Consider the following 66,085-nt stretch of genomic DNA (forward strand, 5'->3'; position numbering starts at 1 on the left):
ACCCTAGATGGTAACAGGCTCGCTAAAAGGAAGAAAGTATGCCAAATAAGGAGTTAATAACGTATAATGTGTGTGATGTGTAATTATGCTTTGTGGTTTTAGCCTTTATAAGCTTGGTGAAAATCTGTTAAAAACAAGGCGGCTGATTCCCCCTTGCTTGGGGATACGCCGACCTTCCCTTTATGCATAATTGTATTGTGTACCCTAATAAAGGTGCCTTGCATGTCTGACCCAAAATCAACGGTGTGGTCAATTTTTCCACAACAAGGTGTACCCAACCAACAGATCTCCACTGGCCATCACATACAGTCCCCAGCTAAAACCCCTCCAACGCATCATCAGGGATCTACATCCCATCCTGGACAATGATCCCACACTTTCACAGACCTTGGGTGGCAGGCCAGTCTTCGTCCATAGACAACCTGCCAACCTGAAGCATATTCTCATCAGTAATTGCACACCGCACCATAGTAACTATAACTCAGGAACCAATCCATGCAACAAACCTCGATGCCAACTCTGCCCACATATCTACACCAGTGACACCGTCACAGGACCTAACCAGATCAGCCACACCATCACCGTTTCATTCACCTGCACGTCCACCAATTGAATATACGCCATCATGTGCCAGCAATGCCCCTCTGCTATGTACATCGGCCAGACCGGACAGTCTCTACGGAAAAGGATAAGTGGACACAAATTAGATATTAGGAATGGCAATATACAAAAACCTGTAGGAGAACACTTCAACCTCCCTGGCCACACAATAGCAGATCTTAAGGTGGCCATCCTGCAGCAAAAAAACTTCAGGACCAGACTTCAAAGAGAAAGTGCTGAGCAGATAACAGGGCACTGGGTCCTGGGAGGGACACGGGGGCCAGAGTGAGGTAAGACAGATCACCGGCCTGCAGAGGGTGCTTTGGAGCTGGGACGAGCTAATTCCCTCTGATGACCAGCAGGGGTGAGTCCTAACCTTTACCCCACCCCACGCTGGGGTACATGGCGAGGAGGCTGGTGTTGCAGGGGGCAGGGAGTCCTGCAGCCCTAGCAGGGGAGAAGGGAGTGATTCCCCGGCTTGACTGCTGATGGTGGTGGCGGGGTGGGGGGCACTGGTGGATTGTGGTCTCATCCCTGCGGGGCTGGAGATGGAGCACGGCCTGCTGGGAGCTGATGTCTCCTCTGTATGTGGGAGGGTGACACTGGGCCAAATTGTGGGACCCCCTGTCCCCCCCAGGACAAGGGAGGGGCCTCTCAGCCTTGCCTGCTCTTCTCTTTTTCACCAGGAACTGCCCAAGCAGCTGGCCCAGCCCAGGCCCACCTTCCTCAGCGCCAGCAGCTTCCCATTCTGGGGAGTGGAGCGGCTGGGGAGTGGGGGCCTCTCAAGCCCCCCACGGGGAGCAAGGGCCGGGGCACTAGAGGGGGGCAAGGGCTGTGATGGGGGGAGGTGGGGTTGGAGAGATGTCAGGGGTGAAGCTGGGACTCAGGGAGGGAATGGGGCAAGCTGCAGGGAGACAGTGTAGAGAGGGGGGATGTCACGGGGTGGGAGCTGGGGGGCTTGGAAGCTGCAGGGGAGGGGACACAGCCGGGGGGAGGTACTGGGGAGACCGCAGAGGGGGTGCTCAAGAGGCAGTAGGCATGGGGGGGGAGGCAGGGCGGGAGCTTGTACAGGGGTTGGGGTGTCAGGCCGTCGCGGTTCTCCTTGTGAATGGCACCAGGCTTCAGGGAACCCAACGGCCGGCAGCCCCCCCTGCCTCCCAGCCTGGATTCCCAGCATGCAGCCGGCGGGGCGGGGATGTGACTGCCTCAGGGGCATTCACCCCACTCCCATCCCCGCTGGTGGGGAGTGGGAGGGGCTTGGGGCTCCGCAGCAGAGAGCTCATTCGGGGAGGTTCCCCCAGGGAAGGCTGGAAATCAGGGTCCCCGTCCCCAGGAAGGATGGACTGAGTCTGGTGCGAGGGGTTAGTTTGTTAGTTTGGCCCCCTACAGAACCACTGCCACCGGCTCCGCGGCCCCAGGCCTCCGGGGCACAACGTGGTTCTAAGGGAGGCGGGGGGGGTAAAGGGAGGCGCCCCCTAGACAAGCTGGGGGGCTGGGAGGGGGGTGACAGCAGGAGCACCAGGACCTCAAGGCTGAGACTCACCAACTCATCACAGCAGTGGCTGCGCAAAGTACCACCAGATCATGTGTGGCTGCTCCCCCGACGCTGTATCCCTGGGAGGGGTCTGGTCCCTGCAGCCTCTCCCACATTGCACCCTGGGGGGAGGGTCTGGTCCCCGCTGAACCCTGGGGCGGGGCTGGACACTGCAGCACCCGCGGGGTGGTCTGGACACTGTAGGCAGCCCCCACCCTCGCACTTTAACACTGGGGGGGGATTTTTCTTGTGCTCTGTCTCCTCTTCCTATTGGCTGTGTCGGGAGGGGCGGAGCTTCCTGGGGGGCGTCACGTGGCCCCGGCCCGGAGCGCGAGCGGGTAAAGTCGGCGGGGGGGCCGCGAGCTCCCCAAATACCCCCTGAGTTCTCCCTCTTCTACCCCCGCCCCCTCCCCAAACATCTCCCACCGACTTCTAGCCCCCACCCCCAATAGCCTCCTCCCCAAGTGCCTCCCACCGCCCTTTCTACCTCCTGCCCTCAAATATCTCCCACCCCTTTTATCCCACCCCCCAAATGCCTCCCAACCCCCCTCTTCTACACACCACCCCCAAACACCCCCCACCCCAATACCTCCCCACTCTACACACCGCCACCCAAATAGCCCCCGCCCCCTCCTCAAATGCCTCCCAACCCCCTTCTTCTGCACCCCACCCCCGAAACCCCCCCACCCCCCATCTGCAAATGCCTCCCTCCCCCCTTCTACCCCCTGTCCCCAAATACCTCCCAGCCCCCTTCTACCCCCCTGCACCCCCAAATACCCCCCTGCCCCCTCCCCAAACATCTCCCACCAGAGCTGTGTCGCATGGGGCAGTGCAAGGTTCTGCAAATTGTTTAAAGATAACAAGCTAAACCAGCTGCTGCTTTGAACGGTTAAGAATCCCTGCCAAGCTGATGACTTGGCACCTCCCTGGTCCTGCAGTTCTCTGGCTGTTCAAGGAAGCTGGGTGTGATATGCTGCTGGGACTCGGGAGTAGTCCCAAGTCGGACAAACCATCTCATTTCCATCTGTAGCCAAAGAGTCGCCGTCAGACAACTGCAAAACCCCATGCACAGACGCCAGAAATGTCTGAATCTGGGGAGTCTGGAGGGGAGATGGGACATGCAGAGTGGGTGCCGAAAAAAGCAACCGAAGGATCCAAGAAAAGCCTGTCAGGGGTATGATCCAGGTACCTTTCTCTGCCTCTGGCTTGGGTAACTAGCTCTGACTGAGGGGACCACTTACATGTGGCATGATGCTGCCTGGCACATGCAGAATGAAACCCAGCTGAACTTTCTGAAGCAAACACCACTTACCCCAGCAGCACCACAGGGCATTTAGCTGTGGCCAGTGGTACTTTGGATGGATGGTTTGTCTGCCACCCACCTGAACCCTTTAGATAGCGGCAGCCGTAGGAAGTGCTCCAGGGCAGCTGTACTTCCTGTGCATCAAAGGCACTTGTAAGTCTCTGAACTGCTCTGCTCCTGCATGTGGCTGTTCCAATCTGAACTTCCCCAGAGCCAGAGACCCTAGGAGCCCACTCTGTGAAGGTGCTGCAAGCCTGTGAAACTTGGAGCGCCCAGGACTTCCTGGCTCGCCATCCACCCAACAGACATACTGTTCCGTACATCCAAATCTGGGCTCCTGGGGCTCCCAGCTCCCAATCCACCCACCAGATGGGTGAGCTGGCAGGAAACCAGGCAGGTTTCCATCAAAAACTTGCCTGCCTGGCAGGGTTCCATCAAAACCCTATCTGGTTTTTGGTGGAATTTTGCTGAAATTGACATGGTCCCCTGAAACATTTTGCTTTTGATAAACCAGCAAATTCGAACAAAAGCATTTTGTTGAAATTTTTTCAGTCAGGTCTAATCGTAGGTATTTTCTCGTTCGTTAGTACTGTAGTAGCTGCCTTACTGGAAGAATACAGCTAGTGCATTATTTTTGGAACTCCAGCCCTGTCACATCTGAGCTCTCTGGATAGTTGAAAATCAAATTTCCACATCTGGCCAACTCCAATTAATTTGGCAACCAAGTATCTCATTTTCTTTTCCACTAGGATAATGTCTGTAGTGTGGTGGTACAGACAGAAAATAAGACGCACACAAAAATAGGGAGATCTGCAGCAGGTGTAAACATCTTTAATTAACACACAAGTGTCCCACAGAACATATCCTGGTCCTCTTTAGGAACTGAAGGACCAAGAGCTCTCCGGCTACAACTTAACTCCACAATGTCAAAAGAAGATATTGCCGTTCATAAGTAGTGTGGTCCTAGCCAAATCATGCTTATGAAAGTACTTTAAGGTCCATCACACCATCATGGGCTCTCACCAACAGCACAAATGAGTGATGAAATAGTTCAGTTCTAGGTTTGGACAATACAGCTTGCAGTAGCCTCATCTTACACAAGAAGGAAGCAGCTGTTTTTCTTTCAGTACACAATCAATCACGTTAATGTCAATTACCTTAGCGATAAACGTATACAGGCAGTGTCTTTTATATGATTTCATACATTCTGTTGGATTCAAAATACTTTGAAATGTCTGTGCTACTTACATTTTTAATTTTTTCACTTTTTACCTGCTACACAAAATGTCTTTATGACCATTATAAAATGTTAAATAACTTAATGCACATTTATTAATCCTGAATATTTTGCCTGGTTGCTCAGAAGCATCAATCTTTTAATTCAAGAATGGAACTTATGTTTTTTGCCATTCTGCAAATGCTGCTGGTGGACATTAATCATCTGTAAAAAGCATTAAAGGGTACTGTAGCACCTTATATACTAATAGATGTGCCACAGGGCTCTTTGCTGCTTTTACAGATCCAGACTAACACGGCTACCCCTCTGATACTGTTAATCATCTGAGCAGTTTTGTTACTTTCAAAAGGGGACTACAGGTCTGTCACATCTTACGCACATTTAACATGTGTGATTTCAGTTTTACACAGTCGGCAAAAGCAAAAAAAGAGAAAAATAACAATTTTAATGCTGTACCTGTAGTGCGGGTGATACCGCCCGCCATTCAACTCAATGCAGTTTTGACTATACGCGGTTTTCACTTTCCACACTAACCGCGGAATGGAATCCCCGCATAAGATGAGACTCGCCTTGTCATAGGTTTGTTCCCCACTTTGAACTTTAGCATCCAAAAGATGGGGACCTACATGGACCCTTCTAAACTTAAATTCTAGCTTAGATCTGGTAACGCTGCCACCAGCCAGAATTTAGTGTCTGGCACACTCTCTGTTCCCGCAAACCTTTCCCTGGGGGAACCCAGATCCAAACTCCTGGGATCTTAACACAAAGAGAAATTAACCATTCCCCCCTCCTTTCCCCTCCCTGACTTTCCCCAACCTGGGTTGCCTTGAGAGGCTCCACACTGATACAGACTCCTTAAATCTAAAACAAAGAGGGATTCACCTTCCCCCCTCCTCTCTTCCCCCCACCTATCCCTGGTGAGTCAGACTAATCCCCTGGGGTCTCAAACAAGGGAAAAATCAAACAGGTTCTTAAAAAGAAAAGCTTTTAATTAAAGAAAGAAAAAATAAAAACTCTCTCTGTAAAATCAGGATGGAAATGCTTACAGGGTATACAGCTTATAAAAACTAGAGGGACTCTAGCATAAGTACAAGTACAGCAAAGAGGTAAAATATTGTTCCCGGAAACACACATTTGCAAATACAGAAATCAATCAAAAGCCTAATCCGCCTTTTCTAATACTCACTATATTGAATAGAAGAGAATATTTCAGGAAGCTTGGAGAGCCTGGATGTACGTCTGGCCTCTCTTAATTGGAAGAGAGAAACCCTCCAAAACAAAGAACCCAAACAAAGGCTTCCCTCCACCGAGGTTTGAAAGTATCTTGTCCCCTGATTGGTCCTCTGGTCAGGTGTTGGCCAGGTTCACTGAGCTTGTTAACCCTTTACAGGTAAAAGAGACCTTAACCCTTAACTATCTGTTTATGACACGCCTGTATTCACATAAACCAGGAATACTTTGAGAAATCAAGAAGTGGTGGATCAAGCTCATTGCATTCTATGGATTCTTTTCTATTAAGTAACAGTGGTTTACTTTTAAGATATAGTTTAAAAAAATGTGCAGACATCATGTCTTCTTTTTTGGTGTTTTAAAAATTGTTGCTATGGGAAGCTAGAATGTACTTTGTCCTTGCATAGGTAAGCAATGGCCTTCCCTTGAATCTCCCTGCAGAAGGGCCAGGCACAGTTGCACTCCTGGTACTCCACTGGGGTGCACACAGGACAGAGAGGGCCACAGAGAAGATGGGACAATGCAGTAGCCTCAAGTCTGATCATAAGAAGCTTGAAGAGGCACCACGCCAATCTAAAGGGTGGTTCAGTTAGGTGGGTGTCCTTCCCCCATGGGAGTATAGAAGATTAGGGTTGAAAGAGATCTCAGGATGTCATCTAGTCCAATCCCCTGCTCTAAGCAGGATCAACCCCAACTAAATCATCCCAGCCAGGACTTTGTCAAGCCGGGCCTTAAAAACCGCTAATGATGGAGATTCCACCACCTCCCTAGGTAACCCATTCCAGTGCTTCACCACCCTCCTAGTGAAATAGTTCTCTTAATATCCAACGTAGAACTCCCCCACTGCAACTTGAGACCATTGCTCCTTGTTCTGTCATCTGCCACCACTGAGAACAGCCCAGCTCCGTACTCTTTGGAATCCCCCCTTCAGGTAACTGAAGGCTGCTATCAAATCCCCCCTCACTCTTCTCTTTTGCATACTAAATAAGCCCCGTTCCTTCAGCCGCTCCTCATAAGTCATGTGCCCCATTCCCCAAATCACTTTCCTTGCTCTCCACTAGACTCTCTCCAGTTTGTGCACATCCTTTCTGTAGTGGGAGGCCCAAAACTGGACACACTACTCCATATGTGGCCTCACCAGTGCCGAATAGAGGGGAACAATCACTTCCCTCAATCTGCTGGCAATGCTCCTACTAATGCAGCCCAATATGCTGATAGCCGCCTTGGCAGCAAGGGCACACTGCTGACTCGTATCCAGCTTCTCATCCACTGTAATCCCCAGGTCCTTTTCTGCAGAACTGCTGCTTAGCCAGTCATTCCCCAGCTTGTAGCAGTGCATGGCATTCTTCTGTGCTAAGTGCAGGACTTTGCACTTGTCTTTGTTGAACCTCCTCCCAATCCTCTAATTTGTCTAGGTCGCTCAGGACTCTATCCCTACCCTCCAGCGTATCTACCTCTCCCCCCAGCTTAGTGTTATCTGCGAACTTGCAGAGGGTGCAATCCATCCCATCATCCAGATCTTTAATAAAGATATTGAACAAAACCGGCCCCAGGACTAGCCCCTGGGCCACTCCGCTTACTGCCAGCTGCCAACTAGACATGGAGCCGTTGATCACTACCCGTTGAGCCCAACGATCTAGCCAGCTTTCTATCCACCTTATAGTCCACTCATCCAATCCATACTTCCTTAACTTGCTGGCAAGAATACTGTGGGAGACCGTATCAAAAGCTTTGCTAACGTCAAGGTATATCATGTCCACCACTTTCCCCATATCCATAGAGCCAGTTATCTCATAGAAGGCAATCAAGTTGGTCAGGCATGACTTGCCCTTGGTGAATCTATGCTGACTGCTCCCTCAGCACCCTTGGATGCATTGCATCTGGCCCCATGGACTTGTGCATGTCCAGTTTTTCTAAATAGTCCTTAACCTGTTCTTTCACCACTGAGGGCTGTTCACCTCCTCTGCATACTGTGCTACCCAATGCAGCAGTCTGGGAGCTGACCTTGTCTGTGAAAACAGAGGCAAAAAAAGCATTGAGTACTTCAGCTTTTTCCACATCATCTGTCACTAGGTTGCCTCCCCCATTCATTAAGAGGTCCACACTTTCCCTGACCTTCTTGTTGCTAACATACCTGTAGAAACCCTTCTTGTTACCCTTCACATCACTTGCTAGCTGCAACTCCAATTGGGATTTGCCCTTCCTGATTACACCCCTGCATGCTTGAGCAATATTTTTATACTCCTCTCTAGTCATCTGTCCAGGTTTCCACTTCGTGTAAGCTTCCGTTTTGTGTTAAAGCTCACTGAAGATTTCTCTGTTAAGCCAAGCTGGTCACCTGCCATATTTGCTATTCTTTTTGCATTTCAGGATGGTTTGTTCCTGCACCCTCAATAAGGCATCTTTAAAATACAGCCAGCTCTCCTGGACTCCTTTCCCCCTCATGTTATTCTCCCAGGGGATCCTGCCCATCAGCTCCCTGACGCAGTCAGTCTGCTTTTCTGAAGTCCAGGGTCCATATTCTGTTGCTCTCCTTCCTTCCTTCCTTTTCTCAGGATCCTGAACTCGACCATATCATGGTCACTGCTGCCCAAGTTGCCACCCACTGCTACTTCCCCTACCGATTCCCAGGGGTGTCCTGGGAGAGATTTTGCCATTGACTTCAGTGAAACAGGATTGAACCATTGATTCCAAGAGTGTTAACCCAGTAGGGAGTGATCCCATTTACATTGACGGTGATGGAAAAACTCGTGTTTGTTGCAGTAGGAAGAGGGTTAGGCCCTACCTTTTTGCCTTTCATTAGTTTTACACACAGATGCAATGGGAGGGATTGCCCTCACGGAGACTTCGGATGTGAATGTCCAGCGCACTGGCCTGCTGTGCACTGAGGGCTTTGTCCAACAGCAGTAGGTCAAAGCACTCTCCCCGCTACCGTGCACCTCAAGTTCCACAAAGTGCTTGTTGGACAAGCCCTTAGAGAGGCTGATGTCAACAGCACCTGCTCAAGCACCCAAAAATTGCAAGGCAGGACCCAAAAAATCATGAGATCTAAAAAAAAGGATTTTGGATCTTTTCATTTCCCTAAAACATAAAGGATAATGCTTCCCCATTGTCCCTACAAGAGTGCCAGGAGCTCCTCAACAAAGATGTGCTAATAAACTCTGTCTTGTGTGTCATGTGAAAGGCAACACTGCCGTCAAGTAACATTGGAGCATTGGTTCAGCATTGGCGGAGAGGGAAAAGCTCCCTCTTCATCGTTAATGTTAATTCCTGCAGCTCCAGCTCCTTCTTAGAGATCAGCGTGCTCTGGGCTGATTACTATAGAGGAGGTAGAGTCAATGTTGGGTAACTTTTTCTGTTTCCCTCTAGGTACAACAGCTGCAGGTCTTGTTGTTGCAGGCCCATGGAGGGACACTCCCGGTGTCTATCAAGTAAGAGCTATAGACTAATGCTCTTAATGTAACTAGAGGCCTTCATTCCCCACACCGCCCTCTCCCCAGCTGAGACTAGATCTCTTGTATTGAGGCTTTAGACTGCACTTGGTGCTAAGATAGGACCTAATTTGCCACTCGAGTATCTGCCAAGTCCTCTTTCTCACGCCTTCGTCACGGTCACTAAATCTCATTGCACCAATGTTTCGCTTCCATGTGCAGCAATCCCCTCTGTAAGAATGCAGCAGTCTAGCTGTCGTAGAGGAGGCAGGGAGAAGAACTGGATCAATAACAGTAACATTTTAGTAGTGTCAATATCTGCCTTCCAAGAGGCTGCTAACAAACACTATGAGCAACTGACTTTATTTCCTCTCTACACTAGCAAATCCAGGGAGGAAATGATGCGTGGATGGGTCTGGTTTAGAGAGGGCATCTACTCCTATGTGAATGCCATTTCTCCATTTAACCTCAGCTGCAGTGATGCCACCATCAATAGTATCCACTTGCCTATGTGTTGCAGTACTATTTAACTATTATAGTGCTGGAAGGTCTTAAGTTCGGGATTTGGGTTTCTCCAGTTCTTTCCTTCTCTTAAACTGATCCAGCCCATTTGTCACAGTTCTGTTGGGCAATGTGCAGAGAACTTAACTCTCACTCCAAAACTTCACTCAAGTTGCAGTTGAGTTGTAGTTGGCCTTGTTTGACTGGCAGCTGCTGGGGTTACCCATAAAACTTCCCTGAGCAGGCATCTGGCCCTGCTTTTTAAATGGAAGGGTAGCATTTTACTGCCCATGTATTTCTCAGATATATTGGATAAAATCCCTTGTACTTCCTCCTTCCTACAGGACACTTCTGCCATATAGTTTCTCACTGCATCACCCAAACTATCTGGAGTGAGAATGCGGGAGGGCCGAGTGCTGACGGGCTAGAGGGGTCCCAGGCGTTTCTGTGCAGCAGGGGCAGTGTCTGCAGTCACCATGGGTCAAACCCTGTGCTCCAGACAACCCAGGGTAAGGCTCCCTGGATTGCGAAGGGGACTTTCACTTGGGGAATCGGTTGCTGGTGCCTGTGTCCACAACTGGGATGTTTTCCTGAGGCTACTCCATGGTCCATGAAGCACCATGCAAGCACGGGGAGAATGGACATTAAAGAACGAGGCTGGGACCGCTGCAGAGCTGCTGCAGTTGAGCAGCCGCAGCCAGAAGAGAGACTATGGGAAATGCGTTTCGATGGCTGGCAGCAGCAGCAGCTGTCTCAGAAAGCTCTGCTCAAGCTCTAGGCAACACAGGCAGGACGAAGAGCCACACAGTGAGAGCCTGGGTTGCAATTAGCAGGATGCGGTTTTTCAGTGGATTATGCTGCCTTGACAGTCTATTTCCTGCAATGTGCACATCCAGCCTCCCTGGCTGACCTCAATGGGAGTTAGGTTCTCTGTGTCCACAGGACAGGGCTGGCCTCACTATGAGCTGAACAGAGATGGCCGCCTCAGGTGCCAGACTGTGCGGGGGCACCACTAGGACCCAGAGTGTAGAAAATTGTGTCTGGTGCTGGTGCATATGTATTCTCTCTGCTCGAGATGCACAGAGAGGGTGCAGTGCTGTGCTGGAGGAAGGAGGGCACAAGAGACATAACAGGCTGGCAGGAGAAAAGCTGAGAGGGAATCACAGAAAGCAGCAGGAGCTGCAGGGAGAGAGAGGAGGAGGAACCTCTTATGTACTTCTCAAGCACCCCCAGGAGCCTGGTCTGATTCACACCAGCTTCTCAGGGAGCTTCCTTTTTCCTGCTGAATTTCTGATCCCACTTGAGGAGAACACTTGAGGCAATCAACTGACATCGTAGCAGCCAGTTAGGCCCTTAAAACACTGAGATCTTCCCTCACTCAGGCTTTGGCTACACTTGCATTTCAAAGCGCTGCCGCGGCAGCGCTGCCGCGGCAGCGCTTTGAAGCGCTAAGTGTAATCAAAGTGCCAGCGCTGGGAGAAAACTCTCCCAGCGCTGTCCGTACTCCACTTCCCTGTGGGGAATAACGGACAGCGCTGGGAGCGCGGCTCCCAGCGCTGGGGCTTTGACTACACTGGCGCTTTGTAGCGCCGCAATTTGCAGCGCTGCAGAGGGTGTGTTTTCACACCCTGCTGCAGCGCTGCAAATTTGTAAGTGTAGCCAAGCCCTCAGACTCTGCTATCTGCCTGCTTATTTGTCTGCTTCAATTGAGTGTTGAGAGCCACTCTAGCAGCCATGAGTGAAAGAAGAAAACGCCCCTCTGGGGCAGCATTCAGAAGAATCAGGGTAGAGTGCTGATGTGAGATGAGGGCTGAACGATGAATGGAGCATTTCCCACACTCAGAGCATCCATAGGATTTGGCACCTGTGTGGATCCTTTGATGTGTCGTAAGGTTTGAGCTCTGATTGAAGCTTTTCCTGCACTCAGAGCATCCATAGGATTTGGCACCTGTGTGGATTCTCTGATGTGTGGTAAGGGCTGAGATATAACTGAAGCATTTTCCATAGTCAGAGTATGTGAAGGGTGTCTGGCCTGTGTGGATTCGCTGACGTTTGATAAGGTTTAATCGCCGATTGAAGCTTTTCCCGCACTCAGAGCATGTGAAGGGCGTCTGGCCTGTGTGGATTCGCTGATGTTTGATAAGCTTTAAGCTCCGATTGAAGCTGTTCCCAGACAGAGCACATGTAGAGTGTCTCTCCTGTGTGGATTCTCTGATGTGTGATGAGGACTGAGTTATAACTGAAGTGTTTCCCAGACTCAGAGCATGTGAAGGGTTTTTCTCCTGGGTGGGTTCTCTGATGTCTAATAAGGCTTGAGCTCCAATTGAAGCTTTTCCCGCACTCAGAGCATGTGTACAGTATCAGAGGAGTAGCCATGCTAGTCTGGATCTGTAAAAGCAGCAGAGTCCTGTGGCACCTTATAGACTAACAGACATTTTGGAGCATGAGCTTTCGTGGGTGAATACCCACTTCGTCGTGGGTATTCACCCACGAAAGCTCATGCTCCAAAACCTCTGTTAGTCTATAAGGTGCCACAGGACTCTTCAGAGCATGTGTGGGGTGTCTCTCCTGCATGGATGCTCCTATGTCTGATAAGGTGTGAGCTCCGATTGAAGCTGTTCCCACACTCAGAGCATGTATAGGGCATCTCTCCTGTGTGGATTTGCTGATGTGAAATGAGGACTGAGTTATAACTGAAGCGTTTCCCACACTCGGAGCATGTGAAGGGTTTTTCTCCTGGGTGGGTTCTCTGATGTCTAATAAGGCTTGAGCTCCGATTGAAGCTTTTCCCACACTCAGAGCACATGTAGGGTGTCTCTCCCCTGTGGATTCTCTGATGTGTGAGAAGGTCTGAGTTCCACTGAAGCTTTTCCCACGCTCATGGCATGTGTAGCGTGTCTCTTTCAAGTTGATGCTCTCACGTATAATAAGGTCTGAGTGGCTACTGAAGTTTTCCTCTGGCCTGTGCTTAGTCTCACAGGCTTTTCCTTTTTCTGGGAGTGCACAACACCCGGAAACATTCCCTTTGGCGCTTCCTGATAACATCCCATATAGTTCTACTTGCTCAGCATCTTCCTGCTGGGGTGTCTCCTCCTTTTTCTCACTCACCATCCGATCACCTGACAGAGACACAGAGAATCCAGACATAGGTCACTCCCTGCACCAGAGAGAAAAGAAATCTCAGAGAGAGGAATGGAAAAAGGATGAACAAACCAAAATATGTGCAGGAGAGATCAAACCCATCAGGAGCTGATTTTCCCCAGACCCTTCCCCAGAGGAGAGAGGAAGGGATCAGTTCTGTGTGTGCATCTCACCAGAACTCTCAGGGGAAAGTGAGATTTGGGAGGGACCTGCTGCCAACCGTCAGTCAGGACAGGTGGGAAGTCATGAATGACATCTTCCTAACGATTGCACATCTGCAGGGAAGAATCCTGAACTTGGAGAGCTCACAACTTGGAGTCGTTGTAGGGCATCCCAAAGGTTTCCTGTATCCATGGACAGTTTTTGAGATGGTTTAACCAATTCCTCACCTGTGCAGACAGTTCTCAGGAGCACTTTTTTCTCAGAGCCATAGAGGTCTGAGACCCATGGCTGTTCCCCTCATTCCAGCTGTGAGATCACATCAGGTTTGGAAATTGGAAATCCTGGGAAAGCAAAGAAAACAAGGAAGGTCCTTGGAATTTGTGAGATACTTGTCACAAGGAATATTCCATGGTTTTAATCCCCAGCTCATTTTTAAGATGTAACATCTCAAGGCCGGCTTCCTTGGCTCAAAGTGGCAGGAGAGTTATGATTATTATAAATCATATTAATGACTTTAGAGCCTAAGAGCCAACGAACCGTGGTCCCCTGTTGTGCTAGGCACAGCACAAACCCAGAACAGTAGATGCCCTGAAGAATTTACAATCTAAATTGACAAGACAGACACAGATGAGGGAAGAGGTGGAACCCACCAGCAGAGTGAACTATCTGAAGTCAGAGGGATAGATCTGATGAACACAGGTATAGATCTTGAGACTATTGTATTTAATGTTGTGACTAGGGCCAGTGTTTTCCAGAAATTGCTGCTATTACTGCATTTTCCCCTGAAATTACTCTTCATTTCTGGAATCACCCTTCATATCCAGAATAGCTGAACAGAGAGTGAGTGGGGATGCAGGGTCACAAACCCCACATTTCTGCCTGGAGACACCTGACTCCTCCCCAGGGCACAGGGCAGAGGCTGCTTTTGAGACTTGCTGCCAATTTCTTCGCTCCTCATACAAGTCTGGGCTCAGAAAAAACACGCTGGAGCTTCCCCTTGGGAGGCAGGGCACTTGGCAGTGGGACGCTGGGCTCCCTCATTGTGCTGCAGAGCAGATGGCGCTTGCACTTGCTCTCGACTGCACACAGCTGGTTCATGTGCCGTCTCCCCAGCACACAGCCGGCTCTAGGCTCTCAATGCCCAGTGTCTGGACCCCTGCTCCTCCACACAGCTGGCTCCTGTCCCCTCCCCCCAATGCACTTTCGGGCTGTAAAGGATTATATATTGCTCATGCTTGTCGATTACTCTGTTTTCGTTGCCAGCAACCTCTGGCCCTAGTTATGTCTGTTATCTGTATCTTTGAGCCGGCCCTTGAAAGCATGAATACTTCACAGACGGAGATGAGCCAGATGATACCAGGGAGGCTGAGGGATGGGTTTCCTGTGCAATCTGGTGTCACTAAGGCTGGATCTCAAGGCTGGTTATGCAGAACTCCATCTTCTGAAACTTTGTCCCCCACAGAAAGGGGCAGTGACTGATGTTACCTCTTTCAGGAGACTGAAGAAGACAGACAGACTTTTGGGGGAGAAACAGCTGAGTTTGAGCTAACTGAGGAGGGTCTTTTGGGGCTACAAACTGATATGACCTGATAACCCAGATGTAAGCTTTTAAAGAAGGTTTTTAATACACTTTGGAAATGATGCGGGATTCCCAAGAGGATTGATGGTAAATATGCATTCTCATGCTTTTCTTGCTTTATATCTTTTCCACAATCATCACTTGCAGAGCTGAACACCTACAATTTATTTTAAATTGAAATTCTATCTCCCCCTCACCCTTTAAAGATCAGAGCAAGGTGCTTTTTTGATTAAGGGTGGGTTCTTATATTGAGTACAAAAAAATTATTGAAGTAAAGCTAAACTTAGTTTCGCATTTAACTCTAAAAGTGGTGAGATCCACACTCCAGTATTAGCTAACTGATCATTCATATACACCTCATCTATCTTTAACTGCGCAATTAATAGCTTAATGGATTTTTCTGCTGAGCATGCTTGCCCCCACATCTTTGAATCAGCAACCTTTTGTTACATTAAAAAACATTTCTTCCTCCAATGTGTTAAATCATCTACTGGTCACTAAAACCCTCATCTTGCAAAAGTGGATGTAATAGTCTAAAGGTGATGGCTGCAGCTTAAGAACTTCCACTTTCATGGGTAGAAAGCAGGATTGGAAACATTTTTCTATTAATTTTTTCATAGAAAGATAATTAAAATTTGCTTATGAAGATTGTCCTAATTTTCAGGCCATAATGTCATTCGCTTCTGCTATCATATTATGTTCTCCCCTTACCCTTACCAAGATCATATTCATGAAAATTAGATCTCTGAGGAGTCATCTGCTTCTGATGCTGGTTTGGTATCTGAACTCATAATTCAGATCCAGTCCTCACAAAGCCTTACTACTGTAACTAAAGATTACTTGCTAATAAGCCTTTGCTGCACTGTACCACTGGTTTGCATCAGTCATGGTGAAACTAAGGGTACATCTTCACTACCCACCATATTGGCGGGTAGCAATTGATTTCTCAGAGTTCGATATATCGTGTCTCATCTAGACGCGATATATCGAACTCCAAACGCGCTCCCGTCGACTCCGGAACTCCACCACCGCGAACGGCGGTGGCAGAGTCGACGGGGGAGCCGCGGACGTCGATCCTGTGCCGTGAGGATGGGTAATAATTCGAACTAAGGTATTCAACTTCAGCTACGCTATTCGCACAGCTGAAGTTGCGTACCTTAGATCGAACCCCTCCCCCCCTGCAGTGTAGACCAGGCCTAACAGAATTAAGCAGGAGAACATATTAACATTTAAAATCTGATGTCCCCCTTTCTTGTAGGTGTCCCTACTAATGAAGAGTGTAGAGTGAAAGAACAGAAAGATAGAATAGCATTCTTTCAGTAGAATTTTTCTTCTATGAGGCATCAGCAGATTTCTAAAGAGTTTGAATTTTCCTTGCTGAATGAGATTAAAGCATGCCCTTTCACAGTGCCTTATATGTGAACTGCTTTTACCCTTCTAATTGTGGAGGTCGTGCATTGTGTATCTTGGATGCTAGGCCATACTACTGTGTAATCATCGGCCTATACTTGGTATTAACATATTAGCCAGAGTTCCCATAAGCATTCCAGCAGAAACCTTCATTAGAGAAGTAATTTCTGCAGTGCTGAACTAGCAATTTCTGTATTAATCACTGCTGTGATGTAATTGGTACTGCCATGGCCAGCATTTTAAAAGATCTTTTCAATAAGAATAGTCATTTGAAAAACAAAGCAAAATCCAGATCTACCCAAAGCTCTCCCAAGAACATCTCTGTTTTATTTTTTATGTATTTAGCTCTGAAAGTGTATGGATAATGGTGTCCTTTGGAGAGTTATATTACTCCTAGGCTGGAATTGGAACAATATTGTATTACCCTCAAAATAATAAATTGGCAAGAAATCCCTGATTGTCTTGTTGGGGTATGAGGCCCTACAGTATATTGCAAGTTACCTGAAGCATTGGAGTGTGTGGAGGGGATATGGGTAGGAAATGTAGTGCTTCTCTACAAGCTGTCCTGACCATCTTTAGTTCACGGGGACACCTGAAGACTTTTTCTTCCAAGAATGAGATGAGAAACATACAGCTCTATGAAACTGCATTCTTGAGAGACTTTTGTGTTTGGCTGCAAATGTTAAGTCAGAGACTTTTGAGCACAGGTTTGTCTTAGGCTGGCGATGACCCCTGTGTCTGGAGGAGTGGATAGAACTGGATAGATGACTTTAACTCTCTTGATTTCTTGGCAGGAAGATGAAGACTGCAATGCTGAACTTACGGAAGCTGTTTGACCAGCTCATGCATCAGTCAGAATTTCTAAATGAAGGAAATGAATACCATAAGTCATGTCACAGTTAACTCATGTATGTTGTTCAGTGCAAGAATTGACAACTGCTAGCTCATTTTGACTTCAGCCCTGAGTACTAAAGAGCCCACCGATGATTTTGTAGGTAGTGGTGCTTTTCCAGATACATAGATTTGGGAGCAAACTTGGTTTATTTGCTCTGACTGGACACTTGAAGTGACCGTCTGAACTTGTGGGATGAGTGCATCATGCTGTAGCATCCTGATTTTCTTGCACACAGAATTTCATAGTTGAAGTTTCTAAGGTGTAGGGGTGTGCATGCATGCTTGTATGTGTGCAGAGCTAATTAGTACCAAAGGAGGGGTTGAAAACCTTAGGGGGACCCAACAGTTAGCTTTCTTTGACATGGGCCCAAGGACTGGGACTAACCACTTCCATAAATAGCAGGCTGGCTGCAGGCAAACTTGTGAAATCTCTTGCTGTAACTTTACAGGGAGGAACATGTATATGTAGTATAAGGCTCTGCCATCCATCAAAACCTAACCCTCTCGTTGACCCCTTAAGCCCCACCTCTTTATCCCAAGTCCCTCCCGCTGTCACCGGAAGTTCTGCCCCATGACGGTATTACTTTGGGGGTCAAGGTGGCCACATGACCGGAAGCAAGGTATGTCATGTGACCCTCTAAGAACTCCTCCCACCGCCCTCTACCAGATAGGATGGGTTTTGCCCTGATAGGAAATTTTGACCAATCATGGCGAGTTCTGGGGTGGTGTGACCCATCCGGAAGTGGGCCGTATGACCCCACTAAGAACTCCTCCCAAGGCCCTCTGCCAATCAGAGTGCAGCTCCATTACCCCATAAGTCCAAGCGCTGGACAGAGGAGGCCATCTCTTACCAAGGACATATGTTTTAGAAATCATGGAAAGGTTGCTGAGAGGAAACATGGACTCCTTCACCACCCCCATGAGACCTTTGGACTTTGTTTTAGCCCCGAGGGTCTTTGACCATCCGCGGAGAAAGCACTACATCAGCGACAGTTCTGAGGAGGAGGAGAGAGCAACCAAGGGGAGCCCTTTGGCCCAGCCATTGATGGATATGCCGGAACCCGAACCCAAAACGCAACCGCTTGTGACACACCCTGATAAGCACGATGGCCTCTCTTTGTCCACCCCCTTAGAGGTGAAATGTGATTGCGGCTCAGGGAAGTAACCGGTGGACAAGATAAATGGAAAAGATGGCGCTCAGGTAAATGAATGATTAAGAAGCGACGATCAAGGAGGGGAGGGTAGTGCGGCTAGGAACCAGAGCTTGTGTAAATTAAAAAGAAGCCGTGGGTTGCTTACACTGTTTCTTTTCTGAAAATCTCTCAACAGCTCGACGATGCCTTTCTAGAGGACCCGGAGGCCCTAGACAGCATTGCATCAAGCAGGGAAGATGAACTGGGCCCACCTTGTTTTTCCTCAATGCCGATACAGACTGTTGAAGAGGACTCTGAGTATGATGGCTATGAGGAGTTTATGAGGAGGCTTGGCATAGAACTAACTGAGCCAGTGCCACGTCGTGAGCATAAAAAAGTCATGCAGACTATTGTACGTGTTGCTGTGTATGCTGTCCTTAAACACTGCCTTAGGGAAAAGCTTCTTGAAGATTGTGAGGGCTGTGTCATAGATGCTCCAGCCCAATGGCCCCATGACTGTGTGACTTGGACTTCAGTGGATATAAACTGCAAGCTCCAGGGCCTGTGTGCTGAGCTGTGTTTGAAAAGCTTATTAAACACCATTATTGCCATAGGTTATGCTATGCAATGTCTGTGCCTAACCCAAGAACATGTAGCGCAAGGGGTCACCTTGATAAACGCTGTGCAATTCAGTGGAGACCCTGACCGTGTTTTAAAGAAAATAACCAAACCAGAAGATACCTGCTTACAGCGTTATATTGACTGTCTAGTCCACACAAAAAGTTACAGAACCCTGCTTAAGGAAAAGACTCTTTGTAAGAAATCTAAAAGGATTAAGTTAGAAAATGGTGAGGGGACAAGCATGTGATATGAAGCATGGTAGCTGTAAATTAACAAACAAATAGAAAATCCTATTGAAAAAGGCTTTGTGACTATCTGTGGTTCTGTTCGAAGGCCCTTGGCTCTTAAATGAGCTAGAAGTTTTAATGAAGCATCTTGGTTTGTTTTCAAGGAGCTGAATTCTTTTAAATAAAAAATAAATAGTTTGTAAGAACCTGGCTCTTGTCAGGGTGTGTGTGTAAAAGAGACCTATTCGTAGCAAAAAGCTGAAATGTATGTTGTGGGAGGGAAAAAAATCCTAAAACATGTGCTTACAATAAAACAAACAGGGCTTGTTCAGACTGTGTGTTTGAGTACAATAGAGTTGACTTATCCTGTTGAACTGAATGGGTTTAACCACACCCCCCTCACTGGATAGCCAGAGTGACTGCGGTTAGTTACCCTTGTTGCCATAGGGTTAAATTTGATGGGGGTGCACCCATAGGAAGGTAGGGGTGTGTGTGTGTGGATGGTGAGTTCTGATTAATATGAAATGAAATAAGACCTCAGGAATTCACAGATGCTATTGGACAGTTGAAATATAACCCCTGGAGTTGGCAGAACTGTATTGGACAGTTTAAATATGGCCCTGGGGTTGGTTGAATGCTCTGGGTCATTCTTTCTAGAAAACATTCCTACCCCAAACTTTAAGCATGAAAGAAACATGTTTAAAAAAAAACAAGCCCCAAGACATTAATTGATATCTGCAAAGCCCCCCCCCTTAGGAATGGGTACTGTTTAATACTGTAAGAAGGCCCTACAGAAAAATGTATATTAACTTACAGAAAAAAAAAGCCCTGTTGTGCAGACAACTTGGTTCCCCCACCCCAGATCACAAAAGGGTATGCTATGGGGGTCATGCCTAGAGTCCTTAAGGATCTATTACTTCAGAGCTGTGGTGATTAAATTAACCTGCTAGCTGCTATGTTGAAACAATGGGCTAAGATGGTATAAAAACCTCAGGTATACTGGAAACTGTCGCTTTCAACAGAAACTTCCTTGAATGGCAGCTGCTGCTGCTGGACTGCAAGAGATGGTATGTACCCTGTTTCTAACTCTGAAAATATATATTATATGTTGCCACTCTTTGCCCTTGCTGTCTTAGTAAAATAATGATGCCTATCTTTATTGCAGTGTGATCTGCTTAGCATGGAACTGGTAACTTTAAGCTGCAGTTTCCACCAGGCCAAGGTAAAAACCATTTTAACTATAGTTGTGCTTAATACTGTTTTAAAAAACTTGGACCCCCTCACCCTCTCCGGCACCCCAACGCCCTGCCCAGCCCGGTGAAAGTGAGTGAGGGTGGGGGAGAGGGAGTGAGCGGGGCAGGGCCTTGGGGAAGGGGCAGGGCCTCAGGGAACGGGCAGAGTACGTTCTGGGTTGCTCTTAGATTAAAAAAGTGATCTTGGACCTAAAAAGGTTGGAGACCACTGAGCTAGCCTCTAGGCTCTTCTGCAGACTTTTTCTCTTCAGCTGATTTGCCAACAGGCCAGCTGATCTGTTATCTTTTCTTGAAGGCAATCATTAATGGAATCTTTCTTCCTACATAAAGGGGCAGATGCTGTATTTCTTCTGCTTCCATTCTTCACTGTTGTTAAGACTAAGCATCCTCTTCCCAGGGTTTATCCAGTTGGCAAAGAACTTTGAAGAGTTCCAAAAGAAGTGGCAGAAGGCAGATCATGAGCTGGCCAGGTACAAGGATCTTCTGATGAAAACAGAAACTGAGCATAGTGCACTGGATGGGAAGCTGAAACATGCTCGCAGTCAGGTGGATGTGGAGATGAAGCGAAGACAGCCAGCTGAAGCAGACTGTGAGAAGCTGGTGGGTATCATGTTATCTGTGATGTGACTGCTGTATGGAACAGGCTTTGCCTTAATTCCTTACAGATTCACCTAAATGAGTGTTTCCATGCTATAGATAAGTCCACTCAGATAAGGCTTTGGAAAGTTACAAAAAGGACCTCTGTGTACCTAAATGTGTTGGCACAAAAATATTAATTCCTGTGGTATAGTTAATAGCTATACATGGCTCCCACAGTACCATCACCTTCAAATATAACAAAATGGAAGACTCCACTGATTTTAATGACACTGGGCGATAGGAAATGGCACATGAGGCACATTCATCTGATTACAATATTAGGAATGTTCAGTGTGGTTCTATGACTGCTTGAGTTCGTGGATTTGCAGAGAACCACATGACTTCTTGCATCACTCCAGCCTTGTGAGACATCCACAAATTCCAGGAAATTCCATTGGGAATCTTGTGACTTTCTGGGAGGCCGTTTGCTGCAGTGACTCTCCATTTCTTTAGGGTTTAGTAACAACAGACATTTATAACCATGCAGGTAGGAATTGAAGCATATTGGCAAGACTAGTATGGAGTTTAATTCATCCTAATGTATTGTTTGGAAGATTCCATATGGGCTTCCTCAGCAGACTGGAATTGTTCGACACTGTGCAATCCTTTTGTGCATTTCTCAGCAGTCTAAAAAGGATTTATGGAAGACAATGACTGGCACCTAATAAGACATCAGTAAATTGTTTTCTACTGCAAGGGAGTATAGCCTTCATTTGAATAGTGGTTTAATTCAGAAGAATCTCACTGCTGCTCCTTTAAATTGAGTTTGTTACCTGTTGGAAGCTGGGACACCAGTTTCTGCTTTATGGGCTTTTAATATGCTGTTTGTGGAAGCCAATTAATAATTAACAAGTATTTGAAGAGATCTTAATGAATGTTAGTTAGTTAGCACGAGTTAGGCTAGCTGTGACCCTAATGATGTGAGATTTGTAGAAGCAAGATAATGTAAGACAGAGTGAACTGTGTGAAAGTTATTACGACCTTGCAATATGCAGTCTTGCTTTTTTCTAGTAGTGAGACAAATAAGATAGCAGAAAAGCTTATGTATAAACAAAATGTATTTGTTGCTTTTTACCATCTGTATTATTGCTAGAAATTGTCTGTAACAAAGGTATAAAGGCTTGATGTAATTGTTTACCAGTTGAGAGACCTGTCCGGGACTGGGGTGACCCTGTGTCCTATGGCACTCTCTCCCTCCATTGTAATTACTGGAGAAATAATAAAGTATTTGATTTTGCTGCACCCAAACAAAAAGCGAGAACTAAGTTTTTCTCCGACATGTTGGAGTAGCAAACTTCCTCAAAGCCTACCTGCATTAGCTGTATTAAATGTCTTATGGTCTGCCTGTCTCCCATCAATCAGAAGTGAAGCTTTCTTTCCTAGCTACTACTGATATTTTCCACTTTACAGGAGCGGCAGCTCCAACTGATTTGAGAGCTACTGATGTGTGATGCATCTGGCAGTATTCAGCTAAGTGAAGAACAGAAATCTGCCCTGGCCTTCCTTAACAGGCCTCAACTTTCCACTGGGGGTTCTGGGAACAGAAGGTAGGGAAGGTAGCATCCTGACCCTAAGGGAAACAAATGATTAGCACAAATACTTAAACTCTTGGATATCTGCTCCCTAGATTTACAGTAATCTTAGACTATGGTAGGGGTTTGGGACTTTTCCTTTGCAATACCCCAAATACCCATCCCATACCCACTCCAGGGGTAGTCATGTTTCGGGGAATAACTCAGGGCAACAATTTCCCTCCTAAATAAGGACAAATTGCTGCAGATAAAAAGGTTGGGGAAATCTGCCACATTGGAGAGATTGTAAATTGACACTTGAGAAGTATGGAGAGACCAGGGCAAAATCAGAGATTAGACAGCTGATCATTTGGGGGGAATCTCCCTGGATGTTATAGACATGTATGATAACGAGAGAAAAGGGAAAAAACTCGACAGACTTTGTATGTGGGAAGGAGGAAGTGGCACAAACAGGAAAGGATGCAGTGAACTCACCTCCCCCACGGCCATGGGCGGCAGGTTTGTATAATTTTTGGTGATGCCCAAGTGGATCCATCCCATCCATAGGATAGACCGGGGCAACTGCCCCAGGCCCTGTACTTTGGGGGGCCCCATGCTTGAGGGGGACGTGGGGTCCAGGGTGGCCTGCAGGATTAGTGGGGTGCCTGGTGCCGACAGCAGCGAGCAACCCTGCTCCGCCCTGCCTCTTCCCACCTGTCCCCACTCCGCATCTTCCCCGAAGCCCCTGCCCCTGAGCAATGCTGGGAGCTGGTGAGGTGGAGCAGAGTGGGTTGGGGCCAGGTCACTTGCTGCTGCCAGCGCCAGGCCCCGCGCTAACTCCCCAGGCCGCCCTGGCCCCTGTGATCCCCTGAAGCACAAGGCAGGGGTAGGCACCACCATGTCACGTGACAAACACTTGACAAAATTACCGGACTTAGTGACGGACAATGGGGGCAGGTGGGTATTATGTCATTCAGTCATTCAACCCATAAAATAACACACATTTTGCCACACTGAAAAAAACCAAAACAAACCCAGTAGCTTAGCTAATAATAATAACAATAAATTCAACTCATGTCACTAATGAAAAATGTGTGTATACTGTCTGTGAGATTATCTGAGAAATGAAAACGAGCTTGCTTTGGGATTTTACAAGGCACTGATATCATTTCAACACATTTGGTACCTCGAGTAATGATAACACTTCTTGCAAGTCACATAACTAGGGAACCCAGGGTCCCCTTCCCTCACCCCCATTGCCAAGGCCCAGGGGTTATTGCTGGCTGCCCCAGGGCTCCAGAAACCAAAGAAGAGGATCAACTTATACAGAGGGCTGAAGGGGACCCCATAGTGCATTCAGTAACAATAAATACATCAAAACGAAATACATGACAGAGATAAGAACCTGTCACGACAGCCTTTACTTCATGAGAGTCAAGTATCAGAGGATACAAATGCAAACGGATGGACATCATACCAAATGGACTAAAGGTAAAAAATCCACTGCTATCTACATACTACACAGACCACAGTGAGAGATTATGCCATACTCTATCAAAGAAACTGAGGAACCACCTGATCAGCATCCTATACAGCAAACAGGAAAACATCAAAAAAGAGCTCTCCAACCTGGAGACTCTCATTAATAACCAAACTTCCATACAAACGGACTTCACTAAAATAAAACAGGAGATCTACATTACTCACTTCACCTCTCTACAAAGGAAAAAGAACTGTAAGCTGTCTAAACTCCTACCTGCTACATGGGGCCACAACTGTGGTACCCCTAACCCACCCAGCAATATCGTCAATCTATCCAACTACACACTCAGCCCAGCAGAAAAGTCTGTCCTATCTCGGGGACTCTCTTTCTGCCCTGCCATCCCCACCAACATGATACAGTTCTGCGGTGATCTGGAAGCCTGCTTTCGCCGTCTCCGACTCAAAGAATACTTTCAGGACAACACTGAACAACGCATTGATACACAGTTACCCTCCCACCAACAGCACAAGAAGAAGAACTCCACATGGACTACTCTTGAGGGTCGAAATGACAGTCTGGACCTATACATTGAATGCTTCCGCCGACGTGCACAGGCAGAAATTGTGGAAAAACAACATCGCTTGCCTCACAACCTAAGTCCTGCAGAACGCAATGCCATCCACAGCCTCAGAAACCATCCTGACATTATAATCAAAGAGGCTGATAAAGGAGGAGCTGTAGTCATCATGAACAGGTCTGACTACCAAAAGGAGGCCGCCAGACAACTCTCCAATACCAAATTCTATAGGCCACTTCCCTCAGATCCCACTGAGGAATACACTAAGAAATTGCATCATCTACGCAGGACACTGCCTACACTAACACCAGAACAAATCAACATACCCTTAGAGCCCTGACCAGGGCTATTCTATCTACTACCCAAGATCCACAAACCCAGAAATCCTGGACGCCCCATCATCTCGAGCATTGGCACTCTCATTGAAGGACTATCTGGATATGTGGACTCTCTACTCAGACCCTATGCCACCAGCACTCCCAGCTATCTCCGTGACACCACTGATTTCCTGAGGAAACTACAATGCATTGGTGACCTTCCAGAAAACACCATCCTGGCCACCATGGATGTGGAGGCTCTCTACACAAACATCCCACACACAGATGGAATACAAGCTGTCAGGAAAAGTATCCCTGATGATGCCACAGCACAACTGGTTGCTGAGCTCTGTGCCTCCTCACACACAACTATTTCAAATTTGATGACAATATATATCTCCAAATCAGTGGCACCTCTATGGGCACCCGCATGGCCCCACAATATGCCAATATTTTTATGGCCGACCTGGAACAACGCTTCCTCAGCTCCCGTCCACTCACGCCCCTTCTCTACCTACGCTACATTGATGACATCTTCATCATCTGGACCTATGGGAAGGAGACTCTGGAAAAATTCCACCAAGATTTCAACAGCTTCCACCCCACCATCAACCTCAGCCTGCACCAATCTACACGGGAGGTCCACTTTCTAGACACCATGGTGCAAATAAGTGATGGTCACATTAACACCACCTTATACCGAAAACCTACCGACCGCTATGCCTACCTTCATGCCTCCAGCTTCCATCCCGGGCACACCACACGATCCATTGTCTACAGCCAAGCACTGAGGTACAACCGCATCTGCTCTAACCCCTCAGATAACATAAGAACATAAGAAAGGCCGTACCGGGTCAGACCAAAGGTCCATCTAGCCCAGTATCTGTCTACCGACAGTGGCCAATGCCAGGTGCCCCAGACGGAGTGAACCTAACAGGCAATGATCAAGTGATCTCTCTCCTGCCATCCATCTCCATCCTCTACCAAACAGAGACTAGGGACACCATTCTTACCCATCCTGGCTAATAGCCATTTATGGACTTAGCCACCATGAATTTATCCAGTCCCCTTTTAAACATTGTTATAGTCCTAGCCTTCACAACCTCCTCAGGTAAGGAGTTCCACAAGTTGACTGTGCGCTGCATGAAGAAGAAATTCCTTTTATTTGTTTTATACCTGCTGCCTATTAATTTCATTTGGTGACCCCTAGTTCTCGTATTATGGGAATAAGTAAATAACTTCTCCTTATCCGCTTAGAGAGCAACACCTACAAAATCTCCACCAAGCATTCTCAAAACTACAGTACCCACACGAGGAAATAAGGAAACAGATCAACAGAGCCAGACGTGTACCCAGAAGCCTCCTACTGCAAGACAAACCCGAGAAAGAAACCAACAGGACTCCACTGGCCATCACATACAGTCCCCAGCTAATACCCCTCCAACGCATCATCAGGGATCTACAACCCATCCTGGACAATGATCCCACACTTTCACAGACCTTGGGTGGCAGGCCAGTCCTCGTCCATAGACAACCTGCCAACCTGAAGCATATTCTCATCAGTAATTGCACACCGCACCATAGTAACTATAACTCAGGAACCAATCCATGCAACAAACCTCGATGCCAACTCTGCCCACATATCTACACCAGCGACACCATCACAGGACCTAACCAGATCAGCCACACCATCACTGGTTCATTCACCTGCATGTCCACCAATGTAATATACGCCATCATATGCCAGCAATGCCCCTCTGCTATGTACATCGGCCAAACTGGACAGTCTCTAAGGAAAAGGATAAATGGACACAAATCAGATATTAGGAATGGCAATATACAAAAACCTGTAGGAGAACACTTCAACCTCCCTGGCCACACAATAACAGATCTTAAGGTGGCCATCCTACAGCAAAAAAACTTCAGGACCAGACTTCAAAGAGAAACTGCTGAGCTTCAGTTCATTTGCAAATTTGACTCCATCAGTTTAGGATTAAACAAAGACTGTGAGTGGCTTGCCAACTACAGAACCAGTTTCTCCTCCCTTGGTTTTCACACCTCTACTGCTAGAACAGGGCCTCATCCTCCCTGATTGATCTAACCTTGTTATCTCTACCTTGCTTCTTGCTTGCTTATATATACCTGCCCCTGGACATTTCCACTCTTGCATCCGACGAAGTGGGTATTCACCCACGAAAGCTCATGCTGCAAAATGTCTGTTAGTCTATAAGGTGCCACAGGACTCTTTGCTGCTTCTACTTAATGAGAAGCTCTAGAGAAAGAAGACCCAGAGTGAGTAATGGTAGGGGGAATCCTAGGGAGACCAAAGGGGCTGGTAGAGGGAGCAGACAGAGAACAAGGGTAGAGGCAGAGTCACTGCAGGGTTGACCCAGTCTTCTGCCTCTCCCCTGTGGGTGGAAACACTCATCACTATCGCTGTGATGATGATGGCCAGGGCTTGCTCCCCTGTGGCTCCCCCTCCCCGTGCTGTGGAGGCACGGCCAGGCAGGTCTGCATCTGCAAGCAGGGACCCTGCCTCAGGTGCAGCTCCCATTGGCCATGCTGGCCAATATACTGGGACCTTCCTGGCCAATGGGCTGGGGGGAGGCAAAGGCGGAGATTGTAGGGAGCTCTGGAGCAGGGGAGGCAGTAGGGGAGGGGAGTTGTCTGGCACAAAGGGGGAGCTCTTGGGAGGGGGTGACAGGGACCATTGGAGGTCTCTTGTTGGGGCAGAGGGTTGTGTGGGTCTCTGTGGGGTGGGGGGGAGTGATGGACGGAGCCAGCCGCAGCCTGGGTCTGCTCTGTGTGTGTGTGGGGGGGGTGTTTCTGTAGCCCCCTCAGGAAGCCCCCTCTGTCCTGTGTATTTTATGCCAGCCTCGGGATGCCCATCGCTGCTCCTTTCCCCCACCCCTGGCTCACCGGATGTGACTGTGTCTCTGTCTGACAGAGACAGACTCCTGAGTCTCTCTCTGCCTGCAGCTCTGTAGTGAGGTGGCCTGGCTCCCAGCCGCACCTGAGACTCTTACAGGCTCCCTCTCACTCCCTGCTGTGGAGGCGCAGCCAGGCACCTCTGGCTTCTGCCCCTGCCGTTCCCATTGCCAATGGGCTGGGAGCCAGCCCAGCGCTGAGCTGCCCGGGCTCTTTTCTTAAGTTCCTGTGCAGGGGAAGCAGCAAGTTCCTACCACATGAGTATCATGAGAGGCCCACTTGTCACAGGAGAGACTGGGGCATGATTTCCTGCTGGGAAAGCTGCGATTTTGACCCTAAGGGTATGTATAATAATAATTATTCATAATTATTGGAGATATACCAATCTCCTAGAACTGGAAGAGACCTTGAAAGGTCATTGAGTCCAGCCCCCTACCTTCACTAGCAAGACCAGGTACTGATTTTTGCTCCAGATCTGTAAGTGGCCCCCTCAAGGGCTGAACTCATAATCCTGGGTTTAGCAGGCCAGTGCTCAAACCACTGAGCTATCCCTCCCCTGGTATACAATGCAATTAAAATGTGTGGCTGCCCCAGGCCAGCTGACTTGGCGTTGCAGGGCTTGTCTGGAATGAGGCTGAACAGCCGCAATATTTAAATCAATGGTATTCTCTTATTGTTTAACAGTGTGATTAAAAAATGTGATTAATCATCTTTTTTTAAATTTCACAATTAAGTGTGCTCAATTTTTTTTCATTGCTTCACAGCCCTAGTTTTTAATATCAGAATAGTGAACTCAAGCTAGCTAGCTCCGTGGAAAATCCTAGTGGAGTCAAGCTCCGGGTAAATTTAACCTCCATGTACCCAGTTGAAGTCACTCCTAGTTCCCCCACCTGCGGCTCATGGACATTCCTATAGGAGGGACACACACCTCCATGACATAGCACAAAGGAGTTGATGAAAAAGAGTGTGGGATTCCTCCCAAATAAAGGTGATCTGCAAAAGGAAAAAGTAGACAACTCAGGTGGGGGAGCTGAGAGACCACAGTGACACAAATGCTGCCTTAAAGTACAGTACGTGGGAATTAGAAAAGGAAAGCAAAATTTTTTTTAGCCCTAGACAAGGTTTTTATGGTCTTTAATGCCCCTTGCAGCTTCTCGGATGACAAATAAGGGCTGAGCGCTGACAGCAGAATTTCCCACATTCTCAACATCCAGAGGGTTTCTCCCCTGTGTGGATGCTCTGATGTCCAAAAAGGTGTGAGGGCCTACTGACCTTTTTCCCACACACAACACACATGCTATTTCTCTCTCCCATGGGGATTCTCTGCTGGGCTGTGGTTTCCTTGAGAGGTTTGTGAGTTCCCTGATAATAAACAGATTGACCAACTTTCAGCGTTGGCTGGTTTCCCTGCCACCTCTCTGGAATGTGCTGACTCTCATGGGCTTTTCCCTGATCACAACTCCTGGACACACTGCCTTTGCATCCTTGCAATAATGTGCCGTGTGTTTCCACTTCCTCCTCATCTTCCTCCTGAGGATTCTGCTCCATGGTCTCACTTCCTCACCCAGCACCTGCTGGGACAGAGAAAGAAAAACATCAGGAAGAGAAAAGGGGAGAACAAACTGGAAGGACACCTGGAGATTCCCACCCACATACTCAGGGAGAAGGGAGTGCAGAGAGGGAGCTACTGCCAGGAGCTCGTCAGAATGAAGAGGAAGTAGGGCTGTCAAATAATTGCAGTTAAGTCAAGTGATTAATCATGACTTTTTTTTCAATCTAGTTAATTTGTTTTGGATTAATGGCAGTTTTAATCCCACGGTTAAACAATAATAGAACAGCCAATTGATTATAAATATTTTTGGATGTTTTTTTACCTTTTCAAATATATTGACTTCAATTACAATACAGAATACAAGGTGTACAGTGTTCACTTTATATTATTTGCATTATATTTGAACTGTAATGAAGATCAATAAAAGAAATAGTATTTTTCAATTCATACTGTAGTCCAAGTTCTTTATCATACAAGTGCAACTTACAAACCTAGAATGATATGTGTTTATTTTACCTACCTGAACTCAAAACCAAAATAATGTAAAACCTGAGACCCTACAAGTCCACTCAGTCCTACTTCTTGTTCAGCCAACCACTAAGATAAACAAGTTTGTTTCATTTATAGGAAATGTCTTATTTACAATGTCACCTGACATTGGGAATAGGCATTCACAGGGCAGTGTTGTAACTGGTGTTGCAAGGTGTGTCAGGTTGTCGTGCCCAGGTGCAGACTGGTAGCCATGGGAATCGCTTTGCCCCCGTAACCATTAAGCTGGGCTGGTCTCGCTCATACTGCTCTGCTGGTGATTCAGCCAGACTCTCCAGGCCCTGTCATCACCCAACATGACAGCAGGTGGCGCCACACACTTGACTGAGCTACCTCAAGGCTTTTCCAGAACTTCACTCCTCTGATGGGTAGAAACCTTTGTCTAATTTCAGCCTAAACGTGTTGATGACCAGTTTCTATGCTTTTGTTCTTGTGCCAGCATTGGCCTTTAGCTTAAATAACTCCTCTCCCTCCCTGGCATGTATCCCTCTAACCATGTATTTATAGAGAGCCATCATATCTCCCCTGACCCTTCATTTGGCTAGGCTAAACAGGAGAGGAGACTCAAAGAGCTTGGCTTAGGTAGGTCTTCCATTCTTCTGACCAGCCTACTAGCCGTTCTCTGCACCTGTTCCAGTTTTATTTCATCTTAAATGTGGGAGACCAGAAGTGCACACAGTATTCCAGATGAGGTCTCACTAGTGCCTTCTAGAATGGTAATAACATTTCCCTGTCTCTCATGGAAATACCTTGCCTGATGGCTAGAGCCCTGCGCGGATACAAAAATGTGGATCCACATCCACCAGAATCAATGTGCAGCCGACCTGCCATCCGCTGGCCGTCTTATGTGTATCTGCACCTGCAGCACCAAGCTGTGTCTCCAGGGCCAGGGCTAGCAATGGAGGGGGAGTGGAGATGAGCAAGCAGGGGTTAAAATCAAGTCTAGAACAGCTTCCCCCCAGTACCTTTTTCAACCTTCTGAAATAAAAAAGTTGTCTGCAATGTAGTAGACTCCTAGCATGACATCACCCTTGTTTTCTATCCCTTTTAGCCTAACCCAGAGACTGTCAACCCTTCTGTCTCCTATGTCCATCTCCACCTCAGTCCAAGTGTGTACATTTCTAGTATATAAGGCAACACCGCCTCCCTTTTTCTCCTGTCTATCCTTCCTGAGCAAGCTGTTTAAATAACCTCCAGAGCCCCGCTGCCGCTACCCCAGGGCTCCGGCCGCAAGGCTGTGGTGGCAATTTAAAGGGCCTGGTGCTCCAGCCAATTTTGGGAGCCCCAGGCCCTTTAAATTGCCTCCTAGGGAAGCCGGGCCACCCTGGTACCGTGCACCGGCTCTTGCTGGTACGCCGTACTGGGGTGCACCAGCTTACTTTCACCTCTGTCTCTCATGTAAAATCAAGAACATTAGCGCAGTCCCTAGTGAATTACATGGACAATCTGACACTTCACCCTTTTCAGTGTGAAAACTCTGCTTGGGGGAGAGTGATTGTTTTTGGAGGGGTTTTTTTTAGATGCTATTAGTTGACTTCGTTAGTTACTGGTTTGAGATGTCTGCTTTGAGTGTCATTGCTTTGGAAACAGGTTTCAGAGTGGTAGCCATGTTAGTCTGTATCCGCAAAAAGAACAAGGAGTACTTGTGGCACCTGAGAGAGTAACACATTTATTTCTTCCTACTGTATGTTCCACTTTATACATCTGATGATGTGGGTTCTAGCCCACGAAAACTTATGCCCAAATAAATGTGTTAGTCTCTGAGGTGCCACAAGCAGTAGCATAGCTAGGAGGGGGAGCAGGGAGAGCAGCCGCTCCTCCTGAGCACATTTTCCAAAAGTGGCGCCTTTCAGGGCAGCCAGCACCGGGCTCTGGACTCGGAGTCCAGAGTCAAGCTTTGCGTGCTGCCACAGGCTGGCTCTGGGCTCCGCACTGCCCTCCCGCATCCCCAGCCCTGCTTGCTCACTCTGGCGCTGTAGGCAGCGTCGGCTGGTTGCCTGGCTCCCTGGGGATGAGGAGGCTCCCGCCCGCCCGCAGCTGCCCGGCTCGCTAAGCCGAGCCCCGCTTGGCACATGCCGCCCAGGCAGGGGTGGGCTCTGCCGGGAGGAGAAGGGGCGGCAGCGCAGCCCCCCAGTGTGGTGGGGGAGGGAGGCTGAGGAGCAGCAGCCCTGTTGGCCCCCGGCAAGCCCATGCAGAGCAAGGCGGCTGTGTGGCGGGGAAGGCAAACACCTCTTGAGCAGCCAGTCTCGCTAATATATCACCCCATCTAGCGCTCACTCAGCCTAATCTAGTTGGAAGAACCTCCTGCAAACTCCCCATAGATGTGAGCTGTCACTAAGGCGCCCTGGAATACTCGCTGCACATTTCTTAAAGCCACAGCGCTCTCCGTCTGCCCAGGGGTCCCAGCGGAGTGTCTCTCCACTGTTAGGACCCTCGCTGGTCTCTTGCCCTCTCTGCTCCTCTTGCTGGAGGAAGAAACATTTTTTGTCCCAGCGCTGGCTCTTCCCATCGCAGCCCTAAACCAATCAGCGCCCCCGCCCCCCAAACTTTCCCCCAAATCCAGTGATTTATTCCGTGCATAGTATTAGCTCTTTGACCAGCTACGCGATCTGTTAAGCCCCAAATATTTGAAAAAACATATTTCAGAGACTAATTTGAATAGATCAAATTCTTTCCGGTCTTCTGCAAAGCAGATCTAAGCATCTATTCCCCTCCTCTCCCCAGGGCAGGCACAGAATAGCATTTTGCACAGGAATGGTTACTTCTGCTGGGTACACTCGCTGTACTAGAAGCACAAGGAAGAAGCTGCGCCTTTCAGCTTGCTTATCTATTGGGAGATATAAACGTGCGTGCCCATTTCGCCAAGATACTACACTTTTAAGCCTGTGGACAAGCAGTTTTAGTGTTGACGTTTCTGAAGCACGTTTTAAGGGGGGAAATCTGCTTCGGGGAGTAGTTCCTAGGAAGTCAAAGAATATTTGGTAACAAAAATGAAACCTTCCTTGTATGCTCCCCTGTCATGCTGCAAGAGGGAGCCCATCTTCCTGGCTCGCCATGGCCTGTGTTATCACAAGGGTTTGTACAGAGATTGAGAGATGTGGCCTTGATTTGAGTTGATTGGGCAGCAGAGCTCAGGAACAGCAGATAAATATTGGGCACCCAATGACTTTTGTTGCTGTTTTGTCCTTGCACGTCTAAGTGGAAATAATCAAGGGCCGATTTCTCTTCTGATTTACACGCCTGGACTTGGGGCTCATCAGGTAGAGCAGGCTGCGGCCCAAATGTGTTCCCTACTTGTTGGCGTGCAACAACCACAGCACAAGGTTTCCACACAAAGGTCATCCCCAGCCTCCCGGGTCGGGCTGGGGTGCTGGGAAAGGAGGCGAGGAGCGAATTCCGGAATCCGGGGTGGTGGGGAATTTTCTACGGCCCTGTGGTTTGAAAACTACAGATATGAAGCAAGTCCGTTTGCTCTGGGATTTATAACATGGACTTGTAGTAGCCTGCACCCATTTTCGAGCAACCCTCATTAAAGCGCTGCACGATGCGTTTGGCTGGAAACAGACAGGTCTCTGGCTCTGCCTGTTGGTCCTAACATCTCTGGCAGGAGGGTGTGGTGTCACTTTAGTGACTAAATAACGAGTTGTTTACAGATCTAGTAAACAATCCAATCCCCCTGAACTTCCCCCCCACAGAGGCCTTCTTGTTAAGAGCCCCTGCTAAAGCTAGTAAAACAGCCCCACTCTCTCTGGGTTGGCACAAACCAGTCCCATTGGGGTCTCGCTCCATCCTTTTCTTGCTGTTTCTTAAAAGGGGAACAACTGTTCCCCCCCATGCTTGGTGTATGAGCCTTCCATCTAAGGCATCTAGAGGGACTCAGTACTCAGTGTTTCAAAAATGTTAGACTGCCAACCTGTGTCGTAGAGATGTCTTTTGTTTAAAAACCCCATGAATAAAGCTACTTTAAGGGAAATTTCTGCTTCGTCCAAGCCCGAAGAGCTATGAGATCTTTGCTCACCAAATTTCATAAAACTTGTATTTGCCATGCCTTTTCGGTGGCTTTAATATTACGATCTATTATAAATAAAGGGCATTTCATTGATTGATTTTAAAATGAAATTAATAACTGGAAAAAATGGTCAGTATTTTTTTTTAAACCTGGGACAATTATAAACTACTGTATTCTGTCATTTACTTTCTAGAATCTCTAAAGTATATCTAAGTATAATCTAAAGTTCTCCTGTGAAATGCAGGCTGTGCAAACCCTTCCATGGCTGGATCATTCTTGTGTTTTTATTTTAAGTACAAATAAATATGTATAACAAATTTAAAAGTATGTAATTAGTAATTTGATATGTCAGGTGGCGCCTATTTTATATGTGTGCGTTCCCCCGATGTTAGAACCTGGCTACGCCACTGGCCACAAGTACTCCTCATTCCCATGGAAGAAATTCTGTATGCTCGGACCCTGGTTGTTTTCTAAGATTGAAATTAGGTTTTATTTGGCACTGGGTGCAGATTGCGTAACTTGCTTAGTTTCCTGTTTGTCCTGTGTTGGTCATTTTGTTGCAGTAAACCTTCATGAATTATTAAACATATAAGAAATAATTACAACAAACAATCCTGAAATAGACTCATTTTTATACTTCTATTCTTCAAATAATCCAAGAACTTCCAGGCACCTAAACGGCCTCTGGATTCCTGCTGAAAGTTGCCCCCTCCCCATGAAATCTAAAAGGGCACTGCTGCTTTCTGTGAGTTCCTTTTTAACCATCCTATACAATTATATAACAGGGTTATCATTATTTATTGTATTTGCTAGTATGGTTCAAAAACACGATGGAAAAGTTTCTGATTTCTATTAAATTCTATGGCATTGTCACAAGGAGAGAGACTTGCCATGCATAACCATCTAGCTGACCTGGTTTTTGATTTGCCTATCTGAATGTACTGTGCTCATCATCGGGATAACAGAGTGCCTTACACGTTTTGAAATTTGTATTACCATTTTCCTTGTGTAATCCCACTTGCATGAGCAAAATAAGATTTTTTTTTAAGGTTGGGCAAATCAAGGTGGATTTCCACCATGATTCCAAGAAGCACATGTTCAACCTGGGAGTTGTGGTTTTGATGCAATCCAGGATCGGGCCCCAAACACTCAGGTCCTAGAACTGTTTGCAACAGCTCAGGCGTTGTTGTGCTAACAGAAAGGTTTCCTCTCCAATTTCCCTTCAAAATAAATACAAACAAACGCTGGCATTGGGCACAGGCCAGAGGGGGGAAGTTTCAGGGTTCCCCAATGCAAAATTGCAAACAACTGAAAAGGGGGATGATATGGAAACACCGGCTGGACTTGAATTATAGGGGGCGCAGCCGGTGCCCCTCATCTTTGTGACCCACTCTCCCCTTTTGCAAATAGTTTAATCCTCCATCACCCCCTCGGCCCCTCCTGCCCAGCGCAGATGGCTTAACCCTCTCAACGGTCCTAACCCACCCCCCTTCAGAATTCAATCCCACTCCTCGCCCCTCCCTGGTGCACGTGGTTTAAGCCTCTGCTCCCCAGTGCAGGTGGGGCCTCGCGTTGCTTCCCTTGCAGCACTGGGGGGGCGGGGGGCTGTTGTCTCTCCCCCTTCCTGGGCTGGGAGGTGGGAAGCGCTCCGGCCCTTGCCCATGCAGCGTTCACACGCGAGGGCCCAGGAGTAAGTCGGTCTAAGCCGAGGCGGGGCCTGCGGGCGCCTGGCCGGGGGTGCGGCGCGGGGCCCCGAGCTCCTCCCCGGGGCAGGTCCCGGCGCCGCTTGGCATCGCTGGACCGGGAGGGAGTGGGAGCGGCGCCCAGACAGCGATGTCCGCCCCCCGGAGGTACGTGGGCTGCGCACCCCTCCCCGCTGCCGGCATTAGAGTCCCCGCCCTGCCAGGCCCCGGGGGCTGCTTCACACCCCGCCCCCTCCCTCCCCCGCATCACAGGAGACGCTTCTTGGGCCTAAGTGCCTGGCTGTCACCTGGGAAACTCCTGTGCCTCCACCAGAACAGTCTGAGCTGTGGGACCCCACTGGTGGGGTGGGGGGTTCCCAGGGCCGGCCTGCCCCGTAGGCAGCTGCTCCAGCCCCTGCTCCGGCTCTTCCCCAGGGACCCCACTCCCCTCAACCCTGCACTCACCGCGTGGGCAGTGGAGCCACCCACTCCGCTGGCTCCCAGCTGTGCCCCCTGGGAGTTCAGGGGGTTCCCCCCAAGCTGGGGAGCAGAGCAGTCTGGGGCCCACGCCTCTGTGGGGGCTGGGGGCCGGCTACTTCCTGCGGGAAGTGGAGTGACCCGGCCCCAGCCTGCTCCGCTCCCCTGGCTCCCAGCTGTGCCCCCTGTGAGTTCTGGGGGGTTCCCCCCAAGCTGGGGAGCAGAGTAGGCTGGGGCCCCACACCTCTGTGGGGGCTGGGGGCCGGCTACTTCCTGCGGGAAGTGGAGTGACCCGGCCCCAGCCTGCTCCGCTTCCCTGGCTCCCAGCTGTGCCCCCTGTGAGTTCTGGGGGGTTCCCCCCAAGCTGGGGAGCAGAGCAGGCTGGGGCCCCACACCTCTGTGGGGGCTGGGGGCCGGCTACTTCCTGCGGGAAGTGGAGTGACCCGGCCCCAGCCTGCTCCGCTCCCCTGGCTCCCAGGCTTGGGAGGAGTGGGGAACTGTCCCCCAGCACTCGCCAGCCCCCAGCCGCCCCCTGCTCCCACCTACAGCCCCACCCCTAGCACCAAAATAGCTAGAGACAGCTCTGGATTTCCCCATTGTGCCCTGGAGAACCAGGAGACTGTTCTTGGCCCACAGCATGTGGAACTTCCAACCACTGGATGGGCACCACCCCACTCTTTCACAACTTTGAACATAGTCAAAGACACAATTTCAGACGTGCATTCTGTTTTAATCGCTGTGGACGCGTGTAGGATGACTTCTTCTTCCCACCTGTTTTTTTTTGGGGGGGGGGAGTTGTTTTGATTTTTAAGTGAAGTCTTTATTTGCTTTTGGGTTTGTATTTTAGTTTTCATCTATTGTTTGCAGGCTAGGAAATTATTTTTAAGGTGACTTGATCAAGGACAGCTGGGAGCGACAGCGTGGTTGGCTGATGATAAAGTGTTTGTCCTGATTATTTTTAGAGCTAAAATGAGTTATTCAAAAGAATCTGTTGTATGGATATTGCATGTCCTACCTCAAAGGAGAAGCTGCTGAGCCAATCAGCACTTAAAATTCCTGTGCCTGCTGAGGGCCTGATCCAGTGCCCCTTGGAGTCAGTGGAGAGATTCCTATTGACTTCAGTGGGTGTTGGATTTGTTCCTGTCTCACTGGAGGTTGAAAATGAAAACTGGACGCCCATTTCAGAACCAGTGTAAATGCAACCAGGGCTTTGTCTCCACTAGAAAAAGAAAAGTGCATTTTTAAGCCATGTTAAGCTAACCTGTGTTTAAAGTCTTGGTGAAGACAAGGGTGTTGTAGTTTTAACTCATGTTAGCTAGTCAAGGTAAACTTGAATTTCCTAATCTTCAAGCAATAGATTAAAAATAAAATATAAAACTAATGCTAAGCAGCCAAATAAAGGCATCATTTAAATAAAAAGGTGGGGGGGAAGGGGCGGGAGAAGACTTAAGCATGGGCCAACAATGATTCAATGCTAGGATTTACCTTGCCCAGCTAATACGTTTAAAACCTACAACTGCCTTGTCTTCCATACGATTTTAACACAGATTAGTTAACAAATTTAAAAATACACCCTTTTCCTCATCAAGAAAAGGGGATACAGCTTTGTCTTCACTGCAGTAAAAAGTGTGTGTGCTTAAATCAATGTAGGTATCTCAATGTAAAATCCTAGCAGAGCCCAGGCTCTGAAGTTTTCATCTCAGTGAAACCTGAGATCAACCCCAGCTAGCTACATCAAGGTGAAAGTCCCTGTGCCTTATCTCCACTAGGATTATACGGTGAGATGGCCAGCTCGATGCAAAAACACACCTTCTTTGTAGTGGAGACAAAGCCTGAGGGCCGCAATGGATGACTTGCCCACGTGGTCTAGTCTACTTAGCTAAACTCTTTCTCTGGTTCTTAGCCAGTTGCATTCTATCCCAGGGGTTCTCAAATGTTATTGCACTGTGACCCTCTTCTGACAACAAAAATTACTACCTGACCCCAGGAACGGGCACCGAAGCCTGAGCCCACCCAAGCCCCGCTGCCACAGGTGGCAGGGGCAAAGCCAAAGCCAAAGCCTGGGCTGTGGGGTTCGGGCTTCGGCCCTGGGCTCCAGCAAGTCTAACGCCAGCCCTGGCAACCCCATTAAAACGGGTCCGCGACACACTTTGGGGTCCCAACCCACAGTTTGAGAACCACTGTTCTATCCTATCCTTCAAGAGGCGAATATATGGCTGATTCTGTCGGTACTCCTTCCAAAGTCCAGTGTACAGGGCAGTTACCACTTGATGGCATGTACAAGAATACAAGCAGCAAAGAGTCCTGGGGCACCTTATAGACTAACAGACGTATTGGAGCATGAGCTGCTGTGGGTGAATACCCACTTCGTCGGATGCATCTGACAAAGTGGGTATTCACATCCGATGAAGTGGGTATTCACCCACGAAAGCTCATGCTCCAATACGTCTGTTAGTCTATAAGGTGCCACAGGACTCTTTGCTGCTTTCACAGATCCAAACTAACATGGCTGCCCCTCTGATACTTGACAAGAATACAGGAGACCAGTGAATCAGCTACAGGTCATGTGTCCCTGTAATTTATTGCACTGTGGAAATTTAGGTGCTCCATGTCAGTGTTTTTCCAGTGAGCAGCCAGTAACTTGATCTCTCTTATCCGGACTGAGGTTTTAGTTATTCCATTCTGCTGGATAATTAGATTTTGCACCACCTGGTCGGTGGTTATAATTATGTAGCATACCAAGTGTTTTGGGGGAGGATCATTTTTATAAATAATTATTTGAAAGATCCCACATATTCAGTGTTTGCTGTCTCTAACTTTTACTGATGCTCATTTGCCCTGTCTTTTAGCAAGAAAGGGCTTTTGTTCTCTAAGTTTGATGATTACAAAGTGTTCCACTGTCTTGTCATTTGGGGCAAGTCACTGCACCTCTCTGTGTCTCCGTTTTCCCACTTGCAAATTGGAATGCTTCTTGTCTTAACAGGAGGATTGAGAGGCTTAATTACTCTTTGTAATTTGAGACAGTCAGGTAGAAAGTGCTATTGAAGTGCAGTGAAGTATTTTAACAGATAGCATAAGGGAGAATTAGAAGCTAGCAGTGTGTCTTGATAGGGAGGGGAGTGTTCGTCTAGCAGCTCACACATCAGATGCTGTTTCTTTGTTGCATAGAAGAGGTGTCTGGACGAATATAAGCATGAAGCGGTTCATGGCGCTGCTTAGTAAGAATGAAAACAAGGACCCTCCACAGGCCAAGCTGCTGGATCTAGCAGGACAACTCTGTGGCGATGTTCAGAGCGTGTCTCCCAGCCTGGAGAAGCTGGTTGAGGCAATGATGGGGTGCAAGCTTCAGGAATATTTCCTCACCAACATCAGTGTAGTCCGAGCCTGTGTGCTTGTCCTTATCCACAGGGGACAGCATGACACAGCCTGCAGACTCCTGGAGGTAGGAATGTGCAGTTAGTGGTTACTTCAGTGGAAATACAGAGATGGCGAAGAAGTGGTGTTAGGCAAGCTCTGATAACATACATATCAGGAGTCAGAACATCCCTGTTGAGGTCCCTGAGGAGTTTGGGGGAGGGGTACACAGTGCTGAGCTCTGTAGGGAAATCATGGACAAAACATCTCTTAGTAAAAGAGAGCATTTTTTGGAATGTGAAAGACTCCAGGGACCAGAGAAGCCCAATTCCCATTGGAATTGGGATCCTTCTTGTGCTTAAAGCTCACCGTCCTTAAGTGTCTTGCTGGATCAGGTCCTAAGTGCTCAACTCCTTGTAGGATGAAGCCCATGGGTGGGATGGTGTGAGGAAGCTTGGGCTGCTAGTGATCGTGCTGTGTGTGTTCTGTGGAGAGAAGAGACTTCAGTTTCCAGAGCTGTTGGCTTTGGACCATGCACCAGGTCCAAATTCGCTGTTTTTTAAAAAAAGGCACAGGTGCATAATGAGCTCTTTTCTTGCACGGGGTACCCTGGGCAGGTTTGAGAAGTAATAGTGGGCCATGCAAGAGACTCATACTTTTGGGGAAGGCTACCAACTCAGCAGATCCAGCGTGAATCCCTTTCAGTACTTTCAGGGTGCTGAGGGGTTTTATCCCCTCTGTAAAAGACATTGGTTGACTGTCTGGAGAGGGTGTGCTCAGCCCTTGCTATTGTCTTAGTGTTGCAGGGTGAAAGAGAAGGAGGAGCTGGTGCAACTTTGGAATGAGATCCACTACCACAAAGACATGGAGAAACACCACACAGATTCCCTGACATCGGTGCAGAAGTTCCGGTGCAGGAAGAGGTACCTTGGCAGGGGGATGATCTGGTGCTCTTCCTTTACTGTAATTTGGGGGTGTGTTGGATGGAAACTAAAAGGCTGTATTCACATCCTAAGATGGACCTTTCTTGGGGAACAGGTTTCACCGTTAACTTGAAACTTTGGCCTACTCCTATTGCAATCAATGGCAAAACTTCCATTGAGTTTAATGGTGCAGTTTTGGGACCTTGGTGATTATACTTTCTTTTCTGCACAGGAATCCTCCACCAGTTTCCCTCTGTCCTGAAGGCACAACGAATCGAAACTATCCAGAAAAAGTGCGCCAAACGCTGCACAGATTTGCTGCAACGGTGACAATGTATCCAAACATGGATCAGCGGGTATGGATGCTATATGCTATAATGTTACTCGGGCTGTTGCTGATCTTTGCCTTGCACAGGAACAGCAGCAGCTACTGTGATCAAGGCGACATAAATGTTTCCGATCTAATCCCTTGTTTCAGTCAGGTTTCGGACTGCAGTTTCTCATCTTTGATCGTTGCCCAAACGAGCGTGCGTTCTAATATTTTTTTAAGCTTAAGCAAAAGAAACTCAGTCGTTCTGTAGAGCAAAGAAGTGGGAGAAAATGTCTTCCCTGTTATAATAGTGTTCTAACAGCTCTAGTGTTGAACTGACTGGGTGAAATTTGGCAGGGAAATAGCTCTCCCTGAGAAGCACCGTAGGTGTTCTGGTGCTAACTGGTTGTGATTTGACTGAGTTATAACCCATTTTCTTGCTAGGCTTGTAAAGTTTGCAGCCAAAATAGTCAGCCCTGTGCATATGTGTATCTATCTTAGCTGGACAGAGACAAATGTAGTGAAAGTGGCCTCTGAATGAGCCAGGACTTGGCAGGAATCCTTGTCTGATTCAAAGAGTCCTATGGCATGGTATAGACTAACAGATGTATTGGAGCATGAGCTTTCGTGGGTGAATACCCACTTCATCGGATGCATGCATGCACCCAGAAAAGCTCATGCTCCAATACATCTGTTAGTCTATAACATGCCACAGGACTCTTTGCTGCTTTTACAGATTCAGACTAACACAGCTACCCCTCTGATACTTGTCTGATTCACTGTTTTATAAGGTAAAAACTGCAGCGCTCCTAACATTTTCACTCAAGGGGCTCCCTCCTTCAAGCCCCCACGGTGTATGGGGAACAGGTTATTCTGGACATGTTTAGCTTAGTTCTGCATTGTGAAATATGTTTTATAATATATATTTTCATTAAAAACAGCGGCAACTTACAAAAATCTGTCTTAAGAGAACGCTAAGGTTGCTCTGTTAAGTGTTTAGAAGTCAGGAAATGACAGTGGAAAGTAGCACACTAGAGAATAACTTTGTCCTGTAGTGTGTGAGCATTATGCTACATGATCTTGTAATCTATCAAGTAGTTTAATATAATAATTTTTCTACAGCCTTAGATATGTGCATGTGTACTACTTCGAGTCTCTTAAAGTTATTTTATGCAATGCACACAACAAGCCATTCTTACACACTATTCCACTGATTAAATACAACAACATAGAGTAACAGTGAAATTTGATAGCATGTATAAGGCCCCCAAGTTTGTGACTAAATTAGCTTTATAGTTAACTTCCTTGAATTACACCCAAGGAAGGTTGCACTTCTCATTGAAAACAAAATATATAATACATGTATGTTGACTAAATTATTGAACTACTTACTTGAGAAAGAGGAAAATCTATTATATAAATAGCCAAAATCAATAAAGACATAGTTTCATTATCACAATGATAATATAGTAATTTTAAAAGTATGAAAATATATTGCAAGATGCTACACGTATATCTAACAGAGAAAAATTGTTATACTGTATTTAAGAAATCTATGATTATTTAATGAAAGGTTATAGTAATGAATATATACAAGGGAGACGAGTAAAGGTTACATGTGGAACTTTAACTGTGGCATTTCTGGACTTTTGATTGCTTAAATCAAATGTTCTCTTAATGTAGATTTTTAATGTAATACACAAGAGATTTTAAAGATCTGTCATAGATTATTTTTTAAGGCCAAAATGGACCATTATGAGAGTTTAGTCTGCATAAGGCAGGCCATAGAATTTCACCCAGTGATTCCTGTGTTGAGCCTAATAATTTGTGTTCCAGCTGTAAATTACCTTCCCTTTTAAAAATGTGCTTATTTCCATTAGTTGGTTATTTATAGCCGTTAAATTACAAATAAGGCAAAAACCCCTTGGGATTCTTGGGGTTCCCTTTCTCTCGTAGGATGTCAAGGGAGAATTAGCTTTTTCTGTTCTCTTCCTCTTTATGAGCTGATCAATCAGTGGGAGCTATGCATGTTCTCCGGGGACCTGCATGAGGGTCTGGAAGCTCATATTGTTTGATTGCTTTTGGAAACTGGAGGGACAAGCATGGTTATTTGGATGTGGTTTATTCTTTTTCCCCTGGTTACCTGGATTTGCAGGACACTTTGGCTCAGGATACGAACTTGAAGCCAAGTCAGGTCTATAACTGGTTTGCCAATTACCGTCGTCGTCAAGGAGCGCAGCTCAGGTGGCTGGAAGAGCTCATCAGTTCAACCGATGAGGAGCCTTCAACTCGCCAAGCAAAACATCAGCCTGATAGTGGATCCTTCATTCCACAATCTGCAGGTTGGTCTCCTCCCAGTGGGCTTGGGATGTGGTCCAGGCAAATGGAAGCTTGTTTTAGGATCACCTCTTGATAAACAGAGGGGCAGTATTAGCTATTAGTATTAGGGGCAATATTAGGTATTAGTATTCCTTGGGATCAGTAACTCAGCATTACTGAATCAAGCAGACATGGCAGGATTATGCTCTGGTACACAGGCCTCCTCTTTGCGCCGTTAGAATCATAGAATATCAGGGTTGGAAGAGACCTCAGGAGGTATCTAGTCCAATCCCCTGCCCAAAGCAGGACCAACACCAACTAAATCATCCCAGCCAGGGCTTTGTCAAGCCTGACCTTAAAAACCTCTAAGGAAGGAGATTCCACCACCTCCCCAGGTAACCCATTCCAGTGCCTCACCACCCTCCTGGTGAAATAGTGTTTCCTAATATCCAACCTAGACCTCCCCCACTGCAACTTGAGACCATTACTCCTTGTTCTCTCATCTGCAACCACTGAGAACAGCCGAGCTCCATCCTCTTTGGAACCCCCCCTTAGCCATCAGTGTGTGGAAATAGGGAATTTGTATCAAAGTCACCTCCTCCCTGCAATGAGGGCAGCACTCTATTCCTGTTGGGCATCATTGTTGACACAGTGGATGTCAAAAGGGTCAAGGCAAAGTTGCCCCCTACTGCTGCATCCAACTGTTATCATGGTAGACAACACTCTGGAGAGGGTATAGCAGGTGTCACGGCAGTAGGCAGTGCTCATTCATTGGTAAAGTTGGCATCTTGGTTCCTTCCAACCCCACACCTCCATAGAGGTAAGTAGTATCACCTTGATAGCTTTCATCACCATGCATTTTTGTCAGGTTTCCATGCCTTGTGTGGGGCTTTTGTCCCGGCCTTCCACCCTGTTTCTATTGGCCCCGAAGTTTGGCGCCATTGGTCACTTTTGAAAAAAAAAATGTTGTGTTTGAATGGGGGAAGTGTTGTGCTTGGATACATTGAGAGAGAAAAAAAGACTAGAGTGAGAGAAGTTTAAACTTTGGGTAAGGTTTATTGAAAAAAGGTGGCTTGTAAAGGTATGCTATAAAAGAATAGAAAATTCAATACATTGAAAGTTTAGAGTGAGAGACGTTCAGGTAAGTTTATTGGATGTGAGTGAGTAAGGAGCTTTGTTGTTAAAGAATAGAGTGTTTGTTACACTGAACAGAGGCAGAGCGAAACATTTTACCCCACCGTGTGTTTGTGCTTAGATACATTGAGTAAGGCTTGCTGTTGGTAAAGGGCAGGTTATTAAAGAATAGAATGCTGGTGTTGCTGAACACAGGGAGAGCGAAACATCCTGCCCCCTTGACTGTTGGTAGTGAAATGATAGCTGTTTTGGGCCATGCTCGTGGGAAGCTAGCCCCTTCTTTTGATGGACCACTCAGAGGCTGTTTTACAGTTAGGTCACAGAATGAACTTGTTGAACCAATCCTGTAGTCCAAAGGCTCTTTACCTTACATTAAAAGCTATAAAAACAGGATTAAAAAGAAAAATTAGTAAGCACATGATAAAGTGAATAACAAAAGCATTAAACAGTATTAAAAACTAAGACAAAACCTATTTAGTAAGCATGTGGTGAAAAACTGACAAAAAACAAAACTAGGTTTAAAAAGAAAATTTACTAAGCACAGAGCCAAAAACTGGCTAAAAACATTAAAAGCTAGGTTTAAAAAGGAAATGTACTAAGCACATAACTAAAAAAGTAAATAAAAGCTATAAAAACAGGATTAAAAAGGAAATTTAGTAAGCACAGAGCCAAAAAACTGGCTTAAAAACATTAGAACTAGGTTTAAAAAGGAAATTTACCAAGCACTTAATAAAATAAAAAAAAATAAAAAACATTAAAAGCTAGGTTTACAAAGGAAATTTAACAAGCACATAATAAAAAAGCATTCAGTATCAGGGTAGGTTAAGAAAAAAGAGGCTAAAAGAAGGAACAAAGGAAAGAGCACATGGTTGAATCGGAGAGTGAGAGCTTTATCTTGACTGTTTTTCTGTAAAATGAGGCAATGGCACAGCTTAGAAACTTTAAGGCTGTTTATCATCACCCTTGGATTGGGCCAATCAGAAGTTGTTTTACAACCGCGTTATAAAATTTATTTTCAGAACCAATTTTAGTGGCCCAAGATTTTAAACAAGAGCCAACTCCCTTTATTCCCCCTCCCCTTCCTTTTAACTGCCTTATTCTTATCTAAAGAATCAGACCTACTTTTTTTCCAAAGGAAGTTTAATAAAAGTTTAAACCATAAGCTTTAGTAACAAACAATTTTAAAGGTTTTTTTTCCTAGGTTTTAGGCTAGCACTGGTTATTTTTTGTTTTTTGTAAACCCAATATAAAACAATAGGCTATTGCAGATGATAGCTGTGATTAAAAAGGAGGCTGATTTTTAACAAACACAAGTTAGTTACATTCAGTTTTGTAATGGAATAAAGCTCTGCTTTATATTGACTTAAAGACACAGCCCTTTATTTACAGGGGTGTTATTAAAATAGAGCACCCCAGGTTTAAAACCCCACAAGTTAGTAACAGTTGATTTTTTTTATTTTGTTAACCACTAAATTAGAGAGAAGAAGCTTGGTTTTTTTCCACTTTTTAACAAAGAGGTGAAAGTTTTTAAAGGAACAAACACTTCTTTATTTAGCCCCACGTGCATAAGTGTTTTAATAAAATGCAAGTTTGGAGAAACAGTTTAGGTTTCAAAATCTGTTTATAAAAGTTTTTTTTCTAGGTTTTAGGCTAACATGGTTAGTAAGAACAATGTAAAAAAAGAAGCTTTTGTAATTAGAGATAAGAAAGCCTTGTACTAAAAAGAACAGTAACTTTAAGTGTAAATAAGCTTACCATATAAAAGGACAGCTTTTTTTTACCCTTAACGTTTAAAAAAGCTAAGGTATGGAGCCTATGATTTTTGACTGTTTGTTTTTTTTAAGAGGCCACCTGCTTTGCTCTAAACTAAACAAACAAACCCCTGTCACAAATGCTAACTAGCACACACTAGTAAGGGTGTGTTCATTTGTAAAGTAATGCCTAACATTCCCTCTTAACTTATGAAATAAACACTTAAGAAAAACCCCACCTAAAGACACTCCTTTACTTACAGGGGTATTTCAATAAAAACACACCCCTGGTCTAAACCTGACAAGAAGAAGGTTTTAGTAAGAAGCACTTAAAACAGCCTTCTGAAGGTAGTGATTAGAAAAGAAGTCCCCTTTGAAAAATAGGCTATATGGCCCCTTTGGCATAGGTGTTTTAATAAAATGTAAATCTGCAGAAACAGTTTAGGGTTAAACTGTTTATAAAAGTAAAAAAAAAGTTTTAGACTAACATGGTTATTTTTTAGTAAGAGCAATTTGAATGTAGTGGATTAGAGAGAAGACGACACCTTTGAAAAACAGGCTATTTCTTTATTTATGAGGATGTTTCAATTAAAAAAAAAACCATGCAGAAGCGTCCCAGGCCTAAACTCACAAACCCTTACTAAGAAAAAGGTTTTAAAAGTTTTTTCCTATGGGGATTTTAGTGAGAACCACTTGAAACATCCCCGTGAAGGCAGTGGATTAGAAAAGAAGAAAACCCCTTTGAAAAGCAGGCTACCTGAAGACACTTTTTTCATTTAGCCCCATTGGCATAAATGTTTTAATAAAATGCAAGTCTGCAGAAACAGTTTAGGGTTAAACTGTTTATAAAAGTAAAAAAAAAGTTTTAGACTAACGTGGTTATTTTTTAGTAAGAGCATTTTGAAGGTAGTGGATTAGAGAGAAGAGGATCCTTTTGAAAAACAGGCTATCTGAAGACATTTCTTTATTTAGCCCATTGGCATAAGTGTTTTAACAAAATGTGAATTTGCAAAAATCCAGGCCTAAAAACCTGTTTATAAAAGTAATAAAGTTTTCCTATGTTTTAGACTAACACTTTTTTTTTTAAGTAAGAACATTTTGAAGCAATATGCTTTTTAAACAAAATCAGCGTTTGTGAGTTAGTGGATCGGAGATAAGAAGGCCAGAACATAACAAAGAAGCCCTAGGCCAGCTTTTAAAACAAAATTATACCAAAGACTTGTTAAACTAAACATTTTCCTTTTGTTATATAAAAAAGGCATTGATTTGTAACTAATCTTATTAACAAGGTAAAATAAAAGAAATTACCTCAGGGTTAAAACTACAGCTAGTCAGTTCATGAAAGTAATTTGTTAAAGTTTTTAACAAAGGTGAAAGACTTGTAGAGGAATAAACACTTTAAAAGACAAACCTATCTAAAAATCACATTTCTTTATTTATGAGGATGTTTCAATAAAAAAAGACCATGTAGAAGCGTCCCAGGCCTAAACTCAGAAACCCTTACTAAGAAAAAGGTTTTAAATTTTTTTTCCTATGGGGATTTTAGTGAGAACCACTTGAAACATCCCCCGTGAAGGCAGTGGATTAGAAAAGAAGAAAACCCCTTTGAAAAGCAGGCTATGTGAAGACACTTTTTTCATTTAGCCCCATTGGCATAAATGTTTTAATAAAATGTAAGTCTGTAGAAACAACTCAAGGTTAAAAACACGGAAAACCTGTTTATAAAAGTAATGTATAGTAATAAAGTTTTTCCCTAGGTTTTAGGCTAACACTGGTTATTTTTTTTTAGTAAGGACAATTTGAAGCAGCAGGCTTTTGCAGCAAAGCAGCTGTCAGCAAAAACAGCCTCTGTAAGGCAGTAGGTTAGAGATAAGAAGGGTGCTTCTTTGCCTGCTTTTTAACAAATACAAGTAAAAATTATTCCTTTACAAAACTTAATATAAACACTTTAAAGGACAAACCTATATGAAGACACATCCCTTTATTTACTGGTGTGTTTCAATAAAATAGAGCAGGCAGAAACACCCCAGGTTTAAAACCCCAGAACCTTAGTAACAGCTAGTTTATATTCCCCTTATTTTGTAATCCAGTGGATTAGAGAGAAGTTTATTTTCCTCCCCACTTTTTAACAAATCCATGTGAAAGTTATAGTAAGCTTTTATTTTTGTAGGGCTTTTAGATTTAAGTATGATTTTTTTCTGTTGCATTCTCAGAATGCCTTTGTTTTTAAATGTTTGCAATCCAGGTGCTGAGCGTCTGTGTTTGTTTTGGGTTCATAGATTTTATTAAAATAATACAACACAGGCTGGAGCTGGAGCTTTTTTTACATTTTAAAAACAGATAAGACTAATTAGGCTAGCCAGTGCTTCACAGGGCCGCCCAGAGGATTCAGGACTAAATCTAGAGTTGCGTCTCCCCTTGTGGGTTCCCGTACCAGACTCCAAGAAGCAGTCATTTAAAGTATCAAGAAATTTTGTCTCTGCATTTCATCCTGAGGTGACATGTTCCTAGTCAATATGGGGATAATTTAAATCCCCCACTATTACTGAGTTCTTAATTTTGGTAGCCTCTCTAATTTCCCTTAGCATTTCATCATCACTATCACTGTCCTGGTCAGGTGGTCGATAATAGATCCCTAATGTTGTATTCTTCTTAGAGCATGAAATTACTATCCATTGAGATTCTATGGAACATGTGGATTCACTTAAGATTTTTACTTCATTTGATTCTACATTTTCTTTCACATACAGTGCCACTCCCTCTCCTGCACGACCTGTTCTGTCCTTCCGATATATTTTGTACCCCGGAATTATGATGTCCCTTTGATTGCTCTCAGTCCACCAGGTTTCTGTCATGCCTGTTATATCAATATCCTCCTTTATCACGAGGCACTCTAGTTCACCCATCTTATTATTTAGACTTCTAGCATTTGTGTACAAGCACTTTAAAAACTTGTCACTGTTTAATTGTCTGCTCTTTTCTGATGTCAGATTCCTTTTTATGTGAATGTTTCTCATCTGATCTGGCCCTTACATTATCCTCTTCCATCCTCTGCTCCTGACTATAACCCAGAGAATCTCTATCAATAGACTCTCCTCTAAGAGAAGTCTCTGTCTGATCCACATGCTCCTCTGCAGCAGTCGGCTTTCCCCCATCTTCTAGTTTAAAAAGTGCTCTGCAACCTTTTTAATGTTAAGTGCCAGCAGTCTGGATCCACTTTGGTTTAGGTGGAGCCCATCTCTCCTGTATAGGTGCTCCCCCCCCATCCCAAAAGTTTCCCCAATTCCTAATGAATCTAAACTCCTCCTCTCTACACCATCCTCTCATCCACGCATTGTGACTCTGGAGCTCTTTCTGCCTACCTGGCCCTGCACGTGGAACTGGGAGCGTTTCCGAGAATGCCAACATAGAGGTCCTGGATTTCAGTCTCTTCCATAGCAGCCTAAGTTGGGCCTCCAGGGCATCTCTCCTACTCTTCCCTATGTCATTGGTACCTACATGTACCATGACCACCGGCTCCTCCCCAGCACTACACATAAGTCTGTCTAGATGCCTTTAGAGATCCGCAACCTTCGCACCAGGCAGGCAAGTCACCATATGGTTCTCCCGGTCATCACAGACCCAGCTATCTATGTTTCTAATGATCAAATCTCCCATTACTAACACCTGCCTTTTCTCTCACTAGTCTTTTAACCTTTTTCTCCAAACTTTACCCCAACTTTCTTTTTCAGCTTTAAAGCTTCTCTCACTCTAGTCTTTTAACCTTTCTCTCAGTGTATTCAAGCACAACACTTCCCCCATTCAAACACAAACAAAAATAATAATAAAAAAAATTCAAAATGGCCAACAGCACCAAACTTCGGCGCCAACGGAAACGGGGTGGAAGGGCAGGACAAAAGTCCCACACAGGGCATGGAAACCTGTCAAAAAATACATGGTGATGAAAGCAATCAAGGTCATGCTAATGAGGTAGCATGTCACTTTCCTAATGTCTTGCCCTTCACCAGCCTGGCAAGTGAAAATCCGAAGGTTGCACCTGCATCTCTCACGGTACCCAAATGCCTTGTCAAGGTTGGACTGGGTGCAAAGCACCAAGCTAGATCATGAATACTAAGAGTTGCTAGCAACATAATAATAGTTTATAAGTAGAGGAATCCCACTCCCCAAGCTAATAAGGGGGGTAGCCCAGTGCAGCCATGTGACCCTGGACCCGCAATTCACTTCAGTAAAACTCAGTACAAAACCTGAGCATTTCCATTGCACCATTCCAGGGTCATAACCAGAATTCAGTCATTAATAATGACGGGGAGAGCCCTGTTGTGTTTGCCCACTAGCACCAACCTTTGTTAGTTTCCTTTCCGAGTCACACCTGTACTGACCCTAGGGCTCCCAGGAGTCTCGGGTCACCTGCCCTGTTCTATGTCTTGCAAATGCATTTCATGCAGGCATTGGCTCTGAACAGAAAGAGTTTAATACCCTCAAGCCCTGTGGTCTGGGGTGGAAGCAATCAGCTGTGGGTCTGGACTATTCTGCTGATGGGACCTTTTCAACGTTGCTGGAATCCAGGTGATGTATGAGGGAGTTTCATCATTATAGCAGAAGTGCAGTGACTGTGTGACTTTAGCCTCCCTCACAGGACTGACATTCCCATCAAGCTGGCAGTACCCAGGGAGGCCACTCTGGAGCCTTGACTCCTTTCACAGATGGGAGTGATCAGTGCCCCAAAGTCAGCTTCAGCCATTCTGAACAGCTGGCACAGACTCCCCATCCCCCTGGACTGGTGCTCTGGGTTCAGCTGGCAGTGACTCCTTCCTAGGAGAGAGGAGGCTTGGTGGCGGGGCTGCTATAGGTACTGAGCAGCTGTCTCTCCCATTAAGAGATGATGATGCTCTTTGTAGAGCAGTAAAGTCAAGCCTCTCATTCACTGCATCACTATAGCTTTCTGCAGAGCAGTGCGTTACAGGAAATGAGCTCAACTAAAACTTCTGTGACCCCTGTCAACATGGAAGAGCCAGCAGCTTTCTGCACTAAGGCTGAGCACAGCATAAGCTTTAGTTCTGCCACCATGGAGACCGGACAGACATCAAGTTACACTGCCACTGACCCCTGGCTGGAGAACTTTGTCCTGTGCTCCTGTGGCTCGCTTCCCTTCCAAACCAAACATCTGGACACAAGGCAGCTAGCTTCCAGTGCAGAAGGAGTCTCCGGCAAGAGCAGCCAGGGTCCCACGTGGAGCCTTGGTACAGCAGGTTAGTGGAACTGCCCTCTTCCGAGCCATTGTTGGTTTGAAAACTCTTTGATTTTTTTGTCTTAGACCTTCCTGTTTCCACAGGCAGCCTCCTGTGTCTAGTGACAAGCAGGGGAGCTGGGCTTAACCTGAGCTCTTGGGTCCTGCTCCCAAAAGGTCAAGGAGCAAGGCTGAAAATCTAGACCACTCGACTTGACCCGGGTTATTTTTACCCCGTATCTCTTTGCTCAGGCTGCAGGCCCTCCAGCCACTTACGCTTACTCCTTAGCTGCTCCTCTGGCCAACTCCCTTCAGCTGTTTGCTGTTCACCTTACTCAGCTGCTGGCTTTTAAATATTTAACCCCCCTTGGTTCTCAACAGCTGGGTGCTTGCCCTGGCACTGGCTGGGCAATCCCTCAGCAGGCACTCACCTCCTGGCTGTGTGTCACTCCAGGGCACCCAAGCCCTCCTGCTAGGAGAGAGTATCAATCCTTCAGAAACACGGCCTTTTTCATTTTCTTTTGTCCTTACTTGCTCCTCCTTATCTTTCGCATCTCTCCCTTCCTTTCCCCTGCCTTCTCACTGGCTCCTTCCAGTCCCACCCCATGTAGTCCACTGGTCCTGCAGCTTCTCCCCCTTCTCTGGAATTGGACACATTCATTCATGTCTCCAGAGCTGAGAAGGCAAGTTGGATGGAAGCGGGTAGGGAGAGGAGCAGCCAGTTGTGCAGCAGCTAGGTGCTAGCTAATTACTGTGGCTGGCCATAATTGCAGGTGTGGGATTGTGGTGCATCTGTCACGCAGCCTCTGATGAGGGAGGCTGGGGTTTGTGGGCTGAGCCTTGTTCTCTGCAGCTCTCTTAACATTGGCATTTACTTCAGCAGGTGTCAGAGCTTCTATGAGCAGGGTCCCTGGAGGTGGCTGTATTGAGGCCAGTTCAGAAAGCATCAGTCACCAGGCAGATTTAGAGCTTGAAAGTTTCGTGCTTAGAGAAGGACAGCTAGGGTCCCTGGAAGCCATTCTTCCCCACAGGTAACGGGAGCGGAGGACACAAGTGAGAATGGAGATCTGTGCTCAGTCCTTTCCCTGGTCTCCAGGCTCCCTGCCTTTGAGTACAGCTTAGGGAGCTGTGTGATGATACTTCCCACACCAGGGGCCTGATTCTCCCAGTGCCCTGGCCTTGTATTGATGTCTTCAGCTGTGCACGTAATGTGTGAAATGCTACGTAATTGCACTTATTGTGTGCAGCATAAGTGGCTCCACATGGTGCAGGGCAAAGGAGAATCAGGCCCCCAGTCTTGTACGAGAAGGGATAAATCTATCCCACCCCGGTCTGAACTGGATTGAGGGTCTGAACTGCTTGCCCAGCTTGTTTCTAACAGTGGATGCCACCTGTCCTGAGTGTGATGGGGCCCGTTCTCAATCCTGACAACTGGGTTTATGGAGCCTGTGAATCATCCTGAAATAGCTTTTGAAGATGCACAGCATCAGGCCAAGATGGCAGCCCCTGAACTCCAGCTGCGCTGTCTGTCTCTTTTCTGTGCCAGGATTTCTGGCTGTACCAGATACTTCATGGTTGCAGGTTTTCCCTGGCAGGTTTTGCAGCTCATGAGATGCAAAAAATGCCCTGGTACCAGCATGATGTAACATAGCAGTAGATGTCACAGAGCAAATACCATGAAGTTGCTTTTGTTTACTGACCTGCAGGACAAAATAGAAGCAGCAACCTCCTAGCCCAGTCCTTCCCCTCCATTCCTACCATTTGTGTAATAATGACATTATCAAATACTATGTAATTAATTCTCACAGAAGTCCTAGTAGGTAGGTAAGCATTATTTTCCCCATTTTATGGATGAGGATACTGAGGCATGGAAAGGTTGTGATTTGCCAAGGGCACAGAGGGAGTCAGTGTGAGGGTTGGGAGTAGAACTCAAACCCTCTCATTCCCAGTCCCCTGCTGAAACCTCTTGACACGTTTCCTGTCTTCCCCAGTTGGCCTGGTGCCTGCAGCTCATGCCAGGACTAGTATTTCAAATATTCCATGCTGGGTAGTTTGGGATTGCCCAGGCCTGGGGATTGTAATAGACACAATGGGGCAGGGCTGCAGGCTGAGTTCTGGGAGTCACATGGTCTTAAATAGCAACTAAAGGTCAAGAAGGATCACAGAGGAGCCACTGGTGACATTATGGCTGTGTAGAGGAGCAGACTCACCCCTGCGGCGCCTCTTGCTGGTGACTTCTGGGAATTAGCTCATTCCAGCTCCGGAGCTCCCTCTGCAGGCCAGTGATCCACCTGTCCTCTGGCCCCCATGTCCCTCCCTGGACCCAGTGCCCTTTTACCTGGAGTGCTGCCCCCTGGCAGAACCCCCTCAGTCTTAGGGTCTCCCCTTCCCAGGGAACCCCCACCCACTATTCCCACTTCACCTCAGTATAAAGCTACTGCCAGTCATCATCTAGCCCCATGCCCTGGGGCAGGCTGCAGTATCAGCCTCCTCATCACTGGCAAGGAGGGTTTGGACCTGCTGCCTTTGCCTACCCCTACGCTGCCCTCTGCAACCCCCGGTACCTGTTGGCCTTATGCTAGGCCGCAGCCTGGGGCTTTCCAGGCTGGAGCTCCTCAGCCTTTCCCCAGCCCTGTTCCACTCAGGTACTCTGCTCAAGTCTCTGCAGACAAGCCCATCTCTCTCTACAGCCAGAGAGAAACTCCTCCTCCTGGCTTCCAGCCTCTTTATACAGGCCAGCTGTGGCCTGATTGGGGCGTGGCCCAGCTGCAGCCACTTGCCAATCAGCCCAGCTTAGTAGCTGCTTTCTCCAGCCACAGCCCCCTCCCAGGGCTGTTTTTAACCCTTCAGGGTAGGAGTGGGGATCCACCCCACTACAGGCTGGGTTTAAATCCATATGTTCTGTTTCTAGACTGGATCATATTTATTTTTAACATATGTTCTGCAGTTGGGGGAAATGTACGGTAAATGTCTCCTTGTTGCAATATGTGACTTGGGTACATAACCAATGTCAAGAAGCTGCATGCCATCCCTCCTTATCGTACTCCTGGCTGTGGTAACTCTTGCTGATTGCAAGGACACCTAGACATGAGGACAGGGTTAGTTTCCACTTCTCCTATCCCTGCTGCTACTGCTGCACATTGACTTATTGCCTGCCTCAGTTTCTCCCAGGAGGATCCTGAAATTGGCACAAGATGTAGACTTTTCAAAAGTGATGCAGGCATTTGGGGACCTGAGTCTCATTAAAAGCCAGGGGGACTTGGGGCTCCTTCGTCACTTAGGTGCTTTTGAAGATGTTACCCATGGAGACTGGAAGCCACAGAAGATTGTCCTTAATTGTTATGGGCCAGACCTCTAATCAGTGGACATCTGGCCCAATGGTAAGAGGGGAATATCTTTGTGCTTGGTGGGCCACTAAAACCCCAGCTAATCTTTGCCTCAGAGGAAAAGCTCCAGTTCCTTCCACCTGATAATAATTACAGTAATTAATAATAATATCGCACTAAACTCCTTCCATCCAAGGATCTCAGATATTAATGAAAGGAGCCTCTCAAACACCCTGTAAGGCAGGTCAATGGTATTGTCCCCACTTTACAGATGAGAAAAATGAGGCCTAGAAAGGGACATGACTTACCCAAGGTCACATGCTGTCAGTGCCTGGAATGGACTTCAAACCACATGCTCTCACTACCAGATCACCCTCTATCCCTTATTGGTTGGTGACAATTGCAGGGGCAGATCTACAGGTCAACCGAGGGAGCCTCAGTCTGTTTCTGGTGCTCACCCTGACTGGACTCGGCCTGAAAGCTCATTAGAACAACTCCAGTAGATTTCCTGCATCTGTTTATAGTCTATCTTAAACCCCTGGACTGTATCCAAATCCGGCTTTGTGATTTGCAGGGCCCAGGGCTGCGAGGAAGGAGTGTGGGAGAGGAATTGGACTATCTGGTCGTGCTGCTGGGTGGGAAGAGTTGTGTCCAGCAAGTAAACTGTGGCTCTGTTGGGGCCCCAAGCCATTGCTTGTTCAGACCAACCTTGCTGTGTCCTCCTTGCTCCTCTGGTTGGAGTGGGTGAAATTTGGTGCAGCTCATTATTCCTTGCAGAGCAAAACTCCCTAGTGATGGGCATTTGAAACAGAAAAGCCCACTCACCCTCATGGAGCAAGAAAACCTGGGTTTTCCAGACAGCATATTGGTTTAGGATGTACAAATGCTTCAATGCTCATTGCAAATTGTGGATGCTGCCTGCATTGTTGGGACCTTAGCTCAGGCAGCTAGGACTGCTTCTAGCAATGGGTCCTCTGCTCTGCATCTGCTGTAAGCCAAGTGACAGTGAAGAATGTTGCTGGGAGCAGCATGGACAGCGCTACTAACACAGCAGGCAGGATCTGGAGGTATCTCTGAGACTTTGAGATGGTTATTGAGAGAAAGAGAGAGATGCATTCATCCCATCTGCCAAGTCTCCCCCACCCCCTTCCTTGGCCTAGCACCCGTGGCTCTAAGCATAGCCAGCATTTCTGTTGTCCCAAGGTGGGAGCTTTGGGAAAGCCCAGATGTGAAGTCTGGGGGACTGAGTCATCTATCTGCTGCCCTGACCGGGAAAACCGAGAGGTGTGCTGCTTGCCAGGGGCTAGGATTCACGATGTGACGGAGAGACTGCCGAGACTCATCAAGCCCTCGGATCGCTACCCCTTCCTGCTTCTCCATGTGGGCACCAATGATCCTGCCAAGAATGACCTTGAGCGTATCACTGCAGACTATGTGGCTCTGGGAAGAAGGATAAAGGAGTTTGAGGCGCAAGTGGTGTTCTCTTCTATCCTCCCTGTGGCAGGAAAAGGCCTGGGTAGAGACCGTCGAATCGTGGAAATCAACGAATGGCTATGCAGATGGTGTCGGAGAGAAGGGTTTGGATTCTTTGACAATGGGATGGTCTTCCAAGAAGAAGGATTGCTAGGCAGAGATGGGCTCCACCTCACAAAGAGAGGGAAGAGCATCTTTGCAAGCAGGCTGGCTAACCTAGTGAGGAGGGCTTTAAACTAGGTTCACCGGGGGAAGGAGACCAAAGCCCCGAGGTAAGTGGGGAAGTGGGATACCGGGAGGAAGCACAAGCAGGAGACTGCAAGAGGGGAGGACTCCTGTCTCGGACCGAGAAAGCGGGACAATCAGTGAGTTATCTTAAGTGCCTATACACAAATGCAAGAAGCCTGGGGAACAAGCAGGGAGAACTAGAAGTCCTGCCACAGTCAGGGAATTATGATGTAATTGGAATAACAGAGACTTGGTGGGATAACTCACATGATTGGAGTACTGTCATGGATGGATATAAACTGTTCAGGAAGGACAGGCAGGGCAGAAAAGGTGGGGGAGTTGTGTTGTATGTAAGAGAGCAGTATGACTGCTCAGAGCTCCAGTATAAAACTGCAGAAAAACCTGAGTGTCTCTGGATTAAATTTAGAAGTATGAACAACAAGGGTAATGTCGTGGTGGGAGTCTGCTACAGACCACCAGACCAGGGGGATGAGGTAGACGAGGCTTTCTTCCAGCAACTAACAGAAGTTGCTAGATCACAGGCCCTGGTTCTCATGGGTGACTTTAATCACCCCGATATCTGCTGGGAGAGCAATACAGCGGTGCACAGACAATCCAGGAAGTTTCTGGAAAGTGTAGGGGACAATTTCCTGGTGCAAGTGCTGGAGGAACCAACTAGGGGAAAAGCTCTTCTTGACCTGCTGCTCACAAACAGGGAAGAAATAGTAGAGGAAGCAATAGTGGATGGGAACCTGGGAGGCAGTGACCATGAGATGGTCGAGTTCAGGATCCTGACACAAGGAAAAAAGGAAAGCAGTAGAACAGAGACCCTGGACTTCAGAAAAGCAGACTTCGACTCCCTCAGGGAACTGATGGGCAAGGTCCCCTGGGAGAATAACATGACGGGGAAAGGAGTCGAGGGAAGCTGGCTGTATTTTAAAGAAACCTTATTGAGGTTGCAGGAACAAACCATCCCGATGTGTAGGAAGAAAAGTAAATATGGCAGGCGACCAGCTTGGCTTAACAGTGAAATCCTTGCTCGTCTTAAACACAAAAAAACAGCTTATAAGAAGTGGAAGATTGGACAAATAACCAGGGAGGAGTATAAAAGTATTGCTCAGGCATGCAGGAGTGAAATTAGGAAGGCCAAATCACACTTGGAGTTGCAGCTAGCCGGAGATGTTAGGAGTAACAAGAAGGGTTTCTTTAGGTATGTTAGCAACAGGAAGAAAGTCAAGGAAAGTGTGGGCCCCTTGCTGAATGAGGGAGGGAACCTAGTGACAGAGGATGTGGAGAAAGCTAGTGTACTAAATGCTTTTTTTGCCTCTGTCTTCACAGACAAGGTCAGCTCCCAGACAGCTGCACTGTGCAGCACGGTATGGGGAGGAGGTGACCAGCTCTCTGTGGAGAAAGAAGTAGTTCGGGGCTATTTAGGAAAGCTGGATGAGCACAAGTCCATGGGGCCGGATGCGCTGCATCCGAGGGTGCTAAAGGAGTTGGCCGATGAGATTGCAGAGCCATTGGCCATGATCTTTGAAAAATCATGGCGATCAGGGGAGGTCCCGGATGACTGGAAAAAAGCTAATGTAGTGCCCATCTTTAAAAAAGGGAAGAAGGAAGATCCAGGGAACTACAGGCCAGTCAGTCTCACCTCACTCCCTGGAAAAATCATGGAATAGGTCCTCAAGGAATCAATCCTGAACCACTTAAAGGAGGGGAAAGTGATCAGGAACAGTCAGCATGGATTCACCAAGGGCAAGTCATGCCTGACTAACCTAATTGCCTTCTATGATGAGATAACCGGCTCTGTGGATGAGGGGAAAGCAGTGGATGTGCTATTTCTGGACTTTAGCAAAGCTTTTGATTCAGTCTCCCACAGTATTCTTGCCAGCAAGTTAAAGAAGTATGGGCTGGATGAATGGACGGTAAGGTGGATAGAAAACTGGCTAGATGGTCGGGCTCAACGGGTAGTGATCAATGGTTCCATGTCTAGTTGGCAGCCGGTATCAAGTGGAGTGCCCCAAGTGTCGGTGCTGGGGCCAGTTTTATTCAATATCTTCATTAACGATCTGGAGGATGGTGTGGACTGCACCCTTAGCAAGTTTGCAGATGACACTAAACTGGGAGGAGTGGTTGATACGCTGGAGGGTAGGGATAGGATACAGAGGGACCTAGACAAATTAGAGGATTGGGCCAAAAGAAATATGATGAGGTTCAACAGGGACAAGTGCAGAGTCCTGCACTTAGGACGGAAGAATCCCATGCACTGCTACAGACTAGGGACCGAATGGCTGGGCAGCAGTTCTGCAGAAAAGGACCTAGGGGTTACGGTGGACGAAAAGCTGAATATGAGTCAACAGTGTGCCCTTGTTGCCAAGAAAGCTAATGGCATTTTGGGTTGTATAAGTAGGGGCATTTCCAGCAGATCGAGGGACGTGATCATTCCACTCTACTCAGCACTGGTGAGGCCTCATTTGGAGTACTGTGTCCAGTTTTGGGCCCCACAGTACAAGAAGGATGTGGACAAATTGGAGAGAGTCCAGCGGAGGGCAACAAAAATGATTAGGGGGCTAGAGCACATGACTTATAAGGAGAGGCTGAGGGAACTGGGATTGTTTAGCCTGCAGAAGAGAAGAATGAGGGGGGATTTGATAGTTGCTTTCAACTACCTGAAAGGGGGTTCCAAAGAGGATGGATCTAGACTGTTCTCAGTGGTAGAAGATGACAGAACAAGGAGAAATGGTCTCAAGTTGCAGAGGGGGAGATTTAGGTTGGACATTAGGAAAAACTTTTTCACTAGTAGGGTGGTGAAGAACTGGAATGGGTTACCTAGGGAGGTAGTGGAATCTCCTTCCTTAGAGGTTTTTAAGGTCAGGCTTGACAAAGCCCTGGCTGGGATGATTTAGTTGGGTTTGGTCCTGCTTTGAGCAGGGGGTTGGACTAGATGACCTCCTGAGGTCCCTTCCAACCCTGAGATTCTGTGATTCTAGCGGGTGCAAGGGGCCATAGGGGAAGTGGCCCAGGGAAGCAGATAGATGAAGGGAGAGAAGGAGGACAGCGAGGCTGCCACCAGAGGGTCCCTGGGCCGGGACCCAGAGTAGTGGGTGGGCCTGGGTCCTCCCCTTCACTTCTTGCAGTACACCCAACCAATGGCCGTAGGGAGCGGCCATTATACTATGCCAGATCCCTGACAAGAAGAGATTAGACTCAGAGGGCGGTTGGACATAGTGGCTGGGGTGTGGGACTGCTGATCACCGACCTCCAGAAGGGGGCGCAGATGGACTAAGGGGCAGTGCCGGAGGGCAGTGTCCTCGAAGAGGACGCCGCTGAGCAGGCAGCAACGCGGGTCCAGAGACAGCAACACAGGGCAGAACGACGGACGGGACACCACCAGGAGGAGGCGCTCCACTGGACAGAGCTAATTCCTGGAGTCACCAGCAGTAGGCGCCAGGTGGTGAGGCCCAACCCGTTACACCCTGTAACGGGGGACAGGGAGGAGCCTCCTTCCTGAGGCAACGACCGGCCGGGGAGAAGGGGCATCTGCTGCAGGGGGTCCGCCTCATGGTGCCACAGCCTGTCCCTGCCCCCCAACCGCACAGTTCAGACGGCTGCAGCCCGTGCCCCTCAGGAACCTGTGTGCTCAGCACGGGTGTGTCTGGGCACCCAGCCCCACTGTCCCCTTGGCCTCCCGTGGTTGCCGTACAGGCTGGGGATCACTGCCCCCATTTACATGCCGCCTCCTCCTGGTCTGTTTGCCGTGTGTCTGCAGAGGCTTTCAAGGGACTCAGTCAGGTCAAAAATATTATATATTGAAAGCACAGATGTTCACTTGGGTGCCAGTACTAGGCCAGTGCGGCCTCTGAAAAGTGACAAAGATAATATATATGTGGGGTAGATTGTGATCTTGTTAACGATTAAATGATTAACCGATATAATTTTAATAGTTTAAATAGGTACTTATAAAAATGATATTTACATCCCTAGTTTGAATCTATTCTCCCAGCGTCATTAGCATTTTAGATATGACATTCATTACAAAATGTTTCTTACTGTCCCTGAAAAGGGATTTCCCCCCATAACAGCTGTCTTATAGAAGCAGAAAGCAATGCTGCAACAGGAAATAGTAAACAAAATCCAGTGTGCTGAGAGTTGTGGTGACACATTTCTGAATTGGATGATGATAAACAGCACAACCTAAGAAATTTCCATCTGACATCCATCTTGAACTACCTGTCACGTTTATTTCTTGGCCTCAGATTTACTGGCATAAAGAGCACTTAGCATCAGTTTCTGTTTTTCTTCTACTGATATAATCTGCTGGAACAAATGTTTTGAAAAGATATTTTAAAATGTCTGTTAACCCTTTGTGGGAGGCAGCTGCAGCTCTGAAGACAGTAACAGAAACACCCTTTGACCCTCTAAGAGCGGCAGGATGAAGGTTTTTATCTTGGAAAATGACCTTTTTACAGCCATAACATGAACCAGATGAGTAGGAAAGCTTTGGACATTGATGATGAATGAGCTTTTCCTAAGATTTCCAGGGCTCTGTCTCTCTGGTATTAGAGGTTTCATATTTCTCCCATCTGCTAGGGAGACAGCCACATTGTGGGTAAACAGTTTTTCCCTTTCACTCTCTCACTCTGTGTGATGACTTTCCCTGTCAGTACTCAGGAAGTGGAACAAGAATTCCTCTTGCTTTCAGCCCCCCCACATATGTGCTCTCCTATCTCTGCTCAGGAAGGAAAACAGGAGCTCCTCCACAGACGGTAATTGCATCCTGATAGGAAGTGTACAATGAAGCTTGTGATTCTTTATTTTGTCTTTCAGGTGCTGGAGAATCCACTAATCGATCCCATGACCGACGACAGATTGTGGGCAGAATGGCTACTCTTGGAATTCTCAGCCGGTGGTCGAATGTAACTCGCATACCGAGACTTTGTTTGGTGGTCTGCAGTCCTCCGCTGATTGCCTCTTTCTGGCCAAAAGAGGCAGTGAGATAACACAGTGTAGTTAACTGGGAAAGGAGACCTTTTCTAATAGTTACCAAGTTCATTTTGGCTACAGTTTTATCAAGAGTTTTAATAGTAATAAACAAAAGCAATGCTCCCTGAGGTTCTTGCAGCTCACAGGCTTTAACTGGGATAATGTGAAGCTGCGTAGCCTGTTGCAAGTATTTAGTCACTGGTTCTATGTTCGGGTCACCCCGTATTCATAACTGGGGTGTATCTGGACGAGATAGTTCTGGGTCCATCTATTGTTGTTGTTTAATGAAGTTGTGTAAAAAGCCCATTAATTCAAAGGGAGTAAAACCTCAGAAATGTCATCTACAGTGTGGATGCCCTGTGGGTTTGTTAGGGCTGGAGAATTTGGGACCCAGCTGAGCCTCGTTACAAAGCTGCCTCCTCCTGCCTCTGCAGTTCACCTCTGCTGTGAATTCTGGGGCACTCCAGATCCCATAGTGCCACAGATCACACGTTTTGGAGCACTATAGAATTCATAGCACCCAACAAACCTTTATTATAGAGGATGAGATGGGGAAAGCCAGATTGTCAGGGCCCAATAGCAGGTGGACTTTGAATTCCCCATGAAGGTCAGAGGAGTGGAGAGGGTGAGGACATCTGAACCCTTTCAATTCACACTGAGAATTCCCAACTCCAGCTGGACAGGACTTCAACTGGTCTTAATGGTTGCCTTTCCCACAGTCTGCAGAAGACTGAAACTGAAGACCTGATTCTCTACTGCCTTGCTCTTACACCTGTACAAAGTGAATGTAGAACGCTGCCATTTTCATTGGGAAGCACATTACATTGACTTTGCATTTATTTTGTAGGTACAAATGACTGCTTGAGGTGCAGGGCAGTGGAGAATCAGGCCCTGTATGTCCCCAAGTATCTTGCAAAGCAGCTTTTGGGTTGTGCAGTCCCAGATTCCGTCAGACTGCAGAAGTATGTGGTCTCTAATAGAAATTGGTAACTGTATTCAGCTGAAGTCTAATACCTGAATTTTGGGCAAATATCTGAGGCTCCTCATAGCTCTGATTGGAGGAGTACACTGCCAACAGTTCCTCTATCCAGATAATTTTTCCCAAACCAGCCTCTAAGCCATCTGCTTCTGCTCCCTCTCCATTGTTTTTTTTTTGTTATATCACAGATCAGGAGCCCTACGCTTTTCCTTTTATCTGACCCTGGGGCTAGAAAATGGAAATTGTGAGAGAAATCGGGTGCGGGGGGCAGGGCCGGCTCCAGACCCCAACGCGCCAAGCGTGTTCTTGGGGCGGCGTGCCGCGGGAGGGCGGCAGGCGGCTCCGGTGGACCTCCCGCAGGCGTGCCTGTGGAGGGTCTGCTGGTCCCGCAGCTTCAGTGGAGCATCCGCAGGCATGTCTGCAGGAGGTCCACTGGAGCTGCGGGACCAGCAGACCCTCCGCAGGCATATCTGCAGGAGGTCCACTGGAGCCGCTGGACCGGCAACTGCCAGAGCACCCCCAACGGCGTGCCACCCTGCTTGGGGCGGCGCAATTCCTAGAGCCGCCCCTGGCGGAGGAGAGGTTTAATTTGCACCCAGGCTTAAAAACACAGAGGGATAAATCATTATTTAGCTTTTTAAGTATTTACCACAATTGTGTATTTTTTTTTTTTAAAGATTCTGGCTCACAAAAGAGGATCCTCCTTGCCCAGAGTCCAGGCCTGGGGTTCACTGGTGGATGTGTTGTAATGAAGGAAGTTTGCAAATAAAAATTATGAATGACATCTCTCTCCATGGTTCATTTTCCACAGAGTAGAATATTATGTGGTTATAGAAAGACTTTTAAAAAGCATAATTCCACCAGGCCTCAGGCACATTTGAACCTGCTGCTGCGGGGTATGCAGGGAGCTTGCTCAGGAGTCCATCTCTATGGTCCTTACCTAAGTCTCAGTACCTGCGCTGGCATTTGATCGCTTTTTCTAAGGTGGTTTCCAGACCTTTTTCATCTGAGAGACTTGTGTTTGGAGGGGGCTATATGAGAGTGTTGTTTTTTAATGCGGGGGATTTACATTAATTGGAGTGTATATGTGGTCAGGAGGGGAGCAGTCATTTGATGTAGTGGCGGCAGAGGGCCTCTTTCAAGTAATTTTGAAATGTGTTCTTCCTATCATACCAGACTGGCTTTGTGCTGTCATTTTCAATACTGACTGGCTAGTTAACCCATCCCTCCCATGTGTAGAACAGTCTTGCAGCATGGAAGGCCTGCAATAGGCCACTTGTCATTCGTAAAAACTACACAAATAATAAAATGCAGTGAAGAAAATGCTGGTCCCTTTAGAGAGCTGATGTTTCAAAGCAAGTCTCAGTCCTGCTTCCTCCTGGTCTGCCTTTAGCAACAGAGACAGATATATCCATCTCCTTCACAATTGACTGTAGCATGCTGTCGAGCCATAGCAACAGCGGAAGATGGCTCTGTCTGACAGATACATTGGGCTGCAATATCTTACAAGAACAGTAAAGCAATGGGCACTTCCCTTGTGCATCTAATGTGCAAGTGGCCAATGAATAAATAAACGTATTCTGGAGGAAATGCTGGAATCTTCACAAGACATTGAGAAACAAGCACACAGGTCCAGAAACAACTTAGAACAGGCAGTTCCAGTGTGATCAGAGGGCTGCACTGTGATCTCAGTCACACTGGTGTCAAATCCAGAGTTGAAATGGACTTCTGTTACCATTCATGAGGGATCCTGACACCAGAGAAGGTATTTTATCACTTACCCTAACAGAATAAGCTTCCAATGTCATTATCTATGATACAGTCATTCTGTGGTATCTGATGTATATACATGGAACCATGGAGGGTTCCATGTCATTGTTACTGAAGAGAGAGACCTTGAATTTCAAGGAAAATTATGCCTGTGCTGTAGTGAGGCATATTTCTGGCCTCTTCCTCTGAAACATCTGGTACCACTGGCCTCTGTCAAAGACAGAACACTGGATTATGAGACCATTTGTCTGACCCAGTGTAGCAATTCCTATGTTCTTAGTGATTACAATTAAAGACACCATTTTCTGAGAGAAATAACATGACAAGGCATGCAGTTGTTTGAGATATCATAATTCTTGAGTGCTGGAGGCAATTATCCTTTGGTCTCTTACCTTACTACAGCAGTCCACCTTGTATCCAAGAATTTAGATTTTTTTTTTGTGGTGCAGGAATGAAGCTCAAATCAGCAGAATCCCTGAGGTAGACTTCTCTGGAGGGACTGGTAGCTACTTCATAGTGAAATTTTCTTGAAGATTTGCAATTAAAGCAGGAATAAGACCACTCTGTTTCACAATTTAATTAATTAATTAAGTTTCCAAATTTGGTACAAGTGCTCTTCAGAGGACAATTGAATTTTCCAGGTCACTTTCCAGATGAAATATTTTATTACTTCTCTTATCTGATCATTTAAGTCTTGGTCTACGGTACCCAAAAATAAAAAAAGTGGGTTCTTCATATTCATCTGCAAGACACATGAAGTCAGGTGGCTGAAGCAGAACCCCAATCTGACCACCAGACAGTCTTTGCATCATGAAGCCTCAATAATATTGAATTTTTAGGAGAGACTTTGAGGAGATAAGTGCAGTTGAACAGGTATTTGGAAAAGACGTTCTTGCAGAAAGTCCCAAAGGATCCGGCTTTTCATGTTGACCTACTGGGAGCAGAGTGGAGTTCAGAGATATGCTGCTATGTCCCCATTTGTGAGCTGGCACAGACTGGCTCCATGGTGAGGGTATAGAAGAAAAGTCAGTGAGTTAGCAGTGTACATCAGTGACCCCCTATTGCTTGATCCTCCCTGCCCTACAAAAAGTGATGCTGAGAGGAGTCTTTAAGGGAGAAGGCAGGGAAAATATTAAAATGACATTATCTAGCACTATCTGGGTCAGTATTAAAATCATGCACTTTGCATCTCTGTGGGTCACAGGGGCACACGAGCATGCTGGGTTCTGGTGGCACACAGGGCTGCTGGGTTCTGGTGGCACACAGGGCTGCTGGGTTGCCGGGGCAAACGGGCATGCTGGGTCATAGTGGGCACACGGGACTGCTGGGTCGCGGGGGCACACGGGGCTGCTGGGTCGCGGGGGCACACGGGCATGCTGGGTCACGGGGGCACACGGGCATGCTGGGTTCTGGTGGCACACGGGGCTACTGGGTCGCCGGGCACACAGGGATGCTGGGTCGCAGTGGGAACACGGAGATGCTGGGTTCTGGTAGCACACAGGGATGCTAGGTCGCTGGGGCAAATGGGCATGCTGGGTCATAGTGGGCACATGGGGCTGCTGGGTTCTGGTTGCACATGGGGCTGCTGGGTCGCAGGGGCACACGGGCATGCTGGGTTCTGGTGGCACACAGGGATGCTGGGTCACCAGGGCACACGGGCATTCTGGGTTCTGGTGGCACACAGGGCTACTGGGTCGCCGGGCACACAGGGATGCTGGGTCGCAGTGGGAACACGGAGATGCTGGGTTCTGGTAGCACACAGGGATGCTAGGTCGCCGGGGCAAACGGGCATGCTGGGTCATAGTGGGCACACAGGGCTGCTGGGTCGCAGAGGCACATGGGCATGCTGGGTTCTGGTTGCACACGGGGCTGCTGGGTTGCAGGGGCACATGGGGTTAATGGGTAACCGGAGCACATGGGGCTGCTGGGTCGCCAGGGCACATGGGGCTGCTGGGTCGTAGTGGGCACTGAAGGGGATGCTTATGTTCATTTTGGATAAAATGTGGTTTGCAGGGTGCTTATGCCTAGGGCAGCGGGCTGTTGCTCACCGCCCTAGGAACATTCTAGAGAAGGCCACGGGGAGGGGGGTGATCTCAGCATGTGGAATGGAGAACTATGAGCATGTGATAAACAAACCCATATATGGAAAGATTAACTCTTATTGGTTAGAGGTTCGTGTTATGTAACTTGTTATGGAAGTGCCACGTGCTCTAAAATAGCAAGGGGAGGGGCTCCTTGCTGGAGGGACGCTGCCTGATCTTTGTACCGGGGCTCTCCTTTTGTTCACACAGGTGTGTGCGGAGGGGCATCCAGGCCAAACCTGCATGG

General features: G+C 47.0%; 1 protein-coding gene and 1 pseudogene across 1 annotated transcript; both read left to right on the top strand.

Annotated features, from left to right (window-relative positions):
• The first annotated feature begins 16,926 nt into the window (after window positions 1-16,926).
• LOC123354635 lies at window positions 16,927-28,880 on the top strand (annotated as a pseudogene).
• A 6,420-nt stretch (window positions 28,881-35,300) lies between these two features.
• LOC123354636 (anomalous homeobox protein-like) lies at window positions 35,301-53,023 on the top strand. The gene is made up of 9 exons (XM_044996746.1): window positions 35,301-35,380; window positions 39,149-39,422; window positions 40,133-40,257; window positions 40,490-40,613; window positions 42,723-42,909; window positions 50,217-50,337; window positions 50,710-51,020; window positions 51,882-52,029; window positions 52,990-53,023. The coding sequence occupies exons 2-9, from the start codon at window positions 39,174-39,176 to the stop codon at window positions 53,021-53,023; spliced, it is 1,299 nt and encodes a 432-aa protein (XP_044852681.1). The 5' UTR covers window positions 35,301-35,380; window positions 39,149-39,173.
• The last annotated feature ends 13,062 nt before the right edge of the window (window positions 53,024-66,085 follow it).

This window comes from Mauremys mutica, chromosome 22 (genome assembly GCF_020497125.1).
Source record: "Mauremys mutica isolate MM-2020 ecotype Southern chromosome 22, ASM2049712v1, whole genome shotgun sequence".
Lineage (NCBI taxonomy): Eukaryota > Metazoa > Chordata > Testudines > Geoemydidae > Mauremys > Mauremys mutica.

Bases quoted from the DNA above. Each gene is read 5' to 3' on its own strand.
- LOC123354636 (XM_044996746.1), top strand. From the start codon at position 39,174: ATGAAGCGGTTCATGGCGCTGCTTAGTAAGAATGAAAACAAGGACCCT. The intron at 50,338-50,709 runs GTGATGTATGAG...GCATCACTATAG, and splicing joins TCAACGTTGCTGGAATCCAG to CTTTCTGCAGAGCAGTGCGT. The intron at 52,030-52,989 runs GTAACGGGAGCG...TGTCTTCCCCAG, and splicing joins GAAGCCATTCTTCCCCACAG to TTGGCCTGGTGCCTGCAGCT.